The following is a 69,001-nucleotide window of genomic DNA, read 5'->3' on the forward strand; positions in this document are numbered from 1 at the left end:
GGGATGGGTCTTCCATGGGACTCGTGGCTGCCTCAGGGTTTGCCCCAAGGCTCTGGTGCTGGGATGCCCCAGGCTGGGTGTGCAAGACCTGAAGTGAACCAAACACAAGCAGTCTGCACCCAGCCCAGGCACACAGCAACCAGCCCAGACAGCCCAGCACCAGGAAAGCCTTTGTTCACCCATGTCTGCCCTGAAAAGCTCCTGTTAACCTTAGTGATGTGAGCCCCTAGGGCAGAAGCAAGAGCTCATCCACCCTCCACCCATCCCATCCTCTCCCCACGGGCCAGTGCTGCAGGAAGAAAGGACTGGCTTATTTTCCCTGCATGCAGCTGAAACCTGCTGCCGGGTCACAGATCTGTGCATGGGGAATTTACTGCCCCCAGCCTCTGAGCCATTCCTCCCTGGAGCATCCCTGTCCCCTCTCCACAGGGGTTCCACATCAACACCTGGGAAATCAAACACTTTTAACAGGCCATAACTCACCCTCCTTCCTCTCCTTTTGTGGCTGCAGGGAAACAGAACCAGAAAGCCTGTGCTAACAAATGCTAACACAACCCCTGGGGCTGGGAGAGGGGACAAGGGATGGGGAAAGTCCTCCTCCTTAGCCAGGCATGGGGCAGCATTGCCCCAGTGCCGCCCAGGGCTCTCACAGTACCCTAAGGCAACTGGATGATTCTGTGTGGGACTGGCACCGGTGAAGAGGGGGTGAGTCCGTGGGATCCCAGCAGGTTCCTGGGCTCAGGGCAGAGGCTGTGGCTGTTTCAGCTGTCCCTGCAGAGATGGTGGCCCCATGCCATGGTCACCCTCTTCACCAGAACCAGGGGGTGCTGCCGTTGCCAGCTGCCTGCTCGTCAGCTCGCTGCACGAAGTGGCCATGCCACGGGCTGGCAGGTCCTTGTGCGGGAGGATTACCTCCCTCCCGTGCACCAGCATGCAGAGCCCTTTTCTATGTGCAATCTGAGCAAGGTCCAGTAGCTCCTACCACTTCACAGATGTGCAGACAAGTGCCTCCCTGGGGACCCTGCAGAGCAGGCAGAGAGCACCTTAAGCTATCTTTGTGCATGCTGCAATCGCCCTGGCACTCTGCACCTTCATCAGATGGGATTCACTCAGCCCCACTCAGCTTGGCACCGACACTGGCACCTCCCTCCTGATTAGGGACAGGGAAGACAAGGGACATTAGGAGCATGGAGGAAGCAGATATCCAGGAGCTGGCATCATTCTCTGATGCCTGAGCTGAACTAGCAAAGTGCTAAGCTGGTCTTGGGGGGTTGGAGAGGGTGGGAAATAAGGCTGCAATGCCTGAAAGGAACAGAGAAGCTGCATCACCTTTTACTTCTGAAGTCTGGGCTCCAGGGTGGGAGAAATCCTCATCAGGCACTCTGGAGAGGACACACTGGGGGCAGGGTGTCCAAGGATCCCAAAACAGCTCTCCTCTCTTCCCCCAGGTACCCTGTGCCTTTTGTCTTTCCCTTTTGCACGTGCTGCTGCATAGGGACCCCAGGCACACAGGCAGCTCCTTTCCCTGCAGAGCTGGTTGTGCATCTGGGCTGGCTGAGAAGGGTCAGCTGGACTTTCCCAGTGGTCCCTCACCCTCTGCCAGCTGCCCGACCCCACGGGTGAGGGCCAAATAGGGGCACTGCTCCTTGGGACACTGCAACAGATACCGGGGGCAGGGAGGTCTGCAGGCTCCCTGCCTGCTGCATGCCCACAGTAGGGATTTAAAGGCAGGTGTAGGAGGCTGGGCAGAGGTAATGTGCTGGGGAAGGTGCCTGAGTGGGGTGGTACCCCAAAAAAAACTCTCTAGACAAGGCTCAGAGAATGAAGACCTGCTTGGTAGCCGGCCAGGACGAGGCAGGGGACCCCCAATATGCTCTTGGGCCACTCCAGACATAACACATCTACAGCCCCCCATGCTTCCACCATGTAACCATTCGGCCCCCAGAGATGAGCTTGGAGAGGGGTATATCTCCTGTATCTCCAGCAACACCCCAGAGGACCCTGGCAGAGGACTGGGACATCAGCATCGGGTCTGCAGTGACACCAGTGAGAGGATTTATCTGCAATGCCAGCAGTTGCTAGGCAATAGCGTGTCAGGCTAATGTCACCACTGCTGCTCCGAGCTGGCGAAGGAGCCCGCAGGGTGAGCGTACTGGCATCCCCTGTGGCAGCACCCACACGCCCTACTCCCCCCTTCCCAAGCAGCATTGGGTGTGATGGCCTTTCTCCAGCCCCAGAGGCTTTTCTGAGATGATTTACCTGTGAAGAAGCCATGACCTGCATGTCCTTAGGACCCTCAGCCAGGTTCTGCAAGACCTTGGCTCTCCTGGTGCTCCCAAGGGGTGGCTCTCCAAACGGCGAGCTCACATCAGCCACAGAGACCGAAGGGGATGTCCAGACACAGTCCATGCCTGCATCGTCCACGCAGGGTCTGCATGATCCATGTCCACGTGCTGGGACTTGCTGCCCCCACATGAGTGGGTGCTTTCAAATCAAGGGTATCTAATGAAGAGATTTGGCCATCTCCCACCTCACATCAACATGTTGCATTGAACTATGAAGTCAGGATGGGCCCTCTGGGCCTGGCTTATCGTCCACCAGCAGATATGAGGTGAAACAACAGCACTGATGGGGCATCCCATAGGTTATTACAAAGCTGCCTCTCAGTATGGACAAACCTCTTTCTACCGGGGCCTGTCTATCTAGACAAGGGTTTTCCCTCCAAAAGGGCTGGAAAGAGGGATTCACAGCCAAAAGCATTGCTCATAATTCAAAATGCTCAAAACTGGAGTTTATTGCCATGGGGAAACAGCTAGCAACTCCCAAGGGAAAGACATAAATGTCTTGTTGAATATTTGTTCGTTCTTCCAAATGCCACCAAAAATAAGACATTCCTGGTACTTGCCGTGACTGCCAAAACTGACTGGAGAATAGAGAAGCCCCGCAGAGAGGAGAGGACGAGGAGGGGAAGCACACACAAGTGTGTGCATGTGTGCAGGCACGCACGTGCCTGGGAGAAGCTGGGGGCTTGCAGCATTTGCAGTCCCCTCCAGACCGCTGCTTGCTGCTGCTGCTGCGTTGATGTGCGGAGATGGGACGGCTCCCACCACCTCCTGTATCCCCCGCAACACCTCAGCTGCCCCATGTCCCCTCCTAACCCAGGACGATCCCGGTAAGGTCTAGCATCACCTGTGTCCCGCCGTGCCCGCCATCTCCCCAAACCCCAGCGATGCCCCGTGTCCTCTTTGTTCCACCTGCCAGCTGGGCAAGAGCCACCACCTCCCGCACATTGCACTGGGGTTTGTTTCACCTGGCGCAAGCCAGAGGGGAATGGGGTGACACTCCTAAAGCATGGAAATGCCAGCAGGCAAGAGGGAGGGAATAACCTCCCTATGCGCAGGGAAACAAGGCAAGAATCGCAGGTTGGAAATCCAGGCAGAGGACTGAATAAGTGAAAAGCTCTGGGCACAGGAGAGAGGGGCACCCGCCTAAGGCATGGCCCTGCAGGGTGGCTTGTCATCCACAGCCGCTCTGAGAAGGAGCAGGCACCCCGGGAAGTGTTTTTCACGGCGGTGTGATGTGTCTAATTGCAGCCACAGAGTTTATATCCCCAGCGCAAGCAATTCTTCCTCACCAGAGGAAAGCACAGCCTATTCTACATTTAGAAAAACAAACACGCTAAAGACTGTCCAAACCGCCAGCGTGGCTTCGTCCCTGCGCAGCCTCTAGGCAAAACCTCACCTGGTGTCTTCAGAGGCTTCCCCCAGTTTCAGCCCATGGGCAGTAGTCAGCCAACTCCGAAACCTGATTTGCAAACTGGAGGAGCAGCACAGAGCTGTGCCCCGTTGCCTGCCCTCAGCTTGCTCCGTGCTCTGCCAGACTGGCCAACAGCAAACCCACACCCCTGGGTGGCCGTAATTACTTCAGGACCCCCCCCCCCCCAGTGCATCCTTGAAGCTCCTACCACCCTTTTGCTGTGCACCTCACAGAGCCTGCGGGCAGTTTACTGATGCCAATGGGTGCTTGCCCCAGTGGATGCAGCACAAAGTTGCGGTGCAGTAGTTTCACCCCTTCACTGCGAGACTTCATTTCCAGGCTTGCACCCACCCGGTGGGAAATCCAATTTGACTTTAACCCCTTCCAAATGAGCTGAAAAGTCTTGCACTGAAGTAACCCATCACCCTCTGGCCCAGCTGGAAGAGCCCTTGGGGTGCCGGCATTCAGCCCCGGGGTCATTCCCCATTCCCCGGGGCTGTGCGAGTCCCTGCGCAGGAGGAAGGGCAGCGCATGGAAACCCACGTGCCACGAAGCTCCTCGGCCGGGGCCTGTCAGGGCGTTTTAAATGATTTACTGGAGTGTTACACAAAGAGGAAAACATCGAGACTTGCAGCGGGCTGCATGACTCACCATCTCCCGGGGAGGAAGGGCTCCCTCGCCGCTTATGCAAGTGCCGGCGGCTGCTGGGGCTGCCTTAGCCCTCGGTGGAAGCGCTGTGTCCCAGCAAAACCCCCCCACGCTCTGGGCACCGGGGGAAACGCGGTTTGCAGGTCCTCGGAGGAGGAGCAGCAGCTCTGCTTTCTGCTGGCCCAGCCTCAGGAACGGCAGGGCTGTGCCGTGGTTGCCGCCGTGGGCACCCAAACTGGGTGTGGGGGCAGGTGTTCCCCTAGCCCGGCCCGGGAGAGGAGGGGGTGCCTGGACAGGGGCTTGGCCAGGTGAGGGCCGAGGAGGTGACCTGGGCGAGGAAAGGCGGGGTGTGGGAAAAGCTCCGAAAAGCTGGGCAAGGGGAAGGATTAGGGATTTTTATTTTTTTTTCCCCCCTGCAAAGTCCTGGTTTCTCACCATCTGGAATGCTGCCATCAGGAGAGCAGGCACGAGGACAGCCACACCGAGGTGACACCCTCTCACTCGGTGCAGCGGGCAAGTAGGCAGGGCAGAGCCGGGCAGAGCTTGGGGAATAGTCTGTGTCCCCCAGCACGAGGGAAGGCAGAGCAAGAGGCTGGGGGGGCATCAGGCCCACATCTGCAGTCAGTGGGGCAGGGTCATCTCTCTCAACTTGCCCCATCCCTGCCTGACCCCATCCCCACCAGGGCAGCTGGGTTTCAGGAGAGCATGGGCTTGATGGGACCCCCCAAAACAGGGTGGCAGCAGCTGGGGGCACCCACGGCCCCACTCCTCTGCAGGCTGCAGAGCTGGGTTTCAGGCAGACACGAAGCCCAGAGGAGAGCTGCATCAGTCCCCATGGCCCCATGTAAAGGGGAAAGGGCTGCTCAGGTAGTCAGGGAAGCTGCCCCACACACCACCCTGCACCACAACAAGCAGCTCCGGGATGTCTCATCCCCCTGGATGGAGGAGACCCCTTGCCAGGCAACAAAGCCCAGCTGGATCCCCGTCCCTCCACACGTGGCTCCGGCTCTTTGGCAGCTGTGGAGCAGGGCCCAGGCAGGAAGGCAGAGCCATGGCCATCCAAGCCTGGAGGCTTCCCTGATCTCCTGGGGGTCCTGCAGAGCTCGGGATGAGGCACCTGTTTGTGGGACACCAGGAAAAGCAGGACAAGGTGGGCCAGCAGCTCACCAGGTCCCCATGCTGGGTGCAAGGATGCAGGCAGCAATATCCCCGTGTCCCACCATAGCATTCATGCTCCTGTTCAGGCAGGAGGGGGGCCAGGCCCCCCTCTCACCAGCCACATGTGGCCCCCCCAGACTGCCCACCCCGACCGCCCCGCATGGCTGGCAGCTGACGTCAGGCAGCAGATGCATCCTGTGCCCAGCAGGCTGGAGTGGGGGTGGCACCGGCGGGCGCCTGCAAATATCACGGCTGCTGACGGCGCTGGTTATTCTTAGCACCCACGGAGGCGCAGGGGGGTCTGCCTGGCAGCGTGGCTGGGAGCCGGTGGGCTCCCCTGGAGCAGATGGCCCAGCTACATAAACCGGCTCCCTCCAAGGCGCCGGTGGGGAAGGGATGGGGAAAGCGGCATGGCCAGGTTGCGCCCGGAGCCCTGCCTGGCACTGACACAGCTGCAGCAGGGATCTGCAAGGAGAGGGGGTGACTCTGGAGACACCCTGAGATCAGGACGGGGTGCAATCTCCTCTCCCAGACCCTGCCGGGGAGGGTTGCCCCAAAGTCTGCATTGGGAAGATGGGCTGCGGCTGCGGGACCTGGACAGATCCTGCAGCTCATAGGTTCCGGACAGACAGCACATGGCTTGGGTCACCCTGGAAAGAGAGGAGGGAGCTGCTCAGCCCACGACTGGCATGGAGCTGGCTGAGCCCGGGTCCCTCCACGGCCTCCCACATTTCCCAGCCCATCACCCCCTCCAGCCTTGGGGGGGCTGCAGGAGAAGTAGGGGCAGGGCTGCGATCCCTGCACTGAGCTGAGAGCAGAGCACCCCGTATTTCAGCCAGGAGAAGGGAATCCTGTTTAGAGCCGAGAGAGCAACGTGAAGCCTCTCTGTGTGCAATGGACTGGCCTGAGCCATCCCCTGCTCTCCAAGTCCGCACCAGCCCAGAATGAGTCCTCACTCCCTGCAGCTTATCGGCCTCTGCCAGCCATGACTTAGGGCTGGCAGTGCCTCTGCCTGTGTCCGGGGTGCAGGCTGCCTTGCCTGGGACACAGAGCAGCTGGGTGCCCTTGAGGAAGGCGGCTGTGCGGAACTGCAGGCAGAAATCGGCACTGTCCCAGTCCTGAGAACAGCAGGACCCAAAAAGGCCAGAGCTAAACATAGGAAACCTACTTTTCAGCTGTCGCCGCCAACAGCAGGGCTGGATGCCTGCTCCCGGCTGATAGCCTCGTCCCATCACGTGGCTCCAGGATCTGGGGCTTTAGGGAGCCCGTCGTGGCTTGCAAGGCTTGCAAGCAGGAATGTGGCAGCCCGTGACACGTGCCAGTTGCGGATGAGGAGCAAGAAGCTGATGGCTGGGGAGTAGCAGGGCCCGTGTGGGGCAGCCCTTCCCATGGGAAGTGTGCTGGCCTTGGGGCTGCCCCAAGCCCCGAGTGGCAGCTCCCGGAGTTGCTGGAGGGGCCACAGGCGAGGACCCGCAGCCGAAGGGCAGAAGGAGCCTGCAGGAGCTGGTGACCTGCACGCCGGGCTCCTTCCAGGAGGAGGGAGGTGATGCGACCTGCTGAAAATAGCAGCAGCCCCGAAACGCTCCCGGATGGGCTGCCCGGACGGCAGCCACGCAAAGGAGCCGCGGCCTCCGGCAAGCGCCGGGAAGGACCGTGCCCAGCCTGGCAGGGCACCGGGGACGGGCAGGACCCCCGGGCCTTGGGCACAGCAGAGGGGCAGAGCCATGGGGGGGGCTGGAGGGGCAGAAAGGGGTGCCAGGCCTGGGCGCAGGCAGGGGGACTTGTCCTACCCCCTGTGCCCACGGGATGGCAGCAGCCTCCCGCGGCTCCTGCTGGGCACCCACCCCACACCCCGCCCCACAGAGCCCGGTGTGGGGCACAGCTCTGGCCCGGGACCGCAGCCCAGAAGCACGGCAGGGGCACCAGGCAGGGACCCCCTCCCCAGCTTACAGGTGCCATTTTCCAGCTAGAAGGATGGAAGAAAAGAAAGCTCAGCATCCTCCTGCTCCCATGGGTCCTGGCAGCAGTGGGGTCACCCAGGGACCCCCTCACCAGCAGTGGGGACATCCAGGGACCCCCTCACCAGCCCCACTGCCAGGCTGTGCCGATGCTTCTGGCACACCCCGTGCAGGGGAGATGGGCAAGGCTCAGCTCCCCTTCCCTCCCGGGGGGCTCAGCCCCTCAGTGACCGCTGGAAGGGGTGAGGAAGCACCTCGAAAACAATCCTCAGCATCCACCAGTGCCACAGAGAGAGGGGGCACCCCTGTGGCAGCCTGTGGGTCACCCCTCCTTCAGGAATTCGCCTGCTTCCAGGATCAGCCCAGGGCTGCCAGTCACCCCCGCCCTGTGCCGGCACCCCCTGCTAGTGCCACCTCCACTGGCGGGGCCAAATCCTGGCCCATCCCCAGGACTGCTGCATTGACACTAAATGAAAAGCGCTGCCTGGAGGTCTCCTTGGCCGCTTTTACAGCTGTTTATCTATGGTAGACATTGTCTTGTGCCTTCCTTGGTTACTAATGGACTGGAAAGTACTTCATCCTCATGTGATGCGAATGCATCTTCCTCCTTCTTGCCAAATAGGGAACAGAAATGTTTATTGAACACTTCTGTCTTTTCTTCAGCAGCATTAGCTGCCCTAATAACGTCTCATGTGAGCGCTGCTCTGCCGCCAGGATCCCCGCTGTCCTGGTGCTTTTGGTGGTTTTGCCCTGCCGGATTTTGACCTGGATTATCTCTTCTTGTCAATTCTGTGCACTTCAGCCCCACTACTGTCCTCCGATTGCTGCTTTCTGCAACTCCTTCTATCAATCCATTTGCAATTAATTCTTCCGTACAGACTTCCTCCCCCTGCCTTCACTTCCCCTCCTGCCCATGGTGGGCTTTTAAAAGCCTGCCCGCTCCTTCCCTCGGGCAGCTCAGCTGCCTTTCAGATCCTCAGCCAACCCTTCTCCAGCAGCTCCCGGTTGTTTTGTCCAGATGTTTTCCTCTCCGATGGGGTGAGGGATCTCCCGGCTGGCTCGGAAAGTTCATTGACTGACAGCGATGGCAGCCCAGCCCAGCCTCCGCCCTGCATGCTTGTCCACCCGCTCTCACCCTGTTCCTGCGTGTGCTCCTTAGCTGGGACCTCAGTACCCTCCATTCCTCATCCCAGGCATCACAGCCCAGCCATCCCCACGTCTCTGCCAGTTCTGTCCCGTGTCCCAGCACCACGTGCCCCAAACACTCCTCACCAGCCCACAGGGATCAGTGCGGCTCACTGGCGGGGCAGATGCTCCCACAGGGATGCAGGAGTGCCAGGGAAGTCACTTTTCCCCCCACTGCAGAAATGTCCTTTTCCCCTTGCGTCCCCCCAGAGCCCCCAACACACTGCAGGCGAAGCAAATCTTCTCCCCACGTCCTTGGCCCCCCTGGCCCCACACGCACATGTTCCACCGGTGCCTGTTTTTGGCTCTGGTTTAAGCAGCTCCCGGCCACAGCGGTGGTGCCGGCTCCCTCCAGGCCTTTCTGCCGTCCTGGGGGCTTTTCTTCCCCTTTTCCCTCTTTTCTGCCTCTGCTTCGGAGCCAGGCGGCCTTTTGCGCGCCCCCGCCGAAGCCTCGGGGGTTGAGGCCACGGCCACGCTCCAGCCCCCCTGAGCCCCACGGCCACGCTCCAGCCCCGCTGAGCCCCTCCGCTCCCTCCCCAGGAGGCACAGAGGGGGCAGGGGGGCCCCGCCGGGGCAGGGAGCACCGCGGCCCCCTGCCACCCCTTGCCACCCTCTCCGGGGCCACCTCGGGGGGCCGCGCACCCCCCGGAGGCCCCGCTGCTGGCTCAGGGCTGCCGGGGGGGGGGCGCGGAAAGCACCTCGGGGACCCACGCGTGGGGTGTGCCGCGTGCCGGCGGCGGGACCGGCGAGGGGGCGGGTGCCCGCGGGGCGGGCGGCGGCGGCGGGGCGGGGTGCGGCGGCGGGCGGCCCGTGCGCCCGGGGCCGCCGTTACCAATCAGCGCGGCGGCGGCGGGGCGGGCGGCCGGGCGGGCGGGGCGGGCGGCGGAGCCGGGGCGGGCGGGCGGCCGTGCGCGGCGCTCGGCAGCCGGGCGCGTCCTGCCGCCGCTCGCCCTCCGCGGCCCCGGGAGCGGCCCCGGCTGCGCCGCCGTGGCAACGCGCGGGGGGATCCCGGGATGTCCTCGTCGCCCGCGGAGGAGTGCCGGTCGCCCGTGGGGCTGGACTGCTGCAGCTGCTGCCTGGACTTGGCCAACCGGAGCGGGCTGGAGGAGGGGGCCGGGGGCGAGAACAACAACCTGGGCAGCCCCACCGTCAGCAGCTTCCGGCAGCTGCAGGAGCAGCTGGTCCGCAAGAACCTCAACACCGACAAGCTGAGCTCCATCATGCGCCAGGACTCGCTGGAGCCCGTCGTGCGGGACCCCTGCTACCTCTTCAACCAGGGCATCTGCAACAGGAACATTGACCAGACCCTGCTCTCCATCCTCCTGCTCTTCCACAGGTGGGTGTCGCCGGCGGATGCCGGGGGGCTGCCCGTGTGCTGGGTGCCCCTGGAGCCGGACCCCGGCCGGCTGTGTGCTCGGGAGCTGGCAGCATGGGGGCCACGCGTGGGCCTGCAGCCACCCCGGCTGGCAGGGGCAGGGGGACCCGCCTGACCCTGGGGCAGGGGGACCCATATGAGCCTGGCGCTGGGCAGACGGGCAGCGTTGGGGGTTCCGGGGTGGGGAGAAGCACGAGCGGCCACGCCTGGAAGGGGGCCCAGTCCGCCCGCCATGGGTGGTGCCAGCCCAGTCCCTGCGTGCAGGTCCGGGTGGCTCTGCCGCGGGATGGCCGGCGGTGCCCCTCTGTTGGTGCCCTGTGTCTGTCCGGGCTGTGACAACAGCCTCCAGCTGTGTGTCTTGGCCCCTGGACTCGGTGTTCCTCTCCCTGGCTACATCTTACCCACGCAGACATTGCCTGCAGGGGCACGGACAGTGTCCAGCATCAAACAGGCACCGTCCTGTTAGTCCTGCGTGGAGAGGGGCAGCTTGTTCCTCGGGAAACAGCTGTGCTGCCTGGAAAGCCACCTTTAGAGTTAGTGAGAAACGGGGTGGGGAGCCTGAGAGTCCTGCTGCCAGGTCCCGCTCTTTCAGCAGCTTCCCTGTCTCTCCCTGGAGCAAACTGAGTGGAGACAGATTTGGCCTGGGTGGTATTTCCCGTCCCTGGGAAGTGGCTCTGCCCCTGACCGAGCCGCTCCCTCTCGGCCCAGAGCAGGCTGCTCCGGGACGGGGCTGCCGGCGCCCCGGCAGCGGGACGCGCTCGGGGCTGGTCCCGTCCCCTCGCCGGAGGGCTGGGCTTCACCCTGCCGGGGCTGGGGGAGGCTGGGGGGTCCCTCCCTGCTCCCCTGCCGCGGCGTTGCGGGCAGAGGAGGCTGAGCGGGGGATTGCCGGGGCTGCCGCCCCGCGGGGTCTGCAGCTCTGCTGAGGGGCCCGGGGCGGGGGGCAGAGCTGTCTCAGGTCCTGCACTGGCGCCTCCGGCTGTGCGGATTCAGCAGGTGGGACGCATCCCCGCTGCCAGGGCTGAGGGGCCCTGTGGCCCCTCGCTGCGTACGTAGCAGGCATCTGCGTGACTGGCGGGGCAGGCAGCGGCTCTGGGGCTCGTTCCTCCGCCGTGGGTGGGGTAGCGTGCAGGCAGGGTGCACGGCAGCACCCACGCGTTTGCAGACACCTCGCCGTCCCCTCCCCTGCCTGCGTGTACATGCACCTGTAGATGTGCTCCTGGGCTGTGCACAGGCATGCAAGCCACCCTTCGCTCCCCTCGCTCGGCGCGGGGAGGCGGGTGGGCTCACACGTGGCTGCCCCACGCGTGTGAGCCACCCAGGCGGTGCGCACACGCCTCCTTGCCCCAGCCAGCGTCTCACGCTGAGCAGGCTGCTCCTTCTGAGCCATCCTCGGTGGAGACGCTCTTCCTGCACTTACATAACACCGAGCTGCCGCTCAGGTGGGAAAGGAGGAGCTGGGACACGCGCCAAGGCACCCAGCACCCGGCCCGAGCACCCAGCCCGGGCTCCCGGCTGCACGGCGAGCAGCGAACCCACCCAGCCGGGAGGAAAGTGGGAGCAAGAGATTTCCCTTCGCGCCGGGAGGCTGCAGCCAGTTGGCATCACGGGCAGAGAGGGAAAGCGAGACACCGTCCCCAGCACAGGCTGCCGGGGCTGGGTGTCGGAGCCAAGCATCCGGGCTGCTCGCCCGGGGAAGGTGGTGACAGTGCCTTTGGGCAAGAGGCGGGCGATGTGGGCACGGCTTGCTGCTTTCGAACTAGTCCCTGCTGGGGCAGGACCCACGGTGCTCCTGGCGAGCATCAGCCCGCTTTGCTGAGGTAGGGAGCAAGTGGAGGTGCCAGGGGATCAGGGTTTCTCCCCATACGTGCCCCTCGGTGCCCCTTGCTGCAGTGCCCAAGCCTGTCCTCCATGCCCTGGTGTGTGTTGTGTCCCAAGATGCTCCGGGCATTCCCGTTTATGACAGGCTGTGCCATAGCGTGGTGCGAAGCCGTGGTGTCCCTCCATCACACCCTGCTTCCAGGCACCCTGCTGCCAGCCTGGTCTGGAGACTGCTTGGGTGATGCCACTTCGCCCCTGGGTGGCACGGCGTGTGGGAGCTGGGGGGCATGGCCCCGGGCGCTGGAGGCAGGTGTGCCCACACCTGTGTTTGCTGTTGTTTTGCTCCAGCCTGAACTTTCTCCTCCTGGGGAATGAGCCAAGATACCCAAGAGGTGATAGCATACAAAGCAGGGGATTGTGGGTGCCAAAGGAACACCCCGATAACAGGCCTGATAAGCAGCACCCTTGCTGCTGGCACTGGGGAACCCAAGCAGGTTCGTGCCCCTTGTTTTAGCTGATGTGGTCCTACGCTGGCACAGGAAGAGGGGGAGGTCGCATGGATGCACACGCTCATACACGGCCGAAGTCCAGCACGGCACGGGAGGACTAAGCAGCTGCATCTGGAGTCCGGGTCTCACTCTGGGGCTGCTGGAGACAGTTCAGCCAATGCTGGATCAAGCCCTGGGCTCTGCAAGTCAGGGTCAGATCAGTGCCGGGGGTCTCGGACAACCTACGTTCAGCATTTTCAGCCTGTCTCTGGGGGTTTCCCCCTGGCTGGGTGGTCCCTGCCAGGCTCTCTATGCTCTTTGCTCGCTGCAGGGATGCTGTGAGGGATGCACAAGGTAGGGATGCTCTGGACCAATTGCCTACAGGGCTGATGCTTCTGCAGGAAACCCTCCTGCTGGGGGAGTGCGTGGGATCCTGTTCAAAAGTGGCTTCTCCTCTGTGTCCTCACATGGAACATCATGAACTGCTATCCAAGGAGACCTGGGCAGTGCCAAGGGGCCAAGCTTGCACAGAAACACCAGGTAGAGGGAGGCCAGCTACCACCATGCTGGCTGGGTGACACATCTCCTCGCAGATGCCAGCGCTGTGGGTCTCCGACATCCCACTGAAATGCCAACGTTACCCTGAGATGGCTCATCCAAGACCCAGACACGAGTCTGACCAAGCGTGGGCCGGGGAGAGCCGCCCTGTGACCGCATGGTACCTTTCCCGGGGCTGGTGGGGCTGAGGGGAGCCGGCGGCGTGGGAGAGGGTCAGCGCTGCAGGGGGAGAGCAGCACCCTCCCGGGTGCGTACTGGCATGTGATTCAAGCAGGGCTCCGCCTGGCTCTGGGGTGGGGAGAGGAGATACGTGCCAACCTGCTCGCCCACATCGACCAGCCTGTGCCAGCTCTCCTTGCCCAGACTCTCCTGGATAAGATCTGGCAGCCTGGCCAGCCTGTGCCCCGTCCTGCTCCAGGCAGCAAGGGGACATCTCTGCCCAGCCGGACCCTCTCCAGGTGCTGCAAGACTTGCTGCTCCACCACACAGGGTGGGCAACGACCCACCATTTGGACTCAGCCGTGAAAGGGGCTGGGGGCCACCTTCCCCCAGGTCCTGGGCAAGCCAAGGGAATTGCAGGGAGGCAGGGGAACGCTGTGCTGCACTGTGCTGGGGGAAGGATGAATCGGGGAGGGAGAAGCCGGGCAGAACCACCTTTCCCACCATGAGGTCAGGCCAGTAAGCAAGAGCTGCCCAGGCAGTGGTGCCAGGGTGGCATCTGTGGCATGGCACCATTTGTTCCCATCCGTTGAGTGTCACTTTGCGGCAGCGATGCAGGAGGAGGAGACGGAGCCAGAGCGTAAAGGGCATCCCGGGGCGGCAGGGCTGGGAAGCGCATTCCTGCCGGCCGAGTGGGCTGGAGCAACAAGGAGGCATTGATGGGGACAAGGGCTGCGCGCGGGAGCATGTGTGAGCATGAGAGAGGTGTGGGTGTGAGACCAGAGAGCCATCCCGCCGGCCGCTCTGCCCTCTCCAGCCCCGTGGGGCAGGTCTGCCCAGGGAAGGGGCTGTGAGAACCACCCTTCCTGCTCGGGACCAGTGCGCCAGGTATTTGTTTGCTTTGCTCTCGTGGGACAGAGCTGCACGTGGCCTGTCCCACATCTTGCAGGGTGGTTTGCCGAGCCCTGCAGAGTGGCAAGATGATCAGGAGCTTTTGCTTTAGCAACAAGAGCCTGGGCTCCAGGGTAGCTGACCGTGGTGTGCCCACCGCCTGGAAGATGCCAGGCAGCCTGTCTGCTCTGCCCACGCTGGCTTCCATCACGGGCATCCTGCCACCCTGGGACCCTCACCCTGTGACCCAGCAGGCTTCGGGGTGATGTCCTCGCAGGAAGCCCAGCAGCACTGGGCTTGGCTGTGGCACACCACACTCGGCACAGCTTGGCAGGGCTGGCAGCAGCATGTGCCACACCGTGCACCGTGCCTGTCCCTGCCTGCTTCTGCAAGACCCAGCTCTCTCCAGCAAGGAGATTCCCCAGCGTGCCCTGGAGCACAGGATAGTCCTGCTTAGCCCCTCCAGCCCCTCAGGATGAAACCCTTTGCCCCTGGCCACGTGGCTATGGCTGAGGCGGCATGGCACAGCTGAGCTGAAGTCTAGTGATGCCAATGCCAGCTGCACAGAAACCCATCACCTCAGCCTCCTGTGGATGCTCAGATGCTGCCTGTCTGCCAGGGCACGCACCCAGCTCCGAGCAGGCAGGGTGTAGGTGTCCCAAGGACAGTCAGGGACGAGCAGCGTGGCTCCATGGGGAAAATGCTGGCCAGGATTTATTTCAAGCTTTGAACTTTAGGTGTGGAAGAGGTTGGAGCTGGAGCAGGCTACAGGGGTCTGTCTTGGTCCCAGGATCATCTGCCCCCCCACCCCCGCTGCTGCCAGCATCATGCTCCCCCCTTCCCTGGGGACACGTGGCCCGATCCTGGATGGTGCTGAGGCTGGTACTGCTGAGCTCGGCTGTGAGTTGAGGCTGGGGCTGGTACATGGGGAAAGCCTTCTACAGCTTGGCTGGCATCTTAGCTCCCGCCGGGGACATGGCATGGATTTGGGTGCTGTGGGCAATGGCTTTACAGGCATGCTGTGCCCCTGGTGTGCTCCTCTGTGCTGAGACCTGATGCCACCTCCCCAGCCACCGCTCAGCACAGAGAGGGTTAAAGCCGACCTGTAGCTTGGAACGGAGGGGTTCAGGGTGCTTGGAGGGGTTCAGGGTCCTTGTCGGCAGAGCCTGGCAGCTTCGTGCACACACAGGGGATGTGACCACGGTGTGTGTATATGCACTGTAAGGTGGCTGCCAAGGGGACAGAGGGTCCAGGCGGATCTTGCCCTTGGGAAGCAACTGAGACCCCATTTGCAGAGGGCAGAGGATACCCCGGGGTGTGTGGCAGGGGGGTGAGGGCTGGAGAGGTGTTAAAGGCTGCAACCTGTCCCGACGCCGTGCTTTGCCGATGAGCTCCAAGTTATATTTATCCAGGTGCCGCACATTGCTGGCTTTGGGACAGGAGTTCGTCATCCTCTGTCTGTGTGCTTAGATAGAGATATGAGAGATATATATATCTATATATCTATATATATAGATATATTTGAGGGGCTTTTGCTGCAGAATGACTCCAGTGGCAAAGCAGAAGCCCTGAGCCCCTCCCTGGCCTGCTGACCCCCTGGCCCTGGGGTTAGGGAGTGACCCAGTGCTCGCCACCCCCTGCCTGTGACTCCCCTGGAGATGGCAGCCCTGCCCGGGTGGGCAGCGGGGTGGCTGATGCCACGGGGCAGGACAGGACATCCCCATGGCCTCGAGTGAAACCATCCCGGTGATCCCCCCATGGCATGAAGCCAGACTGCTCCGGGTGGTTTGAAGGCAGGGGACAGTCTCAGGTTGTCCCCAAGGGTTGGCACGAGCCAGGTGACGGCTGGCAGCAGAGGCCAGGCACATGGAGAGCCACGGCAGCGCCACAGGTATGCGTCCCGCCAGCAGCTTATTGTCTTTCATGTTGTTATTGTTCTGAAATGTCAGCAAGGGATGGATTTTAACGAAGTGTCCCCGGTTTGAAATGCCCGGGATTCTTCGCAAAGGCCAGGCGGGGTATTAATAACTGGCTCTGCTGAAACTGTGCAGCCCCAGCATACGTCCTTGCCTGACCTCCTGCGGCGCGGCTGGCTCCCATGCCTGCGGCGTTCAGCTCCTCTCCCACTCCTGACTCCCAGCGGGTTGTGTCTGGCCAGGCTTTGCACCCCCCCACTGGGTCCAACCAGCTGGCCCTGGGGAAGGGGCATTGAGGGGCTGCTGGTGCTCCCCCCGAGCATCCCTATCCAGCCAGGCAGGAGAGCGCAAAGCTCAGGAACCTTTGGAAGGGGAAGGTGGAGGATTCAAGGGTTTCCTTGAACATGGGTTAGTCTGGGCTGGAAGAGGAGCTTTTGGTTGCATGGGATGCCGACGTGCTGCTCTCTCGCAACTTCCCAGCCTCTGTCCTCTCGTTATATAACAAGCTGCCTTCCAATTAGCGAGCCAGGCACTCCCGCACACCGCAGGGCAGCAGCTGCCAGCACCAAGCGTGGCTCCGGAGTGCCTGCTCCTGCCTGCAAAGTGGCCTGGGATTTCTTTCAGCGGATGCTGGAGGCCCTGCCTTGGGGTTCCTCTCTCGGGCTGGGGACCTCCGGAAAAGCCGGCTCTGCACCAGCAAGGTGCTCGGGGAGGGCAGAGCCCAAGCTGGCAGGCACCTGCCCGCCTCGTGCTCTGGGGTTCGAGGGCACTGTATGGCCTTGGTGCCGCGGGGGGTCTCTTCAGCATCACAGCCACCTCCGCTCTGTCCCCAGTTCCTCAAAACCGGACCGGAGAAAGGCAGCCAGGATCTAGGGATGATCCAGCTGGGACTGTCCAAGGTGATACAGTGGGCTGCAAAATGAGGACAGGCCTGGTGTTCACAGCCTGGGCTGGCAGGAGACCTGCGGGGCAGGGCATGGCTAACCAAGGGAGGTGTTAACATGGAGTTCAGCTATGGGACTCCGCCCCACAGGGCCCATGGGTGTGAAATGCTAGCTCTGCGGACAGATCTGTGGATGAAAACTCTGCTGAGGGTTCAGTGCGCCCATCCTCCCTGGGGCTGGGCATCCCTGACCCGTGGGAGGCAGGGAGTGTGGACAGGGGCTGGCTGAGCTCCCCCTCCCCTGCAGCCAGGCACGATGCCCCTGGGAATGCCACGGGGTTTTCTGCCGGGCTGTGCCATACCTGACATCTTCCCCCCCCAGCACGCTGTGGCTGTGGGACCCTGCACGGTCCAGGTGTGAGCAGGGGAGCAGCGGGGTGGCGAGGTTTGCTGCATGGCCTCTGGCAGGGTGCCCGCTGGGGCGGCCCGAGCTGTGCAGGCAGCAGCATGGGGCTGGTGTCAACAAACGCAGGCAAAACGGAAGGTTGGGCTGCGCAGTCCAGGGCTGGTAATAAGCAGATCAGCCCTTTTTCCTCTTTCCCTCCTACCCCAGAGTGCCTGGGGAAGCCGTGGCTTCAGGGGCTTCCTATGTACAGCATTGAGGGGAGGGCTGTGCCAGAGCTGGCTCATCTCCGACCTCCCCTCCTCGCGCCGCTGCTGGGGGGCAGCTGCTACCAGGGCGCGCTGGGTGGGGGATATGGGAGGAAGAAGGGGGGCCAGTGACAAAGTTAGAGAAAGAAAAATTGCAGCTCTCAGCAGGCCGGCTCCGGGGTGTGCACTTGCACGCCAGAAAACACAGAACTGGGAGTACAGCCAAGTACCTTTATCAGAGGAAGCAGGCAGCCCAACAGCTGGACATGGGAGCCTGCCAGGGCTCCCTATTCCCGCCCCACGCTGCCTCCAGCCCAACAGGTTGGAGGAGTCCCTGCGTCGCAATCCTTGCCGGTGCCCCAATGCCTGGTGGGGGGTTTAGCCATGTCCCCTGCCCACAGCTCCCGGCATTCTGCAGGTCCCCGTGGCCCACGGGAGCTCACTCTGCCTCCGTCGGTGGTGAAGGGAGGGGAGGACAGGTTCCCCGTCAGCCTTCCCCAACTGCAAACCCTCCCTGGGCTTCCCCGGCGTTGCAAAGGCTGTGACCGCCCTACGCAGCTCTCCCCGTTGCTCTGGTGTCCCCTAACCCTGGGACTGGGACTAGGTCTAGCAAGGCCAGCAGCACTGGCTCTGCAGGCAGGGGCTTGCCTTACAGATGGACCCAGGAGGGGTTGCCCTCTGCTCTGGAGCAGCACGTGCCCTGGGTTGAGGGATTTATGAGCCCTCCAAGGCTCTGGTGGGCACGAACCAGGTTGCCATGTCACAGGGCTCCCGGTTGCATGGGGCTGCCACGGGTCCCACACAGCCCCTCGAAGGCACCAGCTGAGCTGGGGGTAGTGCCAAGTCTGCAGTAAACAGCTCGGCCAGGACACCTTCAGGACGAGGAAACCAAGAGCTGGCCAACTGGGGTGCTCCGGCAGCCGTCCGCTCTGGCCCTGCAGCCCTTGGGACGGGCACAGCAGCCCCACGCCAGCGCTGCAGGGCAGGCAGGCGCAGTCTGGGATGCTGGGAGTGGGACTGCTGAGCGGGACAGCAGTTGACACAGCTCCCTGCTTGCTCCTGGGCAGCCCCCCAGCATTACGTCTCCCTCCCCAGCACCAGGATAGGGGCAAGACTGGGGGCTCCACAGACCTGTCCCACACCCAGCCCTTCCCACCATGGGCTCCCACAAGCCCCAGCCATCACCAGCCACCTCTCCTTCAGCTCCTGCAGGGCACAGCTGGCCCTGGCACTGGCGTCCCCAGTCCCCTTGGCCAGCACAACCACGGCTGCAGGATTTCAGGCTGTGAAAGGCAGAGTTTTCTTAGCTGCATGTTTGCAAGCAGTGGCTTTTCCTCTCCTCCTCTGCTCTGACCCTTTGAGCTGGAGATCTGGCTCTGCGGAGCAGCCTGGGCAGCTTTGGCTCTGCGCCTTTCCTGTATTGCGCTCCAGTGTATCCGAGGCCAGGCAATAAACATTTCCCACGCCTCGGACCCTCCGAAGGGCCTTCCTCCCATTGAACAGAGACCTTGGGAGAGAGCAAGCCAGGAACACTGCCATGGAGCAGTGAGAATGGCCTGGAACTGGGGGAGAGCAGAGGCTGAGAAGCCAGGGCGGCTCCTGCATCACTGGCCGTTCCTCCAGCTCCCACCAGCAGCTGACAGGGCAAGGGCATCCTTTGGCGTATGGCACCACAGTGCCTGGCATGGGTTCGATGCACAAGGCTCAGTGCGATAGCACATCTCATCCCTGGGGCCGTGGCGATGGGGCCATGTCCCCTGACCCACAACACAGTGCAGGTGAGGGGTGCCAGGAGGCGAGGGAGATGATCCCATCATCCTGCTTCCTGCCATCCCTTGCTCCAGCCAGGTTTAGCCCTGCGGGGGCTGCAGCCCAGCTGCATTCATGCCTCTGCGTCCTCTTGCAAAGGAGGAGGGGTGGCCACTAAATGTCACCCTGGCTGTTAGGGCTGGCATCTCCGGGGCTGGAGCACAGGCTGTGTGTGGGCTGGCTGAGGGGTTGCTAGCAGCTTTGGGGTGTCCTGCAGGGCCATTGCTGGAGGTGACACCAGCGACTGGCAGGTTTCGCCACCTCTTCTAGCGGCTCGATGACAGCCACCGGGTTTTTTTTCCTCCAGAGAGCGCAACAATTAGTGTCACAATTACACTGTATCGCGGCTGCTGTTATTGTTCCCAAAATAACCACAGGCACGAGCCGGAGCCCTGCCTGATGAACCTCCCATAGCTGCACACATGAGGCAAGAGCTGCCATGCTGCTGCCCCAGAGATGTAGCTTGCACCACCGGCCCCTCTTGCCCAGCCTGCTCCAAGGTGCCCATCACCATGGCCTCTGGTGCTGCAGGATAGCAGCGAGTCCATGGCCCCCTGCTCTTTAGGAGGAGCGAGGAGGGACATTGCCCACCCTGCTCTGCTGCTGCTGCTAGGCTCCGGAGGAGCAGGAGCAGGGGAGTGGGAGAGGAAGCGGATCCCAGCAGCCCTGCTGGAGTGGGGCCAGCAGCCCAGCAAGGCTGTCTGCCGGGGCCACGGGGGGCTGGGAAAGGGCCCCCCGCCGCTCAGGGCGCAGCTGGAGCCCCACGCAGGACTCTGCTGCTGTGGGAGGCATTTGGACAGCCTGCAGGAGCTCCCACACAGATCCCTGTGGAGACCCAAGCACAAACCAGGGGTCCGGCAGAGAGCTGTGAGCTGCTGCTCCCACCTCTGAGATGCCAGCTGGGCTGCAGTGGGGCTGCCCCGTGGGCTGGGGGTGCCTCCCCCCTGCACAAGGGGACAGCTGGGCTGCTCCCACTCTGCACTGCCCGACACCATGTGCGCATGCATGGGTGTGCATCTGCGTCAGCTGTGAGTCAGGGCAATGTGTGCGTGTGCAGGGGGAAATATCTGCAGTACACATGCAGGATGCATTGGCATGCGTGCAGAAGGGGTGTGCTTGTAGGGTGTGCATGCAGAAGCGCATTTGCATGCAGGATGCATGAGTGTGCATGTGCATGCAGGGTGTGCACCTGGGTGCAGGGTGCATGCCCATGTGGACTAGAAAACGCACATATGCATGCAAGGGGTGTGGGCGTGTCTGTGTGGGTGTGCCTGTGTGTGCGGGGCATGCATGTGCATGTCCATGCAGGACTTGCATGTGTATGTGTGAATGTATGGGTTGCAAGGTGTGCCTGTGTTTGCGTGCGCCCAGCGACACGTCCAGGGTGCCTGCAGCAGAAGCCACGTACCCCGAGTGGGGAGGGGCTGCAGGGGGGTGGGCTGCATCCCTGCTGATGCTGTGCCAGGGCGAGGAGGCAGCCCCCGTGCCTGGCGTGACCCGCCCTGGGCCAAGCAGGCTGCCTTGGGATGGGATTCCTCATTAATTAAGAGCCTGGAAGGAAAGAGAAAGCAGAGCCTCCTGCACTTCCATCCCTAAAAAGCATCCCTCCCCTGAGGGGCTCATGGAGGAGGGCAGCATCCTTCCCAGCCTCACAGCCGGGGAGCCCGCACCCCAAGCAGTGGTGGCCGTGGTCAGGGCTGTGCAGGGCTGGGAAAGACCCCAGGAGGGGCAGCAGGGAAGTCAGCTACTTACTTTTGTTTGTTTTTGCAATAGTCCCAGCTCCATGGGAAAAGTATTGGAGGTGGCAGAGCTGAAACGATTTCCTCCCAAAGCGCTATGCTGCTGCGCTTCCCTGCTTTGCTCCAGCAGCTGTGGAAATCACCAGCTTTTCCCCAGCGCTCCATGCTCAAGCGCTATGTTGGGAAGGGGCTGGGCAGGGCCCAGGACCCCAGAGCCATGGGGCAAGCGCCACGAGCCAGGCTCTGGTCTGTCCGTCCTGGAGCCCTTAGTCCCTGGCACTAACGATTTAGGACTTTGCTTTGGGAAGGAGGCTGAGCCAGGTCTGGGGGTGCTGTAGCCCTGGAGATGGGGAGGTGGGGAAACTGAGGCACAGCTGCCAGGGCTAGGGGCAGGCTGGGGTCTGCCCACCCTGTCTTCCTGCTGCTGCCCACCGCTCTGCAGGGGACGGAAGGCGGCACAACCGGTGACGTGCCCCGCTGCGGGAGAGAAAATGCCTCTCCCCTTCTCCTCTGCTCTCTCCGCAGTGCGACGGGCACCTTTCCTGAGCTGCGATGGGAAACCGAGTCACGGGCCCCCGGTGTGGGTGGCCCGGGCTTGTCCTGGCCGAGGGAGCAGAGCTGTGCCCCGTGTCCTGGGCGCTGCCACCCTGCCCGCCACCAGCGGCCCGGGGACAAGCGCACACAGAGCGCCTTTCATCTGCCTGGGGAGGGGGACAGCTGCCCGCCCCTCGCTCGGCACCCGCGCAGCTCGGGGTGGCACGCTGGCCCGCCGGCCGCTGAAAGGGCCGATTGAGCGCCGCTGAGGTCACCCGCCCGGCCTGTTTACCCCCCGCCCCGGCCCCGGGACGCGGCCGGCACCCTGGCCGTCCCTGCCAGCCGTCGGGCCGCGGGGACGCGGCTGCGGGCAGGGCCGGCATCGCCGCCGGGGCGCCGGGCGGCCGCCGGGCAGCGGCGGGGCGGGAGAGGGGTCGCAGCGCCGGCATGGCCTTCCAGCCGCCGTACTCCCCGAGCCTCTTCAGGAGGAGGGACCGGTGAGTGGGGCCCGGCCGCGGGCGGGGGGACGCGCGCCAGCCGCGGGGCTGGGGGGGCACAGCCCCTGCCGCCCTCTGCACCGCCCCGCTCCTGCCCAGGCTGCTGCTGGCACGGGGGGGTTGTGCATCACCCCTTCCGCAAACCGGGGGACGAACATGTGCCCCCGCGGGGAGAAGCACCCCTCCTATGAACAAGCCCCCCACCGGGGAGGAGAAGATGCTTCCTGGCACCCCTGCATCAACCTCCTGCACCTCGGGGCACTGCGTGTGCCCGGCCGGGGTTCACGGGCAGCGCAGCGTCGTCGCACACGGGGTGCCCGTGTCCTTCCACGGTGCCCGTGCCACCGCGGTCCTCGTCCTGCCCTGGGCGGGGGGGGGGGGGGGGGGGGGCGGTTTTCTGGGGAGCAAGCTGGCAGGGCGTTGCTCTAAGCAGCAGCCGTGCTGAGCTGTGCCTCAGTTTCCCTCTCTGATGGGGAAATACCCCTCCGCCCACCCTCAGCCCTTTCCCCGAGGAAGGGGCACGGCAGCGCACCCCCCAGCTGGGGCTCCTCGCGTCGCTCCCCGCGCTGGCACCCTCCAGCCAGCCGCCAGGCACCTTCAGCACCCTCCAGCCAGCCGCCAGGCACCTTCAGCACCCTCCAGCCAGCCGCCAGGCACCTTCAGCACCCCCTGGATCTGGGGACTTGGGGGCCTCTGCAGCAGCATCCCTGGCGTGCACGCGCCCCTGCCACCACTAACGCTTTCTCAGACGCCTGGCGCGGGCTCTCTCCCAGGGTCTTGCTCAGCATCAGCACCCCGGGGTGCTGAGCAAAGTCCCGCCGGGTCCGGGTCCGGGTCCAGAGGGCAGAGATAAGCCCCGGAGCTGGCAGGGCGGACCAGGGAGGGCGGCCAGGCGCAGGGGCAGCATCGCCCACGGTGGGCAGTGCCAGCCCCCCCCGTGTTGCTAGGGGCGTTTGGGGGGGCCTTGCCTGCGCCCCACGGAGGCGACGCGCTCGCTCGAAGCGCAAGTCGCCCGGCGGGTGCGGTGGCGGGCCACCCCGGCGCTCGCCCAGGCGTGTGCCCGGGCGGGGAGGCCGCTCCGTGCAAAGCAGAGCGCAGGCCCGGCCGCCGGCTGGACGCCCCCCAGCACGGCCCCCGCCCCACGGGGCGCCCCAGCCTCCCTCCGCGCAGCCCGGGGGGGCCGCACCGCGGCCGGATGCGGCCCCGCTGCAGTGCCGGCCCTGGCCGCGGGGCGGCGGCCCCCCCCGCCGCAGCGCGGTGCGGTGCGGGTTATGCAAGGGCGGGGCGGGGCCGGCGGCTGGCCCCGGGCTTGTTTTGCACCCCGGGGTTTGTTTTGCAGTCCGGTTTTGTTTTGCACTCCGGGTCTCGTTTGGCGCGCCCCTGTTGTTTTTCCACTCCCGTTTCTGTTTCGCACTACCGGTTTTGCTTTGCGCGCCCGTGGCCGCCCCCTCTCCTTCGCCCCCTCCTCTGCGCCCCGGCGGGCCCTGCTGCGCGGGGTCCCGCGGGGGTGCGCACCCCAGATGCAAAGCCCGCCGCCTCCTTTTCCCCGTCCCCCAAGCGGGTCCTCCCCTCGGCTGAACCCCCATCCCGGTTATGTGTGGGGAGCACGGGAAGGGGGTGCTGAGGTGCGCGGGCTGCGGGCGAATGTGGGGGGGAGGGATGGATGCTGGGGGGGGCCAGGCACGGATGGGGTGCCAGGACCCTGGCTGCAGGAGGCGAGGAGTGCAGGAGCGGGTGTACAGATGGGGGGTGCAGAGTCGCGAGGACACAGTTCCGGGGGGCAGGGGCCCTGTTCTGGGAGGGGGCCGTGCTGTGCCGGGGTGCAAGCGGGAGGCGCAGAGGCGCGGCAGCTGGGTGCGGGGGTGCCGCGCAGGGATGCGGTGCCAGGGCGCAGGGGTGCTGCACTGGGGGGCGGGGGTGCTGCACGGCCGACGGTGGGGCGGCCCCGGGCAGCGCGGGGCGCGGCGCTGTGGGGCGGCGGGCGGGCCCGGCCTCGCTGGCACCGCCCGATGGGGCGGACGCCGCCGATATAAACGGGGGCGGCGGGGGGGGGAGCCGCAGTCTGTGGTGTTTCGTCTCGTCGTGTGGGTAGCTCGCCGCAGCCATGAGTACCGGCATGTACCAGTCCCCCATGGAGGTGGCTGTCTACCAGCTCCACAACTTCTCCATCTCCTTTTTCTCCTCCCTGCTTGGGGGGGACGTGGTCTCCGTGAAGCTCGACAACAGGTACGGGCGGTTTTCGCCGTGGCCCGGGGCGGGCGCACTGCTGCTGGGGGGGCGCGGGTGCCATGCCCCGGGTGAAGGGGCGGCTCTGTGCCCCGGGAGAGCCCGCTGCATCGCCGCTGCTGGGGGGGGGGCAGGTGCATTGTTGCTCCGGAACGGACCGGGGCATTGATCCGCAGTGAAGGGGGAGGCCCTGGGGCACTGCAGCCTGGGCTGGGGAGGTGCCCCGCTGCATGGATCCCCCGGGGACGGGGGGGGCGCTCGGGGGCTCGCTGCTAACGCTCTGCCTCTCCGCTCTCTTCCAGTGCCTCCGGAGCCAGCGTGGTGGCCATCGACAACAAGATCGAGCAGGCAATGGTGAGCCGCAGTGCAGCTCCCCCCGCGCACGTTGCTCCGTGCCCCCCCCCCCGCTCCGGGTGCTCTTCCCCGGGGGGGGTCCCCACTCCCCGGGTGGGTGCAATGCCCGGAGCCGGGGTCTCTGCTCCCCAGCCTGTTGCTGGGCAGAGCAGCTCCTTTGTCTGCCTGCCGCGGCTGGCTGAGCTCATTGGCTCCGGCAGCGCCGCAGTGCGCAGGGAGATCTCCGAGGGGGGGACCTGGGAAGGACCCCCCGGGGATGTGGGGGTGACCAGGCCAGGTCCCATGGGTGATAGGGAACTGCAGCCTGCCAGACACCCAAGGGCGGGGGGCGAGCTGGAGAGTGCCTCTGGAGGCAGTGAGACCTGGGAGATGGGGGACCCGAGGGATGCTATGGGTGCTGGCCTGGGTGAGCAGCAAGCCCTGGCCCAGGTGCCAAGAGTGGGGTGGGGAGGGACAGCCTTGGGGAAAAGCCTTTGTGGCACTTGGTGAGATGCTGGAGGCAGAGCAGGGCAGGGTGGGAGCAAGCCGCAGCGCATAACCGTCAAGTGATCGGTCTCTTTGATGCTCTTTTGCAGGATCTTGTGAAAAATCACCTGATGTATGCAGTGCGGGAGGAGGTGGAGGTCCTGAAAGAGCAAATCAAAGAACTGTTGGAGAAAAACTCCCAGCTGGAGCGTGAAAACAGCCTCCTGAAGACACTCGCCAGCCCCGAGCAGCTGGAGAAGTTCCAGTCCCGGCTCCCTACAGAGGTCCTGTGCCCGGAGGAGCAGAGCCCTGGGGCGGCTGCCCCGGCCCAGCACTCAGGGGGCTCTGCGGTATAAGGTGGCTCTGTCCTCGGGGTGGGCAGAGCCACAGAACTCTTTCTACTTAATCTCCTGCAAAATTGTTTCCGCCTTCATCTCACACGAAGGACTGCCAGACCCCGGCGCTGAGCCGTGCCCCCCTGGGCAACCCTGGCCAGCCAGCAGAGCCAGCGGCTGTCTCCTGCACGAGGATGCTCTTCTACAAGGGAGACGTGGGCAGCTGACCCCTCCCCATCCAATACACCGTGTGCCAGGAGTAAATCTGTAGCCTGCCTGTCTCGGGCTCTGAAACCTGGGCGTCCGCGACACCCTGGCAGTGCCAGGCAGCCTTTGGCACTTCAGTGGGAATCCACGGTTGGAAGGAGCGCATGCTGAGTCCCGTGCCTTTGCTGCACTGTGCGGGGGGGGTCTCTTTCTGGCAAAGCCTGACGTTGGAGGAAGACCGTTGTTTAGTGAGCAATGCAGATTTGTCCCGCTCGCCACCCGGGAGCGTGCTGGAACCCAAACCTGACTGAGCAGCACAGGTGGCGGTTGCGGTGTAGTGCATGGCTGTACGCACATCAGTGTGGGGATTACAAGGAAAAAAGCTTGTTTTATTAGTTTGGGCATCTTCTGTAGCTGTATCTATGTATAAACACACGCGTGAGCAGTGCCCGCGAGGCTGTGGGGTGCCCTGCTCTGGGCGAGCCGTGCCCATCTCTGTACAGCTGGGGGATTCGAGGCAAGACTGGAATGGCGAGCTGCTGTAACTGGGTGGCCAGCACTGTGAGCGGCCCGAAGGAGGGGACGGATTCACCCCTCTTTGGCATCCACTGTGACAGAGCTGTGCGGCAGCGCTGGGAGGATCCAGACTGACGCTGGGCAGAGCCACGACAGGGGCTGTGCTCCAGCCCGCTGGGTTGGGGGGAGCCGGCCCATGCTCCTGGGCTCCCCACCTTCCCCAGCCAGCCATCTGGGAAGTGACGGGACGTCCCTTTTGACGTCAGAAGCGGTGATACAGTTGTGTAAATCTAGGTAGAAATGGCAATAAACTCTACTTTTTATAATATGCCCCAAGCTGTGTGTCTGTGGCTGGGAAGGGGGAGGTGTGGCTTGGGCAGCGGGGGTCTCTGGGGAAGGGGCTGGGGAAATCTGGCAGCTCCCCACCTTTGGAGGGGGGTCAGTTGCCCCTAAACTGCCCTGGTTGAGCCAAGATGGGATTTAGGAGATGTGATGAAGGTTTCCCCTTCCCAGGGGGCTGGGTGTGCGGTAGGGAAAGGTGCCCTGAGCTGCAGGTCTTTGTCCTCTGTGTTGTGCCTGTGACCAGTGGTGTGTGCAGGACAGGCAGGGAGGAAGCTCTTCCCAGGCTGTGCAGGGCTGTGTGCATACCCAGCCCAGCTCTGCTCTTGGTTTCATTGTGTTGCTTCTCACAGACATCTTCGGGTTTTTTGTAGTTTTTCTGGTGTGGGTTTTTTTTTTTTTTTCTTTGAATCATCTTGAAACACAGAGTGAGGGTCATAGGATGGGTCAGCTGGATGATTGAACAGTGCTGGAGGGGGGCTGAGGGTGCCCCTACCCTGGGGTACAGGGGCCTTGGATTCAACTCCATGGGGTAGGTGGGAGAGGGCAAAAAAAGAAAAAGCAGCCCTCCATTTCTGGGGATGCTGGGTGGCTGTGACATTGGAGTGAGGGTTAAAGGCTGGTGGTGCTAGGAGGTGTGTGAGCAGAGCGCCAGGCTGGCAGGATGTTTGAAGCTAGGTGCAGCATCCTCCCCTGGGGTTTTATACCCTGGACATGACTCCTTGGCCAGCTGGAGACATCCACAGCCCAGGGGAGGGGGCCAGCAGTGCCCCAGGCCCAGGGTAGCTGGTGGCCATACTCTGTGCTGCCAGCAGCACTGCTTCAGTTCTCTGCTGTAGTGAGGGCAACTCAGCCCCAGCCCGGTGTGATCACGGCACAGCCGGGGAGCTGAGGGCGGTTGGCTCCCTGGAAACGCCGGGTAAACAGCAAAACACAAGCCACAGGGGCTTGAAACCGTTACAGGGTGCCTGTCCCATCTCTGTCCTGTCAGTCCCAGCGCTGGGACCCAACCGCAGCCCCATGCAGGCAGCCCTACAGTCACTAGTGCAAGGGCTCAGCGTGCACACGCATGTGCCTGGAGTGTGTGAGTACCGTGTGTGTGATTGCTTTCCCCGCTGGATGCATGCATGTGCAAACAGGTTCAGGCACCCCTATACCGTGTATATATGCATCCCTTGCACATACAGGCATTGCAGCAAGCTGGGGGGGCACACATGCAGCACGCTCTCAGTGCTGCCAGTCTCTTGGGTGGTACAGCTTCTCCAGGAAGGGCTGTCCCCCAGGACAATTGGATGCCAGCTGTGTTTGCAGTGGCCATTTCACTATGGTGGGTGTTAGGGTGCTACTGGGCTCACATCTGCTGGGAGATTGTCCATCCTTCTGCACCTCTCCGGCTGGGGAAGGTTTGGGCTGCAGTGATGAGCTCTGTACTCTGTCTGGCCTTGCTGCACCCCACACCCCAGCTGCATTCGAGGGATTCAGTCATGGTGTTTGGAGTCTGGAGCCCTGTTTGCCACCTCTCCCTGTCCTCTGTCCCCTCCCCGTGGCCCTGGCACTCCCCACAGTCCTTTGTGGGGCATGCCTTTGTGCAGGGGAGACAGGCAATGGCACCTGGGCAGATCCTGCTCATCGCAACCACTCCGCAAAACCCACCGGCTCCAAACCACTTGCTCCAGATCAGCCTTCCTCCCACGGGTGGGCAGAGCCTTCTCCTGTCCCCGCAGCGTGGTGTGACACGGTGTCAGCCAATGGCACAGGGCAGCCCCACCAGAAACCCCTCCCTGCGGCTGCCACATGCCACGGCAGAGCTGTGCATGGCTGAGCCCAGCGCCGGGGGTGTCCCCAGGGTCCCCTGGGAGCAGCAGGAGGGGAGTTGAACCCTTGGGCTGAGCACCCAGGGAAAGAGCTGCCACCCCCCGCGGGGTGCACAGGGCCTGCTCCCCAGCTGCTGCTGCATCTGGGGGCTGGAGGAGGTCTACAAACACCCCTACATCACGCGAAGACACTCGATGCCCTTCCCAGGCCCCCTGGTTCTGAAAAAGGCTTGGAAACACCCTTCCCAGACTGCCTGTTCCTTCTGGACACGGTGTTCCCGTGTGCTGTGCCACAGGCCCTGAAGAAAGCGGTACACACTGTGCAGCGCCCAAAATGAGATAAGGGCCCCTCCCTTCCCACTGGCACTGCACTCTCTGGCTCTCTGCCCCCACCAGCCCATGGGCTCAAAAGCATTAATCCCCGGTGCAGTGAGGGTGCCGGGGTAGCGCAGCACCCCAGCCCTCTCCGTCAGCCCCCCGTTCCCCCCGCCCCAGCAAGGATGCACCTTGCGTGAGGAGACAAACCAGGGCAGCAGAAGGAGGGGAAGCGGAGCCGGGCCCTCAGGCAAGGCAGGGGGGGCTGAGCCCTACCCCGGGACACAGCGGGCGCGGACCTGAGCTCACCCCTGTTCATCGCACCCCGCTTCCCGGGGACGAGTCAAGCTCAGCAAGTCCCCATGGCAGGGACGTGGGCGAGCGTGGCAGCCCGGGCCGTGGGGGGTTGACGCTGCGTTGCGGATGCCCCGGGCCGCCCTCGCTTGCCGGGACTCGGCGGTGCCCCGAGGGTTAACGCGCCCGCAGGAAGTTTCTAAGAAATGGTTGATTTCTACAAACCCCGAGAAGCTGCTGCAGAGCGGGGCCTTCCCAGCCCCGCAGCCCCGACCTGCACAGGGTGCAGATGTGGCGCTGGAGCGGGGGGTGCCCACTCCTTCCCCTTGTCCTTGGGCCGGGGCGCGTCTGGGTGGGAAGGGGTGGGATGGGGGTGGGATGGGATGGGGATGGGAGCATGATGGAGGTGGGATGGGATGGGGATGGGAGTGTGACGGAGGTGGGATGGGATGGGGATGGGAGTGTGATGGAGATGGGAGTGTGATGGAGATGGGAGTGTGATGGAGATGGGACGGGATGGGGATGGGAGTGTGATGGAGATGGGACAGGATGGGGATGGGAGTGTGATGGAGATGGGATGGGATAGGGATGCAGAAGGGGATGGAATTGGGAATGGGGTGGGGATGGGGGGTGGGCTTAGGGGTGAGATGGGATAGGGATGAGGATAGAGATGGGAGTGAGGATAGGGATAGAGATAAGATGGGGATGGAAGGGTGAGGGGGAGAGAAAGGGAGATGGGATGAGCATGTGTCCCTCTTCTCCCACCCTGCTGGGGCAGGCTGAGCTTCCAGGGCTCCGTCCAGCCAGGAGCCTGGCTCAGCTCAGGGGCATGATGGACAAAAGGGGTTGGGGGAATTTTTGTTGCAGAGAGGGGGAGTGCAGGCATAGCTGATGCTCAATGCAGCATGCATAGGGCAAGCAGCTGCCTGGCAGGATGTTTGGAGCAGCATGGGGAGAGCAGAAGGGTTTGGAGGTCCACCCAAGGGTCAGGTGTATGTGGGGAGACACCCCCCAACTCTGCATTTTCCTGCTCTCTCCCTGCTGTGCCCTGCTGAGCTCTGCATGCCAGGAGCCCATCTGGGAAGACTTAGCTGCAGCCAAAGCAGTCGGCCTTATGCAAGCGTCCCTCCCTGATCCTCGAACGCCATGTCCCAGCCCGGCCCAGCCCCGCGGGAGCCTCGCAGATAAATGTGTTGTTGGGATTTTCCACATAGTCCTCGAAGCCCAGTTCCCCCTGGATCCAGATCAGCTCTCACCTCCGGCCGGGCTGGGGTTAGCCCACCTCAGGCTGCTTGGGACCGCTGCCAGGCCTGGCGACCCTTTGGGAAGGGAAAGCTATGAAACAGAGGTTCCCACTGGAGAGCAGCAGGAGTCACAGCTGCCAGGTCTGAGCAAGCGGTGGCTCGGTGCGGTGGAGATCTGTGCACTGGAGATCTGTGCACGGCAGGAGCGAGAGCCAGCTGGAGCCTGCCCACGGGCAACAGCAGCATACCTGCGAATACGTGCACAAGCGTTGCATAGGCACCTGCACCCTCTCCGCAGCTGGACACTGCCCTGCAGGAGAAGCCAGAAGAGGGGAGAGATGAGGCCAGAGGATGAGCCAGTGACAAAACTGGGGCACACAGGAATCATCCCCCAGGGACCCCTGCAGCAGGGCAGATGGGGGTGAGCAGAGGGACTACCCGCCCCATTTGGGGCTGCATCTGGGCCCAGGGGAGCTGTGGGTTGGGAAGATGCTCAGAGCCAGGGTACCTGGTCCAGCCTGCCTCCTTCCCCACGGCTCAGCAGCATCCACCCTTCTGCTGTGCCTCAGTTTCCCCTCTGCAGTGTTTCATGTCCCCTGGCAAGGGGGTTTCTCCAGGGCAGGGCCAGGCTGAGACCCTGGCACTCCTACAGATAGTCCCCAGCGGGGGATGAGGTTGCAGGAGCAGTCAGGATCAGGCCCTGGGCTCAGGCCAGACAAAGGGGAAAGGAGCTGTTTCCAGCGCACATGTTTTCCAGGACCAGGCTCCGGCAGAGCTGCTGGCAAGCCTGCCCACCGTGGGCACGCTGCAGCCGTGCCCTTCGCCAGCTCTGCCTGCCCATGGGCACTGGCACCTGTGGGATGCAGGCAGCACCTCCCGAAACGGCACAGACAGTCCTCGCAGAGAAGCTGTTGCTGTCCCAGCATGTACCGTGCCGCAGGTATACAACCACAGGGAACCAGCCAAGACCTGCGCCCTCCTGCATGGTGCTGGCAGTGCTGGCCTCCAGCCCCACCAGTGTTTTCGGCCCCCGGGCAGACGATGGGCTGTTTCTCTCTCCCAGGTGCACTGCCACCCCTGTCACTCCTGCAGCCCCGTTGGGACGGAGACCTGCCAGAGCAAGAGCCCAGCCTGCCGTGGAGGACAGGGGCTGCGTGCCGCAGGGATGGGGCTCGGTGTCGGGTGGGGACCATGGGCAGGGGCGCTGGGGTGGGTACGCTGCGTTCCCCAGCGGTTTGTGGTCGCTGGCACCCTGCCCTGACACCTGACCACATGCACTTGCTGGTGTCAGGAAGTGAAATAAACAGCAGGCAGTCGCCAGGCAGCGGGACCGCAGGCAGCCCTGGTGTCCAGGTGTGCGGGGTGCACCCTGAGACCCCACCACCACCACCCGCCCTCGGGCATGGCGCCTCTCCCTGCCTCCCTCGGGACTGCTGGGGACGTCTGAAGGGAGCAGGCAGGGCCTTTCTACCCCAGCCAGCTCCTCCTCTCCACCCTCAGGTGTCCTCCCTGCATCCTCGTGGACCACAGGATGAGTTTCCCCACTGGGGAAAAGAAAAATGCCCTGAACGCCTACGTGGTTTGTGGCCCATGGGATGCAGCCGTGTCCTCAGCTTGGTCAAATGCTTTGGTCTGGGAAGACGCTGGGTCCATCTGTCCCTAAAGGTCCGTGCATGTGGCACAGGGGTGTCATGCTTTGGGGACCCGGCAGCACTGGCTGCCCTTTCATCCCCAGCCAGCTGGAGAAAGGGGACCCCAGAGAGGAGCCATCTGCCCACAGTCTGCTATGGGTCAGCGCATGGAGAGCCACAGCTTTATCCCCATGGTGAGCTGGCTTTGTGTGCTAGGGCGATCCTCTGGATAGGCACTTCCCAGGGCTGGGGCGGTGGTGACAGCTGCTGTTGCACAGCTGCAAAAGGATTTCAGTTTTCCAGATAGAAACAAGGTTGAACAGCCCCAAGGAGCTGAGCTTAGAGGAACAGCAAGAGAGGAGAGGGAAGGAGATGGCGTTTGAGGATTGCCTTAAAGACAAGGGGGAGATGATGTGGAATGACAGCATCAATTACAAGAGGAGCTGAGGAAGGCGGAAACCAGCTGTGTCACGCGGGAGGGTGAAAAGAGTGCACAAGACACACAAACAACCTGAGATTCCTTCTGCCGGTCCGTGCCAGAGCCAGTGTGACTGCTCCACAAGGTTAATGGGATCTATTAGAGGCGATAAGGAGGCTGCTAAGCAGTAAAATGTTCCTGAGAAAGTGAACTTCCTCATTCCTGCCAAGAAAGGGAGATTCATTCAGAGCAAACAGCACCAGAACAAATAAATCAACTAGAAGCAGCAAGTTCTCGAACCCAGACAAACACCCCAGGGACCCGGAAGGCTTTCGTGTAGGAAGAGCCACGCTTGGAGCAAACGCTTCCACCTAGGGGACTGCCACATAATGAATGAGCAATGGGAGTTAAAGAAGGTGCCAGGGATTAGGCAGGATTTAGGGGCCTGGAGGACCTGGCCAATTTGCTTTAATTGATCATTAGAAACAGCATAATCCCCGGGAAAATCAGTGTGGGAAATCCGGGCAGCCAGACTCCGGGAGGACTTTGCTGGGGCTTACAAGAGGGCACGAGTCACGGAGGGGTTGTCTCCATCTCAGAAGGGGGCACAGAGGCTCCTGAGCACAAGTGGCTCGGCTTGTCCCGCGAACCCCCCCCACGGGGCTGCCCACAGCCTGGCTCTGCCTGCACAGGCAAGCTGCCCACACTGTCCAGCCCCAGGGGCAACACTTGGAAGGCAGCCCGGGGCAGAACAGAGGGGCACAGGCTGATTTGCGCCCTGGGGAAGGCTGACCTCTCCATCCTGTCCCTCCACGTCCCACTGCCACCCCAGACCCAGGACTGCCTGTGGGCCATGCCCGGGGAAGGGGCAAGCAGCTGGCTGGTGACCTCGGTGTGGGTGATACTGGGGGCAGCTCTGTGCCAGGTTTACACTGTCCCCAAACACTGCCATGGAAATTTCCCCTGAGCTCAGCACTCAGGTTTCTCTGGCCGATGTTTCAGGTCTGTCCTGCCAGCCTTCCCAACCCCGTCAATGATTACCCGGGAGGGAGGTTGCCCAAGAGCCACCGGGACAGGAACGGATTGGGCACGACATCTCCAAACAAACACAAACAGCCCCAGCCAGGGCAGGGTGCCAGCTCCCGCTGCTCCTGCAACAGACCTTTGCTGACACAGCCGGTGGCATGCCAGGCCATCCTCCCATCTCATCGCCCAAGGGTGATCTGCTGCAGTGGGACAGACAAGACACCCCAGAGGAGCCCGACCCTCCTCACTGCCCCTGCAAATCCGATATCCCATCGGGACAGTGGATCAGCCATGACAGGCCCCTCTGCTCCTGGAGAAGATGCTTGCTCCGCGGATGCGGTGGCACGGCAGTGCTGCCCGGCGGCCGCCCATATGACCTGCTGCGTGCCATGCGTGTTTGCTGAGGCAGGTGTGGCGGGGAGGAGGGCACCCGCCGGCCGCTCGGGTACTGTACAAGGAGAGGAATGCGGGCACAGGACACACCCAGCTCTCGCTGCCTTCACACCACCCTGGCATCACGGCCGCTTCTGCCCCTTCCCCGGCAGCCCCTGGCTCTGGGGAACGACCGTGGCTCAGCCCTTGCTTGGGGCTGGCTCCTGGCCTGATGGGCAGCTCAGCACCACGGCTGGTCGGTGATCCCTGTCCTGTTCGGGGACCCAGAGGCGGTGACAAAGGCGCTGATAAACCCCAGCGGGGTCAGGCAGCTGATCATCCACTGTGACCTGCCTTTCCTATCACCAGCCCTCATCGCAGGGAAATAGCTGCCCAGCTCACGTACGCCGGATTTCCAGGGACCTGTCTGGCGGGGATGGCCACTGTGAAGGGGAAAAGACCCCTGGAGCCCCCAGCACTTGAGCAGCTCCTTGGGAACCTGCTTCTAACCCCACCTCTTCTGCCCCGAGGGTGGGCTAGGACCAGCCAGGGCCTCTGATCTCCCCTTTCCCACCCCACCCCATGGAGCCTCCGGGAAATCCTCCCACTCGCAGAGTGGGTGCCCTGGCTGAAGAAGAAAGGGGGGTGTGGAGCTCCCCTCCTTTGCAACTTAAGGTGGGGGACAGCACAAAAACCAGCTGCCTCACCACCATGATATGATGCTCGCACCACCATGATGCTCGCAGCACAGCCCCTTCCCTCGGGAAGGGACTTGCTCTGCCCTCCAAGCATGGGGTCTAGAGGGAGCCTCCATGCCCTGACACCCCCACCCCATCGCAGCTCAGCAGCCCCTGTGCAGGCAGTGCCCAGGCAGCCCCCCCCCGGGTTCCTGCCCCAGACTGGGCAGAGGGGACCCTGTAGAGGGGACGAGGTCAGGGCTGCAGAGGCACCTCCAGCAAGCAGCCTCCCCTGCAGCCAGCGGGGTCACTGGCCGCTGCTGCACAGGCAGAGATAAGGGTCCCTGGAGCTGGCTGGCGATGCAGCGCGGCGTTCAAGCGTGTTTGTTTTGTCTGAGCCCTCCTCCACCCCACGCGACCGCACATGGCTGGTGAAGGCGTCAGCCGCTGCCTGGGCTCTGCCTGCTGAAGCCGGCCTCTGTAACCACGTTGGGGTTAAGGGTTGACTCCGAAGCAGGAGATCTCCCAGGCTGTGGGATCACAAGCTGGAGTCCCCACCATGGTTTTTGGTCTTTGCTTTTTGCTGCAGAACCTCCCTGCCATTTTGGAGAAGGGGTCCCCAGGCAAAAGGCCCCGTCAGTCCTGCTCGCTGCAGCAAGCACCCGGGGCACCCAAGGCTCAGAAGAGGCGGCAAGAGATGGTCTGTGAGAAGCCGCCACCCTCCTGGGGGGTGTGTGGGGTCTGTTTGTACTTGCAGCAGAGCAAAGCAGCACGACATTTCCAGCCTTCCCCCTCTGTCCCCGGAGGAACTTTCCCCCTGAACCTGTCTGTACTCTCCCCTCAATCATTTTGGTAATTCTGTCTAGCAGAAGACCAAAGACAGTCCTTGGCCACCTTTGAGCCAAACACAGCTAAACCTCCTGTCTGAGAGATGCCAGAGCCATGAAATGGGGCTCCTGATCAGCCAGGAGCATCCTGGTGTTCTGGAGTGTGAAGCATCAGCATTTTTAAGCAGCAAACTCCAGCACAAGCGTCACCACCTGCCCACAGCCACGCTGCTTCTTCAGCCTGAACAGCCGCTGCTGCCCCACACTTTCGGCAGAAGGCCCACGAGGATGCTCAAGCAATGCAGGCAGGCAGGATGGTCTTTGCGTGCTGGAGCCCTTCGGCTGCCCCTGGCCCTCCCTGCAGCACCCCAAAGCGCTCCCCTATGCAGGTAACTATGGGTGATGCAGGCTGTGCGGTGGCTGGGGCGCTGTGGCTGGGTCGGTGTCACTAGAAGATGCTCCCACAGGCAGGAGGGGAGGCATGGTGGGGTGGGAGCTGCCAGGCGCTGGGCCGGGGGCTGCTGCTTTGCCAGCACCCTGTTACTCATTCTCCAGGAGGGAGACCTTTGGACTGTGGAAAGTTCGAGGCTCGGGGAAGGCGGGGGCAAAGGCAGAGTCCGGGCTTGGATCTGGCTGTCCAGCCTCCCTTGGCTGGGGTGACCGCTGGGCTGGTGACACCCATTTGCAGAGTTGGGGCGAATGCATCATGCATGGGCTGGTGCATCTCCTCTAGCAGCAAAGCCCATACATCAGGAGGCCCTTTTTAGCTCCCCCGTTCACTCACCTTCCCCTTCAGCTTGGGCTAAGCCAAGCAGGGGGGTCAGACCCCTGCAACCCGTGTGCAGGATGAGTGAGTGTGAGCACGGAGCGTGCAGAGCCCTGGCTCTGCCTTGGGAAGGTCCGAGCTGTAGTGCCATCCCGTTGTGGTGTGAAGGGGTTCCTTGGAGCATGGCAGGCAGCTTGGGTACTGCTGCAGAGAGCTCATCCCAGGCAGGAGAGCAGCTGGGTCTCTGGAGGCTGTCTCCATCCCAGTGTTGACCCCACACCAGTGCTGCTGGCTGGCTCCTGCGCACCGGGCTCTGCTCACACAGCCACGGCAGCAGCCCCTGCCCTGTGCTTGGCAGCGGGGCGGGACCGCTGGGCGCTGCGGCTGCTTGTTGGCTGCCTCGGCTCCCAGCCGGGACTGGCTTCCTCCCATGGAGGCTCCCAATTAAACCAATTTCTTGGACGGCTCCAGCGATGCAGGAGTCGGAGGCTTTGTAGTTGTGTGGCCCCTCGGGCCACCCCCGGGGTCTCCCTGTCCCCCCGGCGCCCTCCTCATCCCTGGGGCAGCACCTGCCCTCTTATATAACACATGGCCCCGATCCCCCAGGGTAGTGCCGCCGGTGGTCCCGCTGCTCTCCACGAGCCTTATTGGGAACATATCCCAGCAGGGGCCAAGCGCAGAGGACTGTTCCGGCCTCGCCAGGCGAAAACAAGGCCGCGCCGTGCTGGGATGTGAGCCGGAGGCACCTCTGAAGCTGCCGCCCGGCCCGGGTCCCACTGGTGCCAGCCTGCTGTGCCCAGGAGCCGTGGTGCCGAGCAAAGTGGCACATCAAAGCCCTTCTTGCCTCAGCTCCCCACTGCCACCAGCCAGGCACAAAGAGAGGATTTGGCTGGGGAGTGGCAGGGAAGACGGGGGGAGGCAGGGCCAGGGCCCCCGTGGGCCTGAGGCTGGTGCTCGCGGACGTGCCAGCCCTGGCTGGGCTGGGAAAATAGGCATCTTCCTGCCTCAGGCACCCCCTTCCACCCGCCGGAGCTCAGCCCCAGCATACAACAAATACTCAGAGTGGTTGGCATGGAATAGGCGTGGGAGCATCCGTGTGGGAATGCAGCGGGTAACAGGGCAAGGCTTGCAGGCATAGCCTGTGCTGATGGCCGGGGCACAAGGGACAACAGCCAGGTGGGCTGAGCTGTTCATCCCAGGGCACAGGAGCTGCACTCCCATAAGCCCAGGACGGACGGACGGACGGACGGCACAGTGGCAGGGACCTGTGCTGTCTAATGGGAGGATGCTCCGAGATGCCAGTGCAGCAAACCCCTGGGGCTGTGACTCCAGGGAGACAGACCCAAAGACTACACCCAGACAGGGACACGCACACAGCCCTGCACCCGTACACACCGGCACACACACACGCATGTGCCCCCGGGCTCCATGCTCAGAGGGACCAAAGCCTCATCGTGTGCCCGGGCAGCCTCTGCGATGGCTTAAGGCTCCAGAGATGCAAGACCCTGCTGCAAGGGAGCAGGGTGTGAGCAGCTCAGCTGCCCATGACCGCGTTTTGGGAATTCAGGTCCAGTGGCAGATATGGGGTAGAAATCACTGGTGCTGATACTGTCCAGAGCCCTGGCCCCCCATGCAGCCCGGGGGCTCTGGGACTGAAGGCAGCAGGGCTGGGATCCAGGCAGCAGCGCTGCAAAGAGCCTGAATGGCAAAACACCGAGCAACTGGCTGCCTGCAGGCTCTGGCAGACAGGGTTATTATTGTTATTATTGTTATTACAATAACAATAACAGTAACAATAACAGCCACTGCTTGCTACAGTTGCATCATTGCTGGCATCATCACCATTATCATTTCACTTAGAAATTGCCGCCCCAAGGGCAGGAACTGCAATGGGAAGGGGAACCCACCCTGTGCAAGCGCTTGTCCAGTGGTCGGTCCCCTCTCTCCAGGGGATGGACAACCCAGGACTCTGCTCTGTTGCTGGCAGGTGCCTTAGTGTCTGGATTGAACAGGACAGACAGATGGAAACGGACTGACAGCTCCAAAGCATCCAGGGGCTGTGCCTCTTCCCTGGGGCGCTCCTGAGCGCCCTGCCAGTAGCTCCCCCTGTCCCCAGGGGCCTGGCAGGGTGTCATTTGGAGGACAGCCAGGGCCGGTGTCACTGTCCAGAGCTCTGCCTCTGTCAGGGAGGATGCCCTGCTCATGGGAAGGGACTGCTTGGCTTTTCAGCTCTCCTCCCACCCCAGCAAATATTGCTGTTAATGGACGGATTATGAGGGAATTAGGGGTTTGTGTGGTTTGTGGGCTGCTGAGGGACAGGGATTACCCTGGGACAGCAGCTTAGTGCCAGCACCTCTCCAGCTCGAGCCGGTGCTGCCGGAGAGCTGAGCCCCATAAGTGCTGGCGCCCAGCCCGGCTGGCAGCGCCCAGGCTCTGCTCCCTTCAGGAAGCTGAAGCAGGGATGCTGCACGCCTTTCTCCCTCCATGTCACCTCCCTGTCCTCGACCTGCAGGTCCCGGAGGGGTCCTCCTGCATGGCTGGGTCTCCCAGCTCTACTAGAGACCAAGATGGGGGTGCCAAATCTCCTGGTATGGTGGAGCGGTGCCTGGGAACCAGTCTTGCCCAAAAGCTTACCAGCTGCCCTGGGCAAAGAGAAACAATCCCCAGCTTCCCCTAACTGCTCGCTCTTCCCTATTTCTCACTTACGAGAAGCACACGGACACCCAGCACAGGCAGCTGGCACCCAGCAACCACCACCCATCCCTCATCCTCTGCCGTCACTGACTTTGCCCCAGGCTGCCTGCTTCCTTCAGGATGCCGTGGGGGAGCAAAGCAGCCCGTGCCCAAGGCCAGGCAACCACTGTCTCTTGCAGGGCTGAGTCCCAGGAGCACCTTGGAGTATTTCTGGCCAGCCCCAGCTCTGCCCTGCTGCATGCAACACAGCCGTGACGATGCTCATACATCTTCTGCTGAACGCCACTGCGTTGTCGTGCAGTGGGGAGGAAGGTCCTTCTCAGCCCAGAGAGCAAATCCCTCCTCTGAGCCGGGCCTGGATTACAGTAAGGGGATTGCTGCAGCAGCAGGTCCACCCAGGAGGCCTCCCCGCCACCCTGGGGATGCAGCGTCATGCCGAGAGGGGAAAGAGCACAAGGGTGAGCATGCACGGAGAGCCTTCACCAGCGTCTTGGGTTGGGCATCCCACCAGTACCCGAATCACTGACACTGTGACCTTTCGGCATTTTTGTACTGGGGAAACAGAGAAGCAGTTTTTAACAGTTTTAACAGTTAAAATGACACGTTGCTTCTCTGTTTCCCTAAGACAAAAATGCCAGCAGTGCCATTGCTCTCCTGATACATCCCAGCCCTGCACAAAATGTGCTTGCTATCAAAAGACAAGCTCTGCTGGGAAGTTTCTATCCAGCTACAGTCTGACCTCCCCAGTCCTGAATCCCAGCAGCTCCCAGTCCACCTCAGCCATCTCTGCCAGCTCCCTTCCCTTCTATATGCCCGGCACAGAAGCTTTGCTTGCTGGTGAGCCATGGGCACCGCCAGCGGAGCAGAGCAGAGCAGAGCAGAGCAGAGCAGAGCAGAGCAGGGGCAGGCTGCGAGCGGGGCCTGACTGCACACATGCTGGATGTGATTCGGCAGCCGGAAGCTGCTGAGAATAGCACGGCCGCACCATGGGAAAACTGTAATACTAATTAATCCAGGCACCAGCTTGGGGCCGGGTTAGATCTTCCAGGGCTGGCAGGGATTCGGGCAAGAAGAGAAAATGCCCCTGCAGCGCATGGGTGTCTAACCAGCACCTAGGTCTGGCAGCCAGCGTGCCCGTCCCTGGGCTGCATCCCTGCCCCACGGCTTGGGGCGACCCGCTTCTGTCCAGGGCTGCAATAACTGTCCCCTGCTCCCCTTCCCACCACCCCGGGGTTACTTCAGCTCAGACCCCAGCAGCCAAGAGGGGCCAGAAGCCAGGGATGGGAAGGTGACGGGATTGCTTCATGGCCCAGAGGCTGCTTTGAGGTCCCCGGCCGACTGATCCCCCCCCAGCCACAGGCCAGCCGACCAGTGTGCTCATCCCGGTGGCATCTGGGGCAGCCGGGTGCCAGGAGCCAGGCACAGCGCTCTATATAAGTCCAGCACATCTGCTCTCTGCTGCTCCCATCACAGTGGCAAGCGGGCGCCAGGCCAAAAATGCCGCTCCCTTCCTACCTCCCCAGAGCAGCAGGACTGATGGAGCTGGAAAGCTCATGGGGAAGGCTGAGGAAAAAAAACCGAACCCCGAGGCTGGCCTGGCCCCCCCACTCCCTGCCTCTCCCACGGCACCCCATCACTAGGAGGGGTCCCATTGCTGATGGGTTATCTGCTGGCATGGCTCAGCCAGCTCTGCAGGCTTGCCTTCAGCCTCCTCCTCCTCCTCCCATGAGCCTGCAAGCTGCTTCTGAGCAGCCTCACTCTGCCCACCAGCTCTCACACCTTCTGCCCCCTTCCATCAGCCTGAGAGCTGGCAGGGCAGCACAGGGTGGTCTCCTCCAGGGCAGCTTCCAGAGATGGGTCCTCAGCACTGGGGTAGGAGCCAGCCCTCGAAAGCATCCAGGCACCCTGAACACGCACTCATCCCATCCAGATGTCTTGGTTAGAGATCGTTTGGAAGTGGGAACACATGTACCACATGTACCGACCAAGGCAGCGGTGCCGAGGTGGGCTGAGGAAGAAGCTGAAGGTACTTTCCAGCCCAAACCACTTCCAAGAGGGATCAGCTCCCAGACACATCAAAACCAGAACATTTTCTTCCTGTTTCAATCTTAATTTTTGCATCAGGACTGATTATTTTTAACTGACACCATAAACCTGGAAACAGGCACTGTGCTTCTGCTAACTTTGTTTCTTTTGGGAATCCCCCAGTTCTCAGGTCTAAAAGATCCCACAGATGATGCCGGGCCAGCATGAAGGAAGCCTGCTGGGGAGGACCTCTGGGCTGAAAGCTGAGATGTGCTGTGCCCTGTATTTTTAGAAGCTGGACCTAGCCAGCTGGATCCTACTATGGACCCTCCCCTACCTTGCTCTGATCCTCTAAACTCTGGATCTCCAGATCAAGATGCCTTGAGGCACCCAACAAGCTTCTGCCCCCAGCAGTGTCGTGCTGCTGATGAAGAAAGTATTGCAGGATAGGCCTTATTTTTTCTTTAAAGCTGGTCTCTTCAGGTGTTTGCTGTGTAGATAATATTCGTCATGTCTCTTGTACCCCTCCCTGGAGAGGGAACATACTTTGAAGCTGCCACCCGCATTGCAGGGGCTGACGCAAGATGCGTGCCCAGGGCTGTGTATGTGCAGCAGCGCTGGCAGGATCAGGCCATCCTGGTCTGTACCCAGTTGGGTACATTACAGCAGTGTGACGCAGGAGTGCCTCGAGGTACCTGTGCTGTGCCACCGGATGACTCTGCATGGAAGCGTCCCCGCGAAGGGCTGCTGCATCCCACCAGTGTGGGGTCCCGCAAAACCCCAGCAGTGCACGGGCACCGCGCCCCTGCCGCAACCACTTCCATGCCTGGACCCCCGCTGAGCTCTGGTCCAGCCTTGCCGGAGTTGTTACTCGGCCTGTTACCATGTTTGGGTGTTTTTGAGCCGGATGATGACTCAGATCTTCATTCCCGGGACTTGTTTACACAGCCGGGGCAGGAGCGGGAGGAGCGTGCAGGAGCGCGGCTGGCAGTGTGGTGCCCGTGCGGTGCCCAGCATGCCCCCTGCACGCGGCTGGCCCTGCTACCCGCTCCCGTGCTTGTGCCAGGGCCAGCAAGGGGAGGCTTCTCCTTATGGAGCGGGAGCTCACTGGACCCCCACTGAGCACAGGAGAGCCCCTGGGGAGGGACATGCCCAGGCTCACACAGGGCGGCAGAGGCAGACCCAGGTGTGCTGCTCCAAAGCAGGTCGTTCCAGGTTGCTTTATCCCCTCCTAGAAGGATCAGCCCAGCAGCTTCTTTTTTCCTGACTTAATTTTGATGCTGTGCAGCCCCTTGCCCTTTGCCAGCTGTGCCTGCGGCATGGCTATGCCCCCGTCCCGCCACCGGCTCTCTCAGCTAGCAGCTGGCACGTGTTCCCTTGCGTGCCTGGCTGGCGGAGCTCATGCCATTGGGGTTTCTTGGAAACCAAGCCACTTTTTGGCCTGCCTGGAACAGCAGCTCAGCAAACACGGTGCAAAAATCCCCAGGGCTGAGCAACGAGTGGCTGCTCTCCTGCCTCACCCCCAGCATCTGGCGATGCCCACAGCCTCCGGCGATGCCCACAGCCTCCGGCAGCCCCTGGCACCGTGCCCTCTGTGAGGGAGGGGAGATGGATGTCTCTGGGCTTCTCCAGGTGGCTGCTTTCATCAGATGACACCTGCCTGTAGCAGGGCAGGCAGAGATGCAGACGCGCAGAGGGGAAGGCTGTTGCGGGCACGGGCGCTGGGTTTCCCCAGCCTTCAGCTCCGTGATGGTGGAGCAGGACCCCGGGGGCATGTTCACAGCCCATGCACTGAGGCTGGTGCTTGCAGACCCCAGGGGATATTTCTTGCCCCACAATCTTCATCGTAGCAGGCTTGCTTGCTGTTAGGTGTTGACTTTGTGCAGAAAGGACAAACTTTTTTTGGATTACTTGGTTCTCAGCCATGAAAACACCTGGCTTGACAAAGAAAATGAGAGAGGGAGAGAGAAAAAATCATCAAAGCAGGCTCCTCTGTCTCTAATTTTCCTGCCCTGCGTGCCCTGAGCAATGGGCCTTCCCTTAGCAAAGCTCTGCTGGGAAACCGTGCCCAGCCGGCACTGGCACAGACCCGGCCCAGCCTGCCCCACCAGGCGTACCTGCTTGGGGAGCTGAGCTCTGGAGGCTCTGGCTGGGGGAAACCCCGCGGCCTCGCAACGAGGGGGTGCTTTGGGACTGGCTGACTGACTCATGCCCGGTGCCGAGGCAGCGCATGGCAGGAGAGGAGAGCCATGCCATGTGGTCTGGCTGCTCCGTCCTTGCAGGTGTTGGTGGGACAGAGGCGATGTCACCTCTCCTTCCTCCACAGTTTTAATCCCTGGCTGGAGCGAAGCAGGCAAACAACGGCTTTTCTACCAGACCGAAAGTGAAAACTGCACGTTTCCTGAACACAGAAAGAGGCGAGCAGGGGAAGAAAGTGGCTGAGCAAAGCAGCCACCCACACCCCAGCGCCCAGGGGAAGCACTTGGGTGGAAGCAGTCAAGCAACAGCAAACGGCATCTGCTGCAAGGCAGCGTGCCAGCCCCGGCGGCTGCAGCACTATGCACAGCAGGGCTTGGGGGCAGTGGGCTGCAGCCATGAGATAAATTAAGGACCAATAGTGCTGGGGAGCATTTGTCAAAGAGCTTTGTAGGTGTCCTGGGTGCTGGGTAGTGGGTGCTGGAGCCAGGTGGGTGCTTGCAGCGGGGGGAGAGCAGGCAGCTCCTGCCCATGTGTGGGAATCTCTGCCTGCTGAGGAGGGGTGTTGAGATGAAAGGGCTCTTCGGAGGCATGCTGCTCCCCACTCAGCCTGCTCTGGGGATGAAAATGTCACCAGTGCCACCACAAGCCCACCAGAGTGAGGGAGGCTGAGAACAAACCCTCTGAGCAACCTCTGCCCACCGGTCTGCCTTGGTGTTCCCAGTCTGCACCCTCATCCTCACACGGTGCCTGGATGGGGGCAGGATTAGTGGGGAAAAAGAAACACGGGTGAGGCTGGGTGGCACGCTGGCGTGGTGTCTGCAACACAAGTCCCCCCACTCTCTGGAAGGGCACCATAGCTGGGTTCAGTTACATCCCCCATTGATACTCAGCTGCGAGAGGGGAAGGGTCTGTAAAAAGACCCCAAAACCCTGGGCTGCACTGCAAGGACTTTCTCCACAGCACCACGGTCCCTAGTTGGCAGGATGGCTGCAGGACCCAGCGGGGCAGCGGCCAGCATTGCTGGTCTGCTGCAGCTGATCCCACTGCCCTTGCCTCTGGGGCAGTGTTCCCAGGGGATCTGGGAGCCTCTCCAGCACTCCCCTCCAGCTCCCTGCCATGCTGCACAGCCACACGCATCCTCCGAGCCAGCCTGACCGCGGCAGCTCCCTGGGCTCTCCTTCGGCTGCTTTCTGTGGATATCCCAGGGCTTTCCTCCACCCTACCCTGCCTCAGCCATCCCCATCCTTTTCCCAATCATTGCTCTGAGCAGAAACCAAAGCCTGGCCCTTCCTGCCTGCCCACAGTGTCTCCCAGTCACTGCTCAAAATAGCTCAAAAAGCCCTAAAATAACCAGCTGCTGCCCACTCAGCCCGTTCAGTACCCTGAGGAAGACGTAGGAGTGCATGCAAGGGTAGGCGTGGGCAAGCAGAGGGACCAGCCCAAAAAAATACATCCCGTGGGAGCATGATTTCCCCGGGGCTGCGCAGGAAAACAGCTGTTGCTGTGGCGACAGCTCAGCGCTTTCTGCTTCCTCCCGCAAAATGGGGTGAGTGTGACGTCAGCAGCCCATGGTCGGCCAGTACGGCTCCAGCCTCTCCTGGCTATGACTCAGTGCTGGCCACCAGCCCCAGCCCTTGCCTGGCCCCCGCTAGGACGCGGGCGTGACTTCCCCGGTCACCCTCTCACCATGCCTGGGCACCTCTAGCTTTCCCAAAGCGCCCGTGAGGTAGCAGGACGTGGAGCCTGGGTCGCGCTCAGCATGGTCAAGCTTGGAGATAGGGTGTCCCCATCCTCTCCAGCCCTGTTCTGGCTTAGCCAATACCATACATCACCCCGGCGTGTCACTGCTATGTGAGTGATGGTAACTCAGGCACAGCCACCTCTGTCCAGGCTCCCTCCGCCTGCCTTCCCTTTCCATCCTGGTCATGCCAGGGCAGCCAGCAGGGACCCTGTTTCCCTGAAGCGTCCTCTCCACAAGGGAAATGCTTCCCAGTGCCCTCAGATTAATCCCGCTCCGCTGTCAAAACACCCAGGGGAGATGCCAAGCCGGAGGCTGCCAGGGGTTCATGAGCCAGGGGAGCAGGAATGGGGTAAGCTGGGTACAGATAGAGCAAATTGCCCTCTGCCTCCCAGGGATCAGCTCTCTTGACCCGCTCATGGTGTCTCCCAGTGAATGCTAATCCCCCTCTATTAAACTCAGATTACATAAAAGACTCTTTTTCTGGATCTGGCTCTCCCTTCCTGCTCCACGCCGCCAGGGAGGACCCCTCTTCCCAACTCCCCCATCTCCCACACTGGGCCAGTCTCAGGGGCTGGGTTGTGCCGACGTGCCCCTCTCCCTTGCAGAGCCAGATACATGTGAGCACTCCCCGGAGGGTGTCCCCCCACCAGCCTTCCCAGCCAGGCACCCCGGGGTCCCTCCGCTTGGCACGGCACGCAGACCCTCCCCGAGCCGCCTGTCCCCAGCATGTGTCCACCTCCACAATGCCACCCTCTTTTCTTTTGGTCCTCTGACACCTTCCCTGTCCACAGCCCGGTGGCAGGCGCAGTGGGGTGCCTGGGACCCCTCTCCACATAGTTCCCAGCGTGGAAACTTTCCAAAGGCATTTTACAAGCTGATCTGTTTGTGCACAGCGGTATCTTGGAGGAGGCAGGGCCAGGGGCTGTGGTGTGATGTTTTTCCAGAGCAGTTTTCCTGAGAAGGCAGGGAAAGGACCAAATGTCACAGCTGCCCTATTCCTGCCCATTGCCACCCACTGAAAACACCCAACCAAAGGAAGAGTGGAGAAACTGCACCCAAAACCCCAGCCTCTCCCCAGACCTGCAGCATCTCAGCCGGGAAAGCCAGGGACTGTCCCAGGGAAGCTCCCTCCACTCTGCCCGTGCCAGGACACGGCAGCAGCAGGCTCCTGAAAGCCTTCAGCTTGCTCCCCTGAGATCTTCTCCTTGGGGTTTCTCAAATAGGTTCTGGACCCCCACCCATCTCTGAGTAGAGCCCAAGGCTGGGCGCTTAGATACCCCAAGCCTCTCCTCATCCCTGTGCTCACCCCCAGCAAAGGGGCCAGGAACCACCACCAGCTCCCCCAGCTCCCCACAGCCCCTCCTCGCCTGGCTCTAGTCTGGCTGGGATCCCCTCACCCCCGGCGTGCTCCGCGCTGCCTGTTTGTGTGCTGCTGCCCTGGTTACCAGCCACTGAGTCACCACGAAACCTCCCCGCGCGGGCAGGGAAGCCCAAACTCATATTTTCCATGGGAACCCTACAACTCATTCAACCTTCCGAGGTGGGGAGAGATGTCGACAGGGCATGATACAGAGCAGGGACCGCCCAGGGACCAGGACTGCCTGCACAGGGAGCAGCTGCTTAGGTGCACGCATGAACACGGCTGTGGGGTGGTTTGCTCCATCACCCATTCAGCTGCATCTGCATCTCCAAGTCCTTGCCCGTGCTGCCCTGCACTTGTGCTCCCCAGCCCCATGCACGGGGACCCTGCCAGCCCCACGCCCTGCCAGCCCTGTGCCCTGGCCAGCGCCAGAGTCATGGGGTTTCCAGGCAGACCTGGTCTGGCTGCAGAGCAGGGAGCTGGGGGAAGTGAGCTCAGATGCCGGCAAGATGAGGCAAAGCTTGGGCAACAGGGCCTGGCAGAGAGGCCGTGGGGTGACAAGCAGTGCCCGTCACTTCGCAGCTGCAGCCTTACACCAGCTTTTTCCGGGGAAGGTGGAAGACGTCACTTGTCAGGCGGCTCTGCAGTGTCTCAGCGAGAGCTTAGGGCTTGGCTCAGCAGTTCTGCTGCGTGGCACTGACGGGTCCCAACCACCCCAGGGCTGATCCGTGCCAGAGTCACAGTGCAAGCGCCTTTGGGATGACCGCACCATCCAGTGAGGATCCAAGGCCCTGTCCGTGCTGCAACCCCCCCCCACAACTCTCTCGAGGGGACCGGGGCAGTGTGTGCAGCCTGGCCGAGCCAGCTGGGGACAGGATCGAGCCCTCTCCACCCAGCCCCAGGGTGCCCAGCAGGCCTTTTGGAGCCTAGAAAGCAGATGGCAAGTGCCTCCAGCACAAAGCTCAGCATGCCTGGCCCCTGTCTGAAACACAGCCGGGAACCCTGGGCTTTACCGGGTCGGGCGGGGTGGTGCTCGCAAGGCTCCATGTTCACCTACATGTGGGAGGCAGCGTTCATGCCAAGCTGCCCCAGGAGGCATTCGGTCCCTGGGCAGTCAGGGCTGCCTGTGGGAAGACTGGCTCAGTGGGAGTGGTTTGGAGACCCAGGGTTTGTGCCAAACGGGGCTCTTGCTAGAGCTTCTCCATCCTGAGAGCAATGTAGGAACACGCAGGCAACCAGGATTCTGGGCTCTGCAGATGCAACCCATCCCGACATGCTGTTGCACTCTGATAGTAAAGCCATTCTGCTGCCAGTTGGCCAAATCCCTGTCCCCTTAGGGGCCAGCAGAGCCAAATGGCTCTCAAACAAACAGCAGCAAAAGCTTTTGTTGTCCAGAAAGCAGCTCCAGGGCAGATGAGGATAGAGGGAGCGGGGTTGTGGCGCAGGGATGTAGGGTAGTTGCCACAGGGGAAGGGGATTCCTCCATCCTTTTGGGGATGCTGCTTGGTCCCATCTGCTCTGAACACCCATCCCTTCACACTCGCTGCCTCCCAGGCTCCCATCACCCCCTCCCATGTTCAGCTCATTTGCAAATCTCCCACCTGGGTTGGAAAGAGGAGAGGGCAGGAGGTGTGCCAGGACAGGGAACGGGCACCAGCCAGGGAAGGCACAGACCCAGCAGCGGTGGTGTGGCAATCCTGCACCAGCCACCGCACGTGGGTTTGTCACTGGGGGCGGGACGTGGGGCACAGTCGGGATCCCAGCGTACATGAGAGCCCTGATGCCATGCCAGAGGTGAATGGGTTCACTGCTGCCAGGCAGACAGTGGGGCAAACAGACTTCCTGCAGGCACTGCGTCACCTCCAGTCCTTCCTCTCGCCCAGACGGATGGACCCACAGCCAGCGGCGCCCCTTCCTCACCCCTTCCTCACCCCTTCCTGCCTGCGCGCCTGCCTGCATGGGGACTCGCAGCCCAGGGTGGGGATGGAGAGCAGAGATGCCACCTGAGGGCACCAAGGGCGAAAACTCGGGTGCAGCTGGGGTGCCTGTGCTCTGCCATGGGGCTAGGAAGTATCCGCCCCCCTCCACCCCTGGATGTCCCAGCTCCCCCCAGCTCGTCCTTCAGCAGGCAGGGACAGGCAACCCAGACAGCCTCAGCCCCCGTTCTGGCAGCACTTAGACCAAAGGGGCTGGGTCAGGCCAGCAGCTATGGGGCAGAGCTGGTGGGCATCCCCCAGCCCCACATCTGGCCCCCCTGCCTCCCTGAGCAGGGATCAGCTCTGCCAGGCAGTCCCTGCTGCAGGCAGGACCTGGGGCTGCCTGGGGAGGGCTGGGGGCTCTGGAGGGAGCTCTTCAGCCTCCATCAACTGGGAGCTGGCAATGGTAAAACAGCTCTCAAAAAGCATCGTAGCAAGAAATGTTGTTGCTTGCTAATCCAAGCCTGGGCTCCCTGGGCATCCCTTGTGGCTCCCCGAGGAGTTGGCAGCCCCCAGACCCCAATGCAGACACATCGCTGGCATCTTGCTCCCCCCAATGCTGCAAAATCCCCCAATTTTGCAACGCTGTAAAATTATCCCTGGCTCCCCAAAGGTCAGTGGGATCGCAGGGGGCTCCATCCCCTGCTAGGGCTGGCCGTTGGTGGGGGGTCAGCAATGTTGGAGCTCCTTCTTGAGTCCCAGCCCACTCCCCACAGCACCGGCCGGCCCTACAGCCCCCCCGGCACCTCCAGCACAGGCTGCAGGCTTGCGAGGAGCCAGCATCTGGAGGGGATCAGCGCCGCTAACTACTGCGGGGAAAGGGGAAGGCTATAAATAGCAGCAAGTTTCCAAACCAAAGATTAAAAACAACAACAACGAATGAAGAACACAGGGTGAAGCACTGGCTTTTCTGCCCAGTGTGTTTATATATATAGTCATTTTTTATTCCTAGCTTGTTTTCAATCTTCCCTCATTGCTGTGATGTTCCGGGTCTGTCCTCTTTCCCACTGGGCAGCTTCCCAGAGACACATTTCTTGGAAGGTTGTAACCTCTTTAGTAGATTTAAAATGAATCCCAGGCAGGAATGTTCCAGGACCCATTTTTTGCTAGTTTAGCAAAACAGCTCACGGGCTTGTCCCCAGCCGCGGGGCTGGCCTTGGTGGACGCAGGGGTGCGGTGGGCACTGCAGGGAAGCAGCTGAGGAGACGCCGATGTTTCATCCAAGTGGATGGACGATGTTTTCTGTGGGAGCTCATTGGCGACGGGAAAGTCTCAGCGATGTCCAAGGAGAGGCCAGAGTTAAACCCGAGTGTAACCCTCATCGTTAAGAGATGGTGCTGGTGGAGAGATGACCTGCAGAAATATTGCCCGGCTGCTTGGAGGATTTCCTTTGGCCTGTCCCCAACCAGTGTCCCTCACTCAGGCGTGGACCAGAAGCAGACACTCCTTGGGACTACCCAAGCCCAATCCGAGCAGCTGGGTCCCAGCTGGATTCAAGGGCAATTCCCTGTCCTGGGAACAGGCATTGCACCTCGCGGGTACTTCCCACTCTCCCTGCTGGTGCCCAGGGACTGGCACGATCCCGTGGGTCACTCTCCAGCTTCTCACAACCACCACAGCTCCTGGCAGTGCATCTCTCATGGACCATTTGTGGCCCCAATGGCACGTCCAATGGGATGTCTGTTCTGCAGGGCAGTGGCCCCCAGCTCCCAGCGAGCATGCGGCCAGCTCCTGACTGGGCAACTCAGACGTTGCAAGCCAAGGGAGAGAGGAGAAATCGCACATTTTCCCCAGCAAATGGCTCCCCAGCTCAAAATCCCCAACCACAGCTCAAAATCCTCAAACCCTGGGTGAGTCCCTACCACCTCCCCCTCTACACAGGGCACCTCAAATGATTGCAAATAATGGACAGCCTGGCCCCAGGAAGCACACACGCGTGGCCTCGTGCACAGACCTGCTCCAAAGCCAGTGCTGCTGTGTTTATCCCAGTTTTATTGCCCACTGAAGTTGTTTTCGTGGAAGGGCTGAGGTTTGGCAGGCTTTCCGCTGGCAGCACTGCTGTGATGCAGCCTGGGCCAGGATGGCATGACACACACGCTCAGCCTTCGTTTGAGAAATAACCTCATAAATCTGCTTAATACGGCTGATGAATCATTCCCGCTCCCCGTGGGCTCCCTTCCCGTGAGCCGAGCCTCACTGCCCCTGCTCTGGGAAAAAAAACACAGACAAAAAAATACCCAAGCAGCATCCCTTGAGCAACAGCAGCAGCACTGCCTGCCTGCACCCTTCCCCGCACCCTCGCCACCCTTCCCAGCACACCCGGCCTCTACGCAGAGGGCTGGGGAGCTGCTTGGCGTTTCAGTGCCAGATCCCCGGGCTCCCTGACTCATGGCTTTCACAACCACAGCAGCTGGACGGCCTCCAGCTCCCCTCTCCTGGCCTCCCCGAGCCAAGCGGGGAAGAGGACAGCAGGCACTGGAAGCAGCTATGACTGAAAAATGCAGGGACAGCTTTTGCAGCCACCCCTTGGGATGCTGGTTGCTGCTGGCTAAAACCAGGCGAGAGCGGGGTCAGCTTCCTGGGGACATAAAGGCACCCGAGGTCGTGGCGATGGCTGCAAACAGCGCATGGCTGACACCAGCATCGGCAGCGGGGATGTCGGCAGCCGAATGGGGAACAACAGGGCAGCCACTTGCAGCAACCGTGAGAGAAAGTACCATGTCAGTCAGATTGCAGCCAGCGCTTCGTCCCTCTGGGCTCCCTGGTGGGAACACTGCCCGTCAGCAGGAACTGGATGCTCGCTATGCATTCTTGGGGCTGCCTGGGGTTTTTGGACACAGTCAAAATCTGGAGCAAGGTCTTCAGAAGCTAGAGCGAGGCATTTGGGCAGGGCAAGATGAGACAAGGCTGCTTGGTTCCAACAGCTTAGTGTCCCCCATCTCCAGACCCCACAGGAAGGGTGCGAGGACATCCCCATATGAGATGGACCACAGGAGCAAAGGCCGATGCTAACAGCTGAGTAGAAAGCCAGACAAATGCCATGAGGCTGATGGATGGGGACACCATCCTGCCTTCATGTCCCAACCCTCCCCCTGAGCCCCCCAGGGCTGGCCAGCCCCTGTCCGAGCACCCCAGAGCACCCTGGCTGGGTACCACCCCAGTCCTGGAGGCACAGAGCAAGGTGCAGCCCCCGCCAGTCCCATGGGGACCGTCCCTTCTCCTGGGGTGACATACAGCCCTGGTGGTGTGGCTGGCGTGGCCGGGAGCCGCTTGTCTCTGGCTGTTGGCCATATGCCCAAAGCCAGAGCTGGTCACTGTGGGTCACTGGGGCAGTTGTTAGAGCTCCAGCTAAGCCACCGCTGGGAATGGCCTGGCCCCATGCGCAGGTGCCCACAGACAGGGGCATGTGCTGGCACTGCTGTCCTGGGCTGGATATTGGGCTATATCCTGACCTGTGGGCTGGGCTTCTGCATGCTTCCCACTGCTGCTGTCCCAGCTGCATCCCCATGCCCATGGTGGGGAAACTGAGGAAAGAAGAGGTGAGAGGCTCCTCTCTCCTGGCTGCTCCTCCAGGGATGGGGGAGGGCATTTCTCAATCCTGATGCCTGGCCACTGCCACCCCACCACCACAGCCACCACCTCATATATAATCCCTGGCCATGGGCAGAGCCACCAGACACCGCAGGGTTGGCGCTGGCAAGCGGAGAGCTCAGTCTGGGCTGCTACATGCCCACGTACCACTGACTCCCAGACGAGCAGTGGCCCCAGGACAGGCTGCCTTGGGAGTGCCCCTCCAGATGGGTGCTAGCCGGGGACCCCTACCAGCACCCCACTGCTTGCCTCCCTCCCTGCCTGCCTGACTCACTTCCGAGCAGTGACAGAGTGATGACTGCCGTGGGGAAGCTGGGAAGGGGCTCTGCATCACCACAACGATGTGATGCATCACCCCGCCATGCCTCGGGCTACTCGTGAGCCCTCTGGCCATGGCTGGGAGAGAACAGCCACCCACAGTTTTGCTCCATCGGGAAGGTGGGAGGCATAGCCAGGCAGAGCAAGGCAGGCTGCTACTAGCCCAGCCCAGCACCGAACTGCCGGAGGGGGTCCTGGCTTCGCTTTCGCAGCAAGGGCTGTGCCATTGACCCACAATAATGTCAGTGTGTTCCCTCTCTGGTTGATGGACGCTCTCCAAACTCATCCCACAAGGAAGCAATTAAGCAGGCTGCATGCTAATTTGGGGCAGGGAGAGGATGGCAAAGCCTCACGCTGTGCAGTCACTGGGTATACAGGTGAAGAAACCAGTCCTGTCCCATACCGGGGACCGGATCCTGGGGGACCCGGCAGGACCCCTCAGCAGGACCAGGGTTACCATGGGAAGGGGAAGGCTGGATCACACTAGACCATATCCATCTAGATGGATTAACATATCCATATAGTTCAATGTCATGGCCTTCAAAAGCAGCCAGGAGCAGAGCGGGACGTTCCCGTTCAGTCTGATGGTCTCTGCCCCATCCTCTGCGGGAGGCTGGGTGCTCCCGAAGGCTGGCCTCATCCACACAGCAGCACTGCTGCACACTCTGCGCTCACTCAGAGCCCATGTTCATGCAGGCAGGTCCAGCGTTGGTCCTTTCCATCCCCTCCCCGGGGTGGGCACGCAGCTGGTGACCAGTGACCTCTTTTGGGGGGAAGAAGGGCAGAGCGAGGGGCCTGGATGCCGCACACCACGCTGGTGTGTTGGCGGGTGCATCCGTGTCCCACGGGTGCTGCAGGGTGGCTGGCGGAGCTGTGGCACCTCCCTGTCTCCATCACACCCCCCGACTTGACAGAGTCCTGCCCAGGTCAGACCAGGTCTGCCCCCCATAACAGGCATGTGAAGGGCCATGGTTTCAATACATGATTTCCCTTGCTGTCGGCAGGACAGAGGTTCCTATGCACTGAAGTGACTTCTGAAAAGTGCAGCTCCAGCACTGTTGTGCTTTTCTTTAAACTCACCCTTAACTACCTGATTTCTGCTGACTCCAACTGTGGGGCTGTCTGACGGGTTGGACAGACGGGAACGCGGAGGAGAAGACAGAGGGAAGGGAGGATTTGGTGACCACAGTTATCCCGGAGCCCTGAAACAGCCCGGCTGGGGCAGAGGCAGCAGCATCTGAGCAGCCTCTGCAGGTAGCACAGCTATGGCAGGGTTAGACATTGCCCTCGTTCAGTGCAGACCCGGGACAGATCCCAAGTGATCTGTGAGGTTTTGATCCACCTTACGGCAGGGGAAAGCAGGCTCCAAACTCCTTTTTGACAGCGAATGGACGTGGAGACTCATGTCACTGAAATAGCAACAAGCACTGCAAACCTGACGGAGCTGGGTGGAGTGGGGTGTCTTTCTTGAAGGCTTTGGCTGCAGGAGTCCCGTGATTTCATGACAATCTCAGTCTTCCTTTTAAAGACAATGACACAGAAACAGTGAGTTTCCTGAGTTCCCAATTATGGTGGGAAAAACTTGGAAACTTTTCTAAATATGTGCTAAAAACGTCCGCAAAGGAAATGTCACTAGAGAGATGGTGAAAATACGTGACTTGAAAGGACAAAAAACCAAAATCCCATGACGTCTTGGGGACTTGAACTCCTGGGATCACACACCGCCTGGCTCCCCTGTGCCCATACGGCACGTCTCCCCTCTCTGACGTGACCAGCTCACAGCATCTCTTGCAGCCAATGCCAGTCCGGCTGGCACCCCAATGCTGTGCCCCCAGGGGAAAGGACTTGCAGAGATGCAAGGAAAACCCAGGATGAGCCATTGTGCGCTTTGCTGAGACAGCACAAAGCAGGAGCGCTGCACTTGGCCGAGTTCAAGGTCGAGCGCTGTAAATTCCTTGTTATTTTTAGCTCCAGGATAGTAGCTGGCTGAAAACAAGAGGAAGAACAGCTGGGATCCAGAGAGGGAGGGGAGGTGCAAGGAAGGTAGTTGCTTTTGCCTGCTGAAATAAGGGCGAAACCTTAAGCAACAGGCAGGAGGGGAGAGAGAAAATGGGTGCTGTGGGGGTGGCAGGGTGCCCCAGACAGGGGCCCGTGGGGATGAGCAAGGTGCGTGTTTGTGCTCCCACCCCTGCAGAGCTGCAGCTGGACACGTCCCGGCAGCTGGGGTGACCTGCGAGGACGCACAAGGTGCTGCTGCAGCCCAAGAACGCGGGAGGATCCCAGAGCACCGGGGCATGTGGCGAACCGGACCATGGGTGTGTGCCTGGGCACACATGTGCAGCAGAGAGGATTTTTCCCCCAAGGCTGCGTTGAACAACAACAGCCTGTGGCTGATGTTGGGAAAGGGCCTTTCCTCCTCTTTGGTGCAACCATCCCAGGCAGGGCAGGCACACCAGCTCCTGCCCCGCAACGCGCTCACCCTCCTCATGCTCTGCCCGGGGCTGAGGATGAGCAGGGATGCCATGCTTCATCACCGGCCACAACAAAGTCACGGTGGCCACCAGCACAGTGTCTCTTGCGCCCAGCCAAAGGGAGATGGGAGATGCTGGGCTGTGCACAGCCGGCCGGCACTCCCAGCTCTTGGCATGCTTCTCCATCAGATGGGCATTTCGAAATGCAGACTACACGTCCTGTCATGTCACCGCAGCAATGGGAAGCGTACAGCGAGGGGAAGCAGCCCTACAATGAAGGGACCACGTGCCTGCAGCTCCCTGCATCCCCCCATCCCACACAGGGCATCAGTTTAGTTGCTGAGAGAAATCACTGAAGTTCCTGGGGTGTGAAATGATTAAGTGCTGGGTTTTGAGGAGAAAAAAAAAGTCAAGGAATAATAGAAGAGAGAACAGTCTTGCTGCAATCGCTGCCAGCTGCACTGTGTACAGGGAGCGTGCCTGCACAAACACCCACTCTCACGCTGGTATTCAGATCCTGTGGCATCCAGCTACGTACACAGGGCATGTGCACACACACGTGCATACACACACTCTCACATGGGTGCGTGGATCCCCTGGGATCCAGCTAGAGGCAGCACGTGTGTGTGAGCAGACACACGCGTGGGTTCCGAGTCCCCAGACCCAGCCTCACACCCACTGTGGGTCCCACTCTTCCCCCAGCCCTGCAGGGCTTTGCTCCCGGGAAGGACAGCACGTCGTGGAGCCAGTTATTGTGCCCCAAGGGAGTCCTCGGATCCTTGTCCTTGAACTCAGCAAGAATGAACCAGGCAATAAAAGAGTGGATTTCCTTGCTCACAGCCCTCAGCCTGCTGCTAGCAAAAATCTGTCTCTTGGCCTCCTCCCAAGCCCGCCCTTCTGTCTTTGCCTTATGCCCCTGCCCTCCCCTGCCATCATCTCTGATTGCGTCTGGTCCTGCTTTCTTGCTTCTCTGCACACCCCACTGAGACACCAGGGATAATCCCAGCCCCTGAGGTGCTGCTGGGGCGGTGGGTAATTCTGCATCTCCTGGTTCAAGACAAATGCTCCCTTGGGAAAGCCAAGGTCTGACTTCAAAGACACCCAGGGCCGATGCTCTCTGGACTCCCCCCAGGTGGTCTCTGGGCAGCCAGGGGTCTGAGACGGCCACCACCCATGGCCCCTGCTCCATCCCAGCTCTGCGTTCACGGAGCTTTCCTTGTCCCCACAGCCGTATCCTGGGGTGTTGGATGGCAGACCCCTGCCAGTCCCTCTGTGCCCAGGAAGCCCAAGTGGCAGAGGCAAAGTTCACACTGCCCTGCCCCTGCCCATCCCACTGTGCCGCTGTCCTCAGGGGACACCTGAGCTGCCCCGAGCATCACCTTTCCCGAGGGCTGCATCCCAGGGCAGCTCAGCCAGCATGCCCTGCCCCACCGCTGCTGTGGAGATGCAGGCAGAGGCACCACTGGGCAGAGCTGACCAGCCAGAGAACATCTCTCCCTGCCTGGCAGTGCCAGGCCTGGCAGCTCCAGCGGGAGGCTGGATGCACGTGAGAAGGTACTTCATGCTCTGGTCAAGACCAGCACAAACAAAGCAGCGTGATCTGAGGAGCGAGGGAAAGACCCTGCGTGGGGAGAGAACCACTTTTGTTGGCACACAAAGGCCCTCTTCACTGACCTAGAAAGACAAGCAGTGTGTGCAGCCGGCACTGAAACTAGGACGGGGGACAATAGTGGTGCGAGTCCTCCGCAGACAGAAAGGTCTTTGTGAGCCACTGAGCATCTCCAGCTCTGCAACCACCATGGGTCCCCAAGCACAGCCTGAGCCATGGGGCTGGGCTCACCTGGAGCCAGGTCACCCCAGACCCACATCAGACAGGTCTGCGTGGATGGCCCAGTGCATGGGGAGTGCTGGAAGCACTGGCTCACCTCCAGCGAGGCTGGATGGCACCCCGGAGGCTGAGGTGTCGGGAGCCGGCTGCTTTCCGCAGCTCTGCCGGATCACCAAATCCCCGCTCCATTCCAAAAGCCCTGCTCCGCCCCATCGCCCCGTTGGTGTGACTCATGCCTCGTGGCCACACGAGCTATACACAGGAAGGGCCTCGCCACCCCACAGCCAGCCCGGCGTCTCAGAGCACTGCATGATAGCAGGGATAAGCAGCACCCACTGAGTCATGCTGGCTGCCGGCAGCACCCACCTCCCCGCCCCAGCAGGCAGACCCAGATCTGCTCTGCTCCCCGCTGTGTGACCCCCGGGCTAGGAGCATTGCTGGGGACTCACTTGCCGCTGGGAGGTGGCACGTAGGGCTTCTCCACAGTGCCACCCACCAGACATCACCCCTCCACATTCAGTCATGATCGGAGCTGGGCAAGCAGGGCACAAGGCAACCAACAAGCAGGACGTGGTGGCTTGCTCACGCCGTTGATCCGGACTCGCCATGCAGGAGGGCCAGAGCGGCGGCATTTCTCCAGGCGGATTTGCCACTGTGATCCTGTTACCACATGGCCCAGCCAAACTGGCTCCCACCTCGTCTGGCAGCAGCGATGTCTGCTGAAGGGCCAAAGGGGATGGGAAGACCTGGGGGATTTTGCAGCCCTGCCAGCTCTGGCACTCATGAGCTGTTGCCTTAGGAGCGGTGGCACCACGTAGACCCGTGCAGGTTCTGGGGTGGGAGCCTGTATAGGTGTCCTGCTCTATCACACTCTTACTGCTCCTTTCCCACTATCTGAGAGAGAGGCTTGTGTGGCCAGCTTAGTTCCCAGCCCTGCAGAGCCCCAAGCACCCCCCACAAGCTGTGAGAGGAGGTTTCTGCTGACTCCCTGGCCCCTGGAGGAGTGTGAAGCATGAAGAGCAGCAGGGTGAAACTGGAGGCACTTGATCCAGGGCTCCCTCCCTGGCAGGTGCCAAACAGCTTTTCAGACAGGGGCAGAAAACAGCCGCTGTGGGGGACGACAGCACGGGCAAGTATTCTTCACCAAAAGCACCAGCCACATGTCACGTTTTCTGTAAAAATGAAGGGCCGAGTTCACACCACTTCTTGTACCTCCTGGTGGTCACATACACTTATGTGAGTTTAGGGTGGGTTGTAGGGATGCAACACATGCCAGAGAGCCCAGATGCACACACGCGTGTGCAGAGACCCTTGCACATTCAAGAGAAGAGTCCTAGATAAGAGCTAGTCCTGCTGAAGAGGAGCTTTTTCCCTCCTCCTAATCCCCAGCAGATCACAACATCCTGGATCTGGGATGTGCACCAAACCTCCTGAGACAGCAGGTTGTTGCCTCCATCCCCAGAGTTTCAAACAACTGCCACCCACCACCTCCTCTTGGCAAGGACGTATAGGTCAAGTTTGTCTGGCTCCAATACTGTTCTTGATGGGAGGTCATCTGCCTCATCAGGGCACTATATCTGGTCTGTAACCACAGTCACTATGTAGAAGGAGCTGCCAGAGGTCAGACGTTTCCAACCTCCTGCATCACTGGAGTCTCCATCAATGGTGTGCAGTCTGCTCAACTCCTCCCATGGCTTCTTCACCTACTAACACCTCAACCAGAGAAGACCTCCCATCAGTGAGGCCACCACCTTCCATCAGCCCAGGGAGGGGCATCAGACAAGGCTGCAGCTCTGCACCTGCATAGCCACACGGACTGTGTTGAGACTCTGATGTGCTGGAGCAGCGTATTCAGCTGGCACCAGAGATTATGCCCCATGACAAGTCAACGCCATTGCTGCACAGTCCTGGGCAGGGTTTCTGAGACCCTTGGCACCCCTGGGGTGCTGACAGCCCCGGCCTCTCTGCAGCGTCTCAGCTGCAGTTCTGCTCCCAGTTCAGTTACTGCTCCCCAAGCACCCAGGCCAGCAGGCAGGTGGGGCAATAGATGTCAGCAGTCACTAAGCTGCCAACAGCCAACAGGAGTTAAATGCTAGAGCTGGCAGAAGAAAAGCTTCCAGAGGCTCACCCTCACCAGCTATGGGAAGAAGCTCCCTGAAATTCTCTGAAGAAGACTGGAAACTGCTGTGACAATTGCCAGGTCTCCGTTAGTAGCCTCTGACTTGTGTCTCACCGGATCTTTCCAGGACTGGCTGAACCCAACATCAACCCCTGTCCTCTTCCAGCCTCCTGCTCTGGGGTAGCTTCTCTCCCATCCCCATCCCCTGCAGAACAGTAGGAGGACTGGGGTTTCCTCAAAACGCAATCCATCTGCCAAGAGGGAGGTGCATATGAGTGCCGAGTTCATGGAAAGAGGTGTCCTATGGGGATGGCAGGGAGCCATGCAGAACACCAGACAGCTCCAGACCCTCAACGGAGCTCCTTGCTGAGATCAAAGCCCATCCCATGTGAGTCACTGGCACCCAGCCTCTGAGCAGTGCAATGTCTTCTGCAACGATCCCTCTTTCTGGAGACAGGATTTCTGCGAAGACCACAGTGCTTCTGTAAACTCAAGTAAACGCAAGTGGATGCTGCCAGATTGTGACCTGGGGAAGGGCAAGTTCTCCTCTCCGTGTCCGTGCTGGGCAGGCAAGGAGCAGGCAGGCTCACGCAGCAGCCTTGCCGGACACCGGTGAACCCAATAACTGGCATAAGCCATGCCAGCTCCCAGAGCCAGCCTTTTCCCAAGTGCAAGCCCTCTATGGCAGAGGGCTGCCCTCAGACTGCCAGCTGCAGGCAGCAGGTAGGCAGCCTTGCCTGGCTCTTCCCTAGGCCAGGACGGCGCAGCAGGAGAAAGCAGCAGTCAGCGTGTCAGCAAAGCTTCTGTTTGCAAACAGTACAGCGCACGCCTGGGGCCATGTGCAACACTACAGCTATACTTAGCTGAGCCAGCCCTGTCTGCACATGAAGCCCCGTCCCTCTGGGCAGGCTGACGCCCAGCCAAGCAGGGTGGCTGACGCGCGAACTGTGATGCAGGAGTTGCAACCCAAGGAAAGAGGTTGAGGGATTGGACTGCCAGGTCCCCAATACAGTATTGGCCGTCTCCAGGGGTACTGGCATTGCCTGCCAGTACAGAGCTAGCAGAGCATCCTCACCGCCACCATGAGTCTCAGCTGGCTCCTTCCAACAGCAGGGTGAGCATCAGGGTATCGCCATGGCTGGGAAGGACCCCCACTAACACTGCCAGACTGGCCTGGGAAAGAGCCAGAGCTGCAGCTTCTGCAGAAAACTGCAGAATCCAGCCCCCAGCCTGGAGCGCACTGAAGTGGGCTTGAACCAGCTCTGTTTGACCTGAGTTGCACAACACCAGCTCCATCCAGACTGGTTAGGTCCCCATGCAGGTCCCTCAGCAGGTGGGAGTGGGTGGCGATTCACATACCACCCTCCATATAACCCCGCAGGACACAACTGAGTTCGGCTGGGACATCTCAGTGGCAGCCTCTAGCTAAAGGCACTTGTTAGGGTTTAAGGCACTCTATCTTCAGGCACACCCCCGGTGCATTTCCTAGGGCTATCCTCTTGCCTTGGGCATAAACTCCTCCAACTCTAGGGCAGATCCTGCCTACGCAGTCCTCCAGAGCCTCGGCTTCTCACCCAGTACTGCAGCTATCCTCAGCCCTGGCCCCTCAGAGAGCTGGGGGCAGCTACCCCCAAAGATGTGGCTGTTGGAGTCAGAGGAGCAGGAAGCATAGGGAAGTACCTGCCTTTGCCCATGGCATTGCTGGAGAGGTGGGCAGGCTGATGCCTCCTCCAGCACAGCCAGCACATGCACTCCTGTGGCTGCTGGGTGCAGGGGAAGCATGTGTCCCTTAAAGGTCCCCACGCACAGCCGGGGGCTGCTGCATCCCCTACTCCTTGATCTGCCATGTGTGCCACAGCCCCGTTGCTGCCTCTCGATTCCCGTCAGCCAGGTGATGCTGCTCCTCCGAGAGGACTCACACTACAGCCCAGCATGTGCCAGGAGACGGCCGAGATAGAGAAGAAACCATAGGCAAAAAGCCTCAAGCCTTTTCCAAACAGGCTTGCTGTCCCTCCTTCGGGACATGGCTAGCTGCCAGGGCCACTGGCATGGCCAGGCCATCCCAGCTGCATGGTGTCTCCTCCCATCATCCTGTAGAGCTGCAGTGCATAGAGAAGAGGCACTGCAGAGCCACACGGGTAGAGGGGAGACCCGGGGCTGGCAGTGGGGAAATGTGGCACTGCAGGAACCCCATTGGAAAGCAGACCCCAATGCCACCCTTTACCTGATACCTGTCTCTCACCCCAGTTATCCACTGCAGAGTCTGACTTGAGCGGGAAGGATGTGGGCACTTGTGGCACCAGAGACCTCCGAGCAAGGGGCTGCCCCAGGAGAAGCGACCCAGAGCCCAAGGGAAGGGGGTACAGAAGTGTCAGCGGTGTGGTCTCCACAGTTGGGCAGCCCAGGGCTCAGCCTGAGCCAGAGGCTGGCAAAGCACATAGCCCAGCCATGGCTTTCTAGCCCTGCTTGGCTCCCTGCTGCACCAACAGGAGCGTTCCCTGGTCTTTCTTTCCTTGAGGAAGGACCACAGGTCTTGGGCACCTGGAAAAACCAAGCCTGGAAGCTGATCCATGCTCTGAGGGCATTGTGGGGTGGACATGCTCTCCTGCCAACAGCCAGTGCCTCACCCCTTGTTTTCAACTTTATGTAAGCAGGGAACCCAACCCTGCTCCGGGATGTGGTGAAATTAGATCCATGCGGAAACAATTAGAAAGGGGAGGGATAAGGAAGAAGCTTTGCTTTGTTGGCACAACATTCTGCCCAAAGAAGAAAACAGAGCCCATGAGCCAGTCCAGATGTATTTGTGCTGGGAGAAAATAACCCATGAGTGAAGGAAAGGCAGGGAGCTGGGATTCATCCCCAAGCAGGCTGGGGTTTGGGGGCAGCTCACCCCACACCCAGCCCCTCTGCAACGGGCTTTGGTTGAGGGTGAAACGGGCAGGTTCTGCCGCATCAGGACGGGGAGGCTCTTGAGGAGGAGATGGTGTCTCCCCAGGGAAGCTCTTCTTACCAGGTTGGAGACAACCTGCCCTTAAGCCAAGGCCAAGGCAGTCACACGATGACCGTAAAGTACCTGCTGGGATCCCGTCTGCCAAGACCACCTACTGGTCCCCACTCTGACCCCAGTCCCAGTGCTGTGCTCCAGAGCCAGCACTGCCCACGCAAACAGGAGATCACCTCTGCCTTGGGAACCTGTCCTCTCCACAGGACAGGGAAGAGGACAAATGCTTCATTGCAGCTCTATTACATTAAATACCCCACCACGCATGGTCCTGGCTCAGGATCAGCCTTGCCACTCAGCCTGGTGCCTGGCAAAGCAGTGATCTCTCCAGCCTCCTTGCATGGTCCAAGCTGGATGGAGCCGCTGTAAAGAAATTTGCCCGGTGTCCAGGGTTTTTGCCATTTCTCCTTTTTCCCTGTCGCCTCACAAGGAGATTTATGTAAGGCTGAGGTCAGGAGATCGTGCTGGGAGCAGGGTGGTCGGGGGGCACAGCAGGGCCACAGGCATGCAAAGAGCCCAGCACAACCGCCTGCACGCCTGATACGCTCCCAGCTGCCCGGCAAACACCCAGCAGGCTCTGCTGCTCTTTCGGGGATGTTTTATAAGCGCAGGGCTTGTTGACAGGGAACACTCGCCACCAGAGCTGCTTGAGAAAAGCACCCTGTGGGCATGGTATGTTCCAAAATTAAAGCGATTTTATCCCCCAAACCGTGAGTCAGCTTGCAAAGTGGAGTCTGGACGAGCATCTTCAGGGGTCATTTCAGGATTACACCACTGCAGTGGGAGAGTTTCACCCTCTGCTTGTGCCCATGGAACAGAAGTCCCCGATCAGCCTGTGTGGGTAGGTGTCCACCTGGACATGTGAACTAGTGCTGGTGCTGCAGGGTGTTGCCTCTGCCTGCAGCACAGTGTACCTCAGACCCACGGAGCCACACCAGCTCCTGTACCAGCTTCAGCATCCTCCCCTCTTGGTCACCCCTTACCCTCCAGCCACAGGTCCTGCATCAGACCTGGGCCAAAACCCGTCCCTGCTCCGGCTGTCCCCGGGGCAGCCGAGTGGGGAAAAGGACCAGAGAAAACAACCTGTTTCTAGGGTACCCGTACAGATGTAGCCATACTCTCCAGCTCCCCTGACGGTCTCCCCAGCAGGACCAGACCGCAGTGGCAGCTCCCTCATCTCTTTTTGGGACAGGAGGTCCATGAGACAAACAAGAGCTTTGCAGGGCACAGGGTGCTGGCCATGCCTCTCACCCCAGCGAAACCTGGGAGCCTGATGCAAGTACACAGGGAACTTGCTCTGCTGGCAACTTCCACTGCGTCTTTCGTCAGCCAAACGCCTGTTCCAGGTCTATGTCTTTCATCAGCGAAGGTCTTCAGAGCGGGAGTCCCACGAGGTAAATACCTGGGATGTGCAGGGAACAGCTAATCCCGGGTTTGCCCTTCCCCGCAGGTGAGGAGGAGCAGGGCAGGTGAGATGGGGCTGCAGGCGCTGGCTTGCTTCCAGAACTGCTCAGCAGGAGCTTGCACCACGCTCCCAGGAGGCAGCACTCGGCCACCGCGCCAGGGCAGGAGCTTCTCCTTGCTCTGACCCTGCTGCAAATTGTCTGCAAGGACCATGCCTGTGCCTGCATCCATCCAGACCGGAGCCTGCGTGTGGTGGTTTGTCCCCTTCTGTCTTGCAAGGGGAAGGGATCTCTGCCAAACCACTGGAGTCCTGTCATCAAACATGTCCCTGCCGTCGCCATTTGATACCTCCAATAAAGCACTCAGGACCCCCAGTTCGCTGTCCCTGGCTGAAGGCTGTTCTCAGCCAGTGCTCAGCAGGGTGGGACGTGGCACGGGGGCAGGGGGAGCTGAGACCTGCCAATCTTCCTGAGCTCCTGGAAGACAGCAAGGAGCTCCTCTGCAGCAGCACTGGGCTCAGGCTGAAAAACCCTGTGAGATGCGAAAGGCTCAAGCCAGCACTGGCGGCCGGGAATCCTTGGCCAGAGGGCAGAGGATCTGACTCAAGGGTGGTCAGAGCCAGCTCAAACCACCCCAGGCTATGGAACTAAGCACATCCTCGTACCCACGCGGGGAGGTGTGCCCACACCTGACCCAGCTTGCCTCCTTGTGACAAGCAACCACCAACACTGGAGCCACAGCCTGACACCTCCTCACCCGCAACCTCCAGCCCTGCGCTCACTGATGCTGAGCTCTTCGAGAACCAACGGCCTGCCCCAAAGTGCCCTAAAATACCCCAAAACATCTCCCTGGGGTTGGCAGCCCAGCCTTTGGGCTTCCTGGGGTGACCAGAGAGACAACCTGTCCCCAGCTGGGCAGAGCAGCAGGGCCACCAGGACCAGTTTTGTGACAAATTCAGCTTTTTCAGGTGGCTTTTTCCATTCCCTACCCAGCTCCCCACCAAGTGTGGATTGTTTTGGGTAGAACAGGATGGATTCCTTCTTTACTTCCAAATCTGAACATTGTTTTCTCTTGCATGTCTTTTATTTTTGTTGTTTTGGATGTGGAAAGTTCCCAGCATTTGTCTGTCTTGGAGACCAGGAGGGGAAGTGAAAGCAAACACTGTGCTCAGCTGAGAGCAGGGAGGCTGGAGGAGCTGGAAATTTTGAGCACAAACTAACCCCAAGCACTTTCCACATCTTACAGCCAGCCCTTGGCTGAGCCTCTTGCAACGACCGTGTGTCTTTGTGCTGTGTCTTAGTTCCTCATTCCCAGTTCACTGTTTCCCATTAGCTGCAGAAATCCCAGGCCAAACTTGAGCCATCTCAGCCTGGCCTGGCCCGATGTGACCCACGCGTGGGAGCAGAAAGCCGAGGCATGCCCCCGGAGCGACACAGCCACCATCCACCCCGGACCATGCCCCTCTGTCTGCTCCAGGGGACAATCTTCAAACTCATTCTGGTCCTTCCCTCTCTGCCCTGTCTTACCACCACACCAGCACTTTTCCAAGACAAGGGCCAGCCAAAACACTCTCTCACCCTTCCCAATCCCCCCACCAGTTCCTAGCCTTGCCCTGACCCTTATCTGCTGCTTCTCCTCTCCTCCCACCCTTGGTGAACACGTGCTAGTGTGGTCAGGGGAAGCATTTGCCTGCACCCAGAGATGCCAGGCACCTTCATGGATGTCGGTGCCATCAGAATGCATCCTGGAGTGCCTCTGGCCCAAATTTCATAAAGATCAAGGTCCAGTAAAACTCTCAGGTATCCATTTTGTCCATTGAAACACTGAGCATCCTGGATCCCCTTAGTGCAATGGAGAGAGCAATTACCTACAACCAAACACTCCTGGAGGAGCTGGGACGCGTGCAGATGGCAGCAGGCGGAGCTGAATCAGGGGTTCGCTTGTGGCATCTGAGCAGGCCAGGGTGCAGGGTGCACTCTGTCCCCATGGGGTCTTCCTCGCATCCCCCAGGGTGTCCCCCTCGCTAGGTTCTTTTTAACCAACACGATTTCCTGCTTTCACTCAAGCTGCCTGAGGGACCTCTTGATGTTGCACCCGAGGTCTGGAGAAGAACACTCCTTTCCTCGCTGGGGAGGGGGACGGGATCTTTGGTGCATTCCCCATTTCCCCAGCAGGTACCTGCTGGGAGCATCGGGAGCAGGGAGCAGGGAGCGAGGAGCAAGGGGCTTCCCTGGGAAGCGGAGCAGGATTCACAAGACAGATCAAAATGGTCAAAATGCAAGTGAAAAGGACTGCAGAGGCAGGCGCCTTCTCCCTGCACCAGCCTTTCACAAATGGTGGCAGTTTTGGATGGGAAACACAATGGTGAGGACCAGTCCTGGACCAGCCTGGTGTAAACTGATGGGCCCTCCTGCCCCATGGAGAATCATCCAGCAGCCTCCAGGCCCTTCCATGGGGACTTTTCCTTCCACGGAGCCTCTGTGTCTTCTTCAGGGTCTCCACAGCCCCATCACTCCTGCGGCAGAGGCAGCAAGCCGGGGGCCATACCTTCCTCCCCAGCAGTGCAGCGCAGCCCGCCTGGGCTGTGGGTGCCAGCCCTGGGGATCTCTGAGCTCGCTGGCCCCGCAGCCGTGCCCGTGGCAGCCGGGAGCTCGGGCTCGCTGCTCACCGGTCCCTGATAATTATAGCTCAGCTGTTTATATACCCTCAGCCCGCAGCCACAGGAAGGAAGGCTGGAGGACTCGTTCTACGTAACAGGGCTCCCCACCCCTTTCCCACTTCCCCCTCCCACCTGCACCCCCGCATGTGAATTCGGCACTTGTGACAAGACACCACAACACAGCCTTGTTTTTCAGAACTGGTTACAGCCCACAGTTTCCCCTTTCTGCCACAGGCCGGGGCTGGGAGGGCCACCCGTGGCACCCTGCTCTGGGCTCTCTGCTGCTGCCCAGCTCCGGGCATGGCTTCCCCCTCTGTGCACTGCTTGCGGTCACCTCCTGCATCCCTCGAGCTGGCAGCTTCTTGGTCCCATGGCTTGTCTGGGGACACAGAGGCTTGTCCCTGTCCCCATGCATGGCTGAACCACATGGGTCCTCCCCAGGCTGCGGGCTCCAGCAGCCTGCGCCCATCTGCAGAGCCATGGGTTGCACTAAAGCACCCAGGGTGGTGGGTCAGCACTCTCCTTCTTCATGCAGGTTGGCCGCAGCATCTCTGTGCCAGTCCTTCCACCCTGCCCTTGCATCCCAACACACGGCATTGGCACGGCAATCCCGTGCCATTTGCCAGTGGCCAAGCAGGACTGAGCAAAGTGCAAGGGAACCCCTCCCAAGCCACGCAGGTTGCCCATCTTTGCAGGGACAAATGACCGGCAGCCGTCGTTGGAAAGGGATGCCCGGGAAGCTGCCCTGTGCCAGGTGGCATTTGCGGTGGTGCCAGAAGGGGCTGCACAGCTGCGGTGGGAAACAAGGGAGCAGAGCCCCTTGCCCACTCCACAGAGAGCAGCAGCTAGCGATGACCCGGCATGGCTTGCTTGCCTGCAGGAATGGGAACAGGACGGGCTGTGCCTGCCCTGCGCTGCCGGGCTGAGCTGGCCAGCTGCGGCTGAGCCAGCGCTTTCTGTGTTTGTTTGGGCTGTTAGATAACTTCGAAAGCAGAAGCTGGAAGGGCTGGCGGCTGAACAGTTTGTTCTTTCCGACTTCCACACGCTGCTGCCTCAAAACACAACGCCTCGCAGGGCCCGGCGGCAAGATGCTTAAACTACAGCCCAGCTGTGCCTGTGCAGAGAGGTGCTGTGCAGAGAGCCGCCGTGTCCCCCAGTTCTTGCCCTGCAATGTGCCACCAAAAGCCCCTCCAACACGCCTGCCCTTGCAGCCCTGCACGGAGCTCTGCCTTCCTCTGCTGCCAGAGAAGGGACCAGAGCAGTGGGAATGCTTCTTTGCAGGGGTCTCAGCCCTGCACCCCAGGCCTGGCACCACGGTGAGGGGCTGCTGCCACCTCCTGGCCATGCTCCCGGCCCCGCGGCGGGCTCAGGGGTGCTGCCCGGGCACCCCTTTGGGCAGAGCGGCAGGGCTGCCTCTGGACTGCACCCTGCACCCAGCCATCGCTGGCTGCGCAGGGGAGGGAGCAAGGGTTCAACACGGCTGTGCAACCTGGCAGCACGTCCTCCCCCTGCACAGCCCTTATCTGCCCTATACGTAGCCGCTGTGAACTGGGGCAGAGAACAACGGAGGACAGCAAGGCCACGGCGAGCCAACTGCCAGGGAGTGTTCCGGCACGACTTTGCCAAAGGGCAGCAATGGGAAGTGGGTTTGGGTTACCTTTGGGCGGCCCATACCTCTCCTGGGGAGAGGCAGTCTCATTTCCCCAGGCAAGGAAGCACTGCTGGGGCTGCAGTGCTCAAGTGTCCCCCACTCGGGGACCAGGAGAGGCCACACAGGACCTGAGCTCGAAGAGGGTGTCACTCCCTGGCATGGCACAGTGCTGTGCCTCAGTTTCCCAGCCACCAGGAAGTGAGGACATGAGGCACATAGAGCTCTCTGCCATGAGCAGAAAATAAGCAACACTGAGAGACCCTCCAAGGCTGCTCTGCTCCTCTGCACCTGGCTGAAGTGACGGCAATGGTAGTGCTGGGAGCAGAACTGCCTGGCCGTGCAGGCTGGGTGCCCGGGTCTGAACCAGGGCTGGGATCCCTGGGTTGGGCAGCTCCAACATCCCCTCGGGTGGCACAAAGTCCATCCCACAAAGGGGGACACCCCTACTTGATCAAAGGGAAGGGCATTTTTCCACAGCTGGGTACCAACGTCCCTTACTGGGCTGCATCACATCTCCTTTCAGCTCTCGGCGCATCTCAACCAGTGACACAGAGTCTCAGTTCCCAGCAGCAACTGGGAGCTTCCAAGCAACTATAGGGACAAAGGCAAGGTTGAGCTGAGGCCGAACCACTGACACGGGCTTTGCCCCTGTCCAAAGGATTGTGGTGAGGGCCTGATCCTGTGTCCGATGACCAGGAGCAAGGCACATCACCCTGGAGCCTGCCAAGACCCCTCTCCCAGTACTGGGCCAGTGAGGATGAAATACCCCCAGACTGGGACTGAGCAGCAGGTGAGGAGCAGGGTGTGCTTCAGACCCGTCCGGGAGCTGGAGCAGGTGAGGTGGGGAAGGAAAGCAGTGACATGGCTGCTCTGGAAGGAGAGGGAGGCCAGCAAAGCTGAGCAGGAGAGAGGACATGCAGGGATGGAGCCGAAGCCAAGTGGACGTGGAGATGAGGATGCTGCAGCCTTGTTCAGGCTGGGGCTCACCCAGCTGAGGACACAAACAAGGCTGACCACCCACCCACAGCCCTCCCGAGCTTTGCCTGCTTTGGTCACGCTGTGTGCCACGGTGGCCGGAGAGCCGCGGGAGGCTGGGGGGTGCCGCAGCGTGACCGGGCATCACGCCTTGACTCAGGCTGCAGTCACCGCGCACAGGGCAGAGCGGGGAGGGGACGGTGGCCCAGGCAGGAGGCACACAAGGGCAGGCAGTGTGCTCACCCCGCAGCACTCGGCCAGCCGCATGGGGAGCTTGTTGCCTGGCCAGAGGCAGCCCTGTGAGTCCTGGGAAAACGATTTGGTTTTGCAAGCCCTCTTCCTCCCTCTGGTGCCTACCAGCCTGTGAAACCGTGGTCCTAAAAACCAGCCCAGGGCTGGCACACACCCTCTCTCTGCATCCAGCTCAGGAGCCACCATGTCCCAGCAACGCACCTCTCCTGCTGCCCACCAACCTCCCCACGGGCAGAGCCTGGGGAGCGCCCTGGGGGGCTGACCAAGGAAGCCTCATGGATTGCTCAGGCAATGGAGGGAATGGGGTGGGACACATCCCGGCAGGGTTTTAAAGGTGAGGACAGGCTCTGCGGCAGCCGGTGTGGTTTGCCTTCACCTAGGACAGGGTGTCCCGGGGAACTGCGCAACCTCAGAGGCTCTGCACCAAGCACGTTGGGGAACAGGCAAGATCAGAACAGCAAGAAAGCTACAGGCTCGTGCTCTTTCATGTGGTCTCAGGGCAGACTTGTTTTCAACCTGCCTGAGATGAGGGCAGGTTCAGGCTTCAGCTCCAGGGCCAAACTCAGGCTCCAGCTCTGCTTTGCATTTCCCCGTGCCAGCAGCGCACCCTCCATCTGCTCTTGCGTGCTCCCAGCCCAGCGCAGCAGAAACCGCGTGATGCTATCTGCTCGCTCGTGACTTCCACCAGCTCCTCAGGAACCCCTGGCAGGGAGACAAGAGGAACGGGCCAGATGCTGAGCTAGTGTAAGGCAGGGATGAAAACCCAGCCCGCAGGATTTAAAAGCGGTGAGGTTAGTCTCCTGCGGAGTCCATTTCTTCAGCCTCAAGTCCCCTTGCTCCCAGCTATGAGGCTCCTCCGAAGAGGAAGCCGAGATGCACAGTGCTCTG

The 69,001-nt window shown here is 61.3% G+C and overlaps 1 protein-coding gene across 2 annotated transcripts; it reads left to right on the plus strand.

Annotated features, from left to right (window-relative positions):
• Window positions 1-9,718: 9,718 nt before the first annotated feature.
• On the plus strand, window positions 9,719-26,456 carry TSC22D3 (TSC22 domain family member 3). 2 transcript variants are annotated; one of them, XM_059824428.1, is made up of 3 exons: window positions 9,719-10,041; window positions 24,552-24,603; window positions 25,179-26,456. In XM_059824428.1, the coding sequence occupies exons 1-3, from the start codon at window positions 9,719-9,721 to the stop codon at window positions 25,422-25,424; spliced, it is 621 nt and encodes a 206-aa protein (XP_059680411.1). In that variant the 3' UTR covers window positions 25,425-26,456. The 2 variants fall into 2 exon arrangements, with proteins under 2 accessions (XP_059680411.1, XP_059680412.1); XM_059824429.1 differs by lacking the exon at window positions 9,719-10,041 and adding an exon at window positions 24,101-24,249.
• Window positions 26,457-69,001: the final 42,545 nt, after the last annotated feature.

The sequence above is a fragment of the Gavia stellata genome, chromosome 14 (genome assembly GCF_030936135.1).
Source record: "Gavia stellata isolate bGavSte3 chromosome 14, bGavSte3.hap2, whole genome shotgun sequence".
In the NCBI taxonomy this organism is placed as follows: Eukaryota; Metazoa; Chordata; class Aves; order Gaviiformes; family Gaviidae; genus Gavia; species Gavia stellata.

Bases quoted from the DNA above. Each gene is read 5' to 3' on its own strand.
- TSC22D3 (XM_059824428.1), top strand. From the start codon at position 9,719: ATGTCCTCGTCGCCCGCGGAGGAGTGCCGGTCGCCCGTGGGGCTGGAC. The intron at 10,042-24,551 runs GTGGGTGTCGCC...GCTCTCTTCCAG, and splicing joins ATCCTCCTGCTCTTCCACAG to TGCCTCCGGAGCCAGCGTGG. The intron at 24,604-25,178 runs GTGAGCCGCAGT...GCTCTTTTGCAG, and splicing joins ACAAGATCGAGCAGGCAATG to GATCTTGTGAAAAATCACCT.